Source organism: Pleurodeles waltl, chromosome 9, assembly GCF_031143425.1.
Source record: "Pleurodeles waltl isolate 20211129_DDA chromosome 9, aPleWal1.hap1.20221129, whole genome shotgun sequence".
Taxonomy (NCBI): domain Eukaryota; kingdom Metazoa; phylum Chordata; class Amphibia; order Caudata; family Salamandridae; genus Pleurodeles; species Pleurodeles waltl.
The window spans coordinates 44,080,032-44,152,120 of record NC_090448.1 but is presented as its reverse complement, the minus strand read 5'-3'; positions in this window follow the sequence as shown (position 1 = coordinate 44,152,120).

Genomic DNA, 72,089 nt, shown 5'->3' with positions numbered 1-72,089 from the left:
GCTTTAACGTGGCATTAGACATTACATTCTGTATTCAGTTTAGCTGCCTATTGGCTTTAACTTTGCATTAGACATTTTGTATTCAGTTTAGCTGCCTATTGGCTTTATCGTGGCGTTAGACATTGCAGTTGAGACATTGCAGATGAGCTGTGTTTTTCCACATGGTGAACCAAGCTGTGTTTTTGTATTTTCTCTCACCGAACACTAGCATGATAAGGAAGCACATATTTTGTGCTTTTCTCTAGTGCAGCCTTGGGAAAAGACAGCTTTGAAAACTTGGCCAACTTTAGGGGCTTGTTTTCTTCCAACTCTGACCTACAGTAGCCAGCATGTTTTGACTATTAGAGACAAGGGCCTTTTAGCAGGCTTTTTCATTATTCAATCTTCAAAAGGTCTCCCTGGGCAGCAGCGAGGAGAATTTTCCGAGACTTCAGTCAGGAGCAGACGTAAGCTGCCTCACCTGTCCCGTACGGGTGGGATTTCTCTTTCTTGCAGTTGAACAGGAGTCATCGACTTGTCGGCATGAGAAAGATGATGAGCAGTGATAGGCCCTACGGTGATGAATTTGGACTTTTATTCTTTGCTTTGACAGTTATGCTATAATATAATCACATATATTTGCTGTGTACATTGCAATTGAGAATCACTTTGATATATTTTCCTTTCATTACTGTGACTATTTTTAAACGTGTGCCTCCAACCTACTAATCTCCTCTCTCAGGAACCTTGTGGTGAAGTAATAATAAATGTCTTCTTTAAACTAAGAAGTGCATTCCAGAGATTGTTTTCTGCTCGGTCATTAGTGAAAGCAAAACACCGGTGGATTCCTCACCTTTTGAATAGAATCCCAAAGAAGTCCCGCACTTGGATGTGGGTGCCTGTCTGGCTATACCAAGAAATCATGCAGGACTGAACGGGCAAAATGACCGTCCCTCTTCACTTCTGAGTTGAAGTAGTAATGCTTTGCGAAAATTTGGAGGGAAGCCCGAGTTGCTGCTTTGCAAATATCCACAACAAGTACACCTCTAGCCAAAGCAGAAGTAATAGACTTAGCTCTGGTAGAATGAGCTCTAATGCCCTCAGGGGGGTCCTTCTTTGCCAATGAATAACATATTGATAGCGTTCTTTTATGGATGGCTTTGCCCTTCATCTTGCCCATGTAGCCAACGAAAAGCTGATCATCCATCCTAAAGTCTCTTGTCCTGTCCAAATACAAGTTCAGTGCTCTCTTTGGATACAGATGGTGCAGCCTTTCATCCTCCTTAGAGGGATGGGGAGGACAGCCCTAAATTGAAAGGGCACCTTTGGTAGGAAAGCCGTCCTGGTTCTCAAAACCACCTTGTTAGCATGGAAAGTGGGAAACAGGGGTTTTACACTCCGAGCCTGCACCTCACTAACATGCCTAGCCAATGAGATCGCTATAAGAAAGACAGTTTTAAACATGAAGAGCCTAAAAGGGAAACTATGCAATGGCTCAAATGGTGTAATCATCAGGTACGTTAAAACTAAATTGAAATCCCACTGAGGCATTATAAACGGAGTGGGAGGAAACCTATTAGCTAAACCCTTAAGAAAGCTTAGAACTATAGGGGACTTAAATAAAGAGGGTTGGTCAGGTAAACAAATAAAGGCCGACAGCGCAGACAGACAGCCCTTCACTGTTGCAACTGCACAACCTTGTTGTGCCAAGGAGAGAGCAAATTGTAAAACACTCAACAAATGGGCCTTTACATGATCAATGTGTCTCTCCTCAAACCATGTAACAAACTTGGCCCATCTACTTGAATGGAATCAAGGGTAAGGAAGGAAAAGCGTAAAACAGCCATTTGCCCCAGCTCAACTGAAACTTGTCCTCCAACACTCAGAAACTGTAGGCTGCAGAATGATGGGTAGTGCACATTCTCGCAAGTGGCAAAGAGGTCTATCTGAGGCGTCCCCCACAACTGGAAAACGCGAAGAACCAACTCTGGATGGAGGTGCCACTCCTGATCGCGTGAAAAGTGCCGGCTAAGACTGTCCACACGTACATTGAGAACTCCAGCCAAATGATTTGCTACTATGGAAACCTGATGGTCCTGAACTCAGGACCAGAGTCATAGAGCCTCTTTGCAGATAAGACACTGTAGGAAGCTGGCCTGGTGTGTGGTGAGCACCTATGGTGTTATCACCTTATACCAGGCCCAGGTATCCCCTCTTAGTGAAGTGTAGGCAATGTCGAGGAAGCCAGAGCTCTCAAGAGGTAGCTGTGGATGAGCAGCCAAGACTTATCTGGGAGACATGCAAATCTCATGCACTACCACTATAGTCACACGGCACTTATAACCATGAAAGAAACCACACAGTGTTACAAAAATAAAGGTACTTTATTTTAGTGACACAATACCAAAATTATTAAAAAGGCAATACTCCCTTAGGAAGTAAGTAAACACACTCAATATATATGTACACTAGTAATCAGAAATAGGCATAGAAAAGGTTAGAAAACAGTGTGAATGTAGATAACCAATAGTGACCCTAGGGGGAGCCCAAACCATATACTAAAAAAATGGAATGCAAACACAGGACCCCCACCTAGTAAGTGGAATGTGCAAAGGGGAGCTGGGGGTACTTGAAAACCACAGAGGTATAGTAACACAATACCCCCAGCGACCAGGAAAGCAGGAGTAAATTTCTGGAATTTCCCCAAACCACCCAAAAGGAATGAAAAGAAGAAAAGAAGACACCCAGACTAGACTGCAAGAAACCAGCGGTGGATTCCTGGAGAAAAAGACCTGAGGAGAGAGGGGACCAAGTCCAAAAGCCACAGTGAGGTGGAGGAGGAGTAGGAGCTACTACCCACCCAGCTGTTCTTGCAGGAGTTGGTCAACGGTGATGAAGATCAGGTCAGCACTGCAGCCCTGGAGCCGGAGAAGAGTTCCTGAAGGATGCAGAAGATGTCCCACGCTAGATTGCAGACTGGTGTTTTTGCAGGAATTACATCAACATGCCTTGGCAATGGCAAACCTGTGGTTAGTGGAAACGTCGTGCTGCCGGGGACCAGCAAGGCCCAGGAGGACTCAACCTAGGAGGGGGAGTCACAGGGGACCCTCAGCATCATGGAGAGTCCACAGGAGCAGAGGCAGAACCCACAGGATGGGGACACAGAAATTGCAGAGGGAGCCGACGCACCACTACAGAAAGGGTATCCCACGTCGCAGGAGAACCACACAGAGGGGTGTGCGTTGCAGGAAAGAGTGCTGGGGACTGGAGCTACACATCGCCTGAAGATCCCTTGGAGGAGATGCAAACAAGCCTTGGCAGCTGCAAGAGACGTGGTGCACGGTGGTACTTACCGCCACCAAAATGTTGGACAGCTGGCAGAGAGGATCAAGAGGAGTACTCTGGACCACCACCTGTGATGCAGGATCCACGCAGCTCAAGATGAGGGGAGATCCATACAGCCGGTCGTCGTTGCAGCAGGTGCCTGCTGATGCAGGGGAATTACTCCTTCACTCCAATGGAGATTCCTTCTTCTTTTTGTGCAGGCTGAAGAGTTGCTGTCTTCTGAGGAAGCACAGCCAGGGAAATGTTGCAAAACTGGCAGGAGCAATTGAAACAAAGTTGCAGAAGAGTCTTCTTCGTGGTTTGCAGCGTTGTCGGTTCCTGGAGGGTCCAGTCGCAGTTCCAGTGGCCAGAAGTCAAAGTGGAGGTTGCAGACGAATCCTGCTGGAATCTTGCAAGCTGAATCTGAGGACCCACCCAAGAGAGACACCCTAAATAGACATGAAAGGGGGATTGCTCACCTATCCAGGTAAGCACCTATCAGGAGAGTGCTCTGACGTCACCTGCCTGGCCACTCAGATGCTCCCAGAGTTCCCTGCTATATCTGTGATGATAATCTGCTTTACAAGTTTGTTCAGTTGTCCATCAACTCTATCAGTCATAGTCAAAGTAGGCCATACCTACAACTGCATTTTCAGCTGTAGGTATATGGTTAAAAAAACTCACATTTTTCCTCCCATAAATTCACAATAGGATTTCTGGCAGGAGCAAATGTATCTACTACTGCAGATTTCTCCACTACAAATGTGGAGAAATCCAAAGTAGTCAATTTCAGGACGGTGTTAGAAGGTGTGGTTTGTCTTGTAGGTTTCCAGGATGGAAAGAGAAACAGATCACCCCAAAATTTGCTTGAGTATTATGGAAGGACTTTCACCTCAGGAAAAAAAAATGTCCCCGCAGAGTAACTGTAGGAAAGTATCATCTTTCTTGGCATGTAACCCCCATTTTTACCTGCATGTCAGTATGTTTTTGCCTGTCCCACTGGGATCCTGCTGGTCAGGGATCCTGCTGGTCAGGACCCCAGTGCTCATAGTTTGTGACCTAATGTGTGTGTTGTCAGTAGTGCTTAACTGTGTCATTGAGGCTCTGCTAACCAGAACCTCAGTGCTTATGTTCTCTCTGCTTCCAAATTAATCACTATAGGCTAGTGACTTCATTTACCAATTCCAGTTGGCACACTGGACCCACCTTATAAGTCCCTAGTATATGGTACCCAGGTACCCAGGGCATTGGGGTTCCAGGAGATCCTTATGGGCTGCAGCATTTCTTTTGCCACCCTTAAGGAGCTCAGACAAACCCTTTCACAGGACTGCCACTGCAGCCTGCGTGAAATAGTGCACACATTATTTCACAGCCATTTTCACTGCACTTAAGTAACTTATATGTCACCTATATGTCTAACCTTCATTTACTGAAGGCTAGGTGCAAAGTTACTAAGTGTGAGGGCACCCTTGCACTTGCTTTCCAAGATGTGGGGACACTCTAGAAGCCTCTGAGTGGCCAGTGCCAGCAGGTGACATCAGAGACCCCTCCTGATAGGTCCATACCTGGTTAGGTAGACAATCCCCCTCTCAGGGTTATTTAGGGTCTCTCCTGTGGGTTCCTCTTCAGATTCTGCTTGCAAGTTTGCCATCAGGAATCCTCTGCAACCACTGCTTCATCCTCTAACCTCGGATCAACCGCAGACTGCTCCAGGAACCGCTATAAATGCAACAAAGTATCCAGAAGGGCGACTTCGACTCTGCAACTTCAGCTCCAGCTAGCAACTGCAACAGTTTCCACGGTGTGCACGCTCTGGGGACTCCCTGTCTTCACCTTGCACCAGAAGGACCGAAGAAATCTCCCGTGGAGTGACAGAGTCACTTCCCTGCTCCAGCAGGCACCTTCTAAGATGACGACCGGTTCTCTTGGACTCCTCTCCTGGTGACGAGCGTGCTCCTTGGAACACAGGTGGTGGACCCCTTTGACACAGACTGTCCTAAGGTCCTGCTGTCCAAATTTGAAGGCGGTAAGAGCTTGCCTTCCCCATTTGCGACAGTACCCCTGTGCACTGTGTCATCTTCACCTCCTGACGCCTCTGTGCACTGTTTGAAAGAATCCTTTGTGCACAGCCTGGCCCAGGTCCCCAGCACTCTATCCTGCGACACTCAACTCGCTGAGTTGTTCTCCGGCGGTGAGGGACCTTCTTTTGTAGTGCTACAGCAACCGCAATTTGAACCTTCTTTGTCCCAGTGTCCTGGGCTCTCCGTGGGTGCTGCCTGGTCATCTGTGGGTTCCCTCTAGTGTTGGAAACCCCCCTCTGCCTCCTCAGTCCGAGTTGAGGCCCCAGGTCCCTCCTGGGTCCAGGCAGCACCATTTTGACACAATCCGCGACATTGCTTGAACCAAGGATTGTTGAACGAATCCAGCGCTGCAACTCACCTGCATCCAACATCTCAACGTGGGACATCCTTTGCATCACACAGGAACCCGCAGCCATCTTCTTTGGTGCTCTTCTGCAGACTTCTTCCAACCGGAGAATCCTCTTTTGCACCATCTTCTAGGTTGGCACGGGCTCCTGTCCTTCCTGGAATCTTCTGTGACTTCTGGACTTGGTATCCTCTCTTCACAGGCCTTCAGGTCCAGGAATCCACCATTTGTTGCTTGCCATTTTGCTTGGTTCTTGCAATAACTATAATCACGACTTGTAGTGTGTCCTAAGGAAACTTGCATTACTTTACTCCTACTTTCCTGGGCTCTGGGGTGGGGTATTTTCCTCACCTTTGTGGTTTTCCTACTCTCCCAGCGATTCCCTACACACTACACTTGTCTGGGGAGGAATTTGTGATTTGCATTCCACTTTCTTAGTATATGGTTTGTGTTGCCCCCAGACCTATTTGTTCCTATTCTATGGTATTTTCTATTGTTTGCACTATCCTATGACTATCTACTTACCTTATCTTGGTGTCTAGTGTATATATTGTGTATAATACTTACCTCCAGAAGTGGTATTGCCTCTGAGATATTTTTGACCTTGTGTCACTAAAATAAAGCACCTTTATTTTTGGTAACGCTGAGTATTGTCTTTTTTTGTGTATAAGTACTGTGTAACTATAGTGGTATTGCAGGAGGTTTGCATGTCTCCTAGTTCAGCCTAAGCTGCTCTGCTACAGCTACCTCTATCAGCCTAAGCTGCTAGAACACTACTACATTTTACTAATGAGGGATAACTGGACCTGGTATAAGGTGTAAGTACCCAGGGTATCCACTACAAACCAGGCCAGCCTCCTACATTGGTGGTGCAGCGGTGGGATAAGTACTTGCAATTGCTTTACCACTTTGTTACTAGTGCTTTTCACAAGAAAAGCTTGCTCCAATACTTAGAGCTATCCATAATTGTACCTAGAAGTAATTTCTAACTTTCTAAAAAGTTATTTAAAACTTTGCAAAAGTTCTTCAAAGTTTCTGAAGAGTTTTTTCTTTTCTTTGAAAAGTTAGGCTTACTAGTCCATTAACTTTGTACTCTTTTCCTAAACTCTTTCTCTCAACATGTCTGGTGTAGAAGCTACCCCTAGAGTTGTAAAGACAACATATGAAAGTCTAAACTTTAAAAGTTTGAGGGGTCTCTGCATTGAAAGACGTTTAGGGATTGGGAAGAACCCCAATAAGGAATTACTGTTAAATCTTCTCCTGAAGGATGACCAGGGACTTAGCACTGGTCAGAAACAGCCAGAGAGGGAGGTGGAGGAAGGGTCCAACCAGGCAGGCTCAGAGGAGCATTCTGATAATCCTGGGGAGGGTCCTTCCACTGATCTTCCTGTCAACAAATCCCCTAGTGTAGCTGGGAGTGGGAAGGGATCACACACTAGTAGGGCTCCCTTCACACCTACAGGCCAGGTCACTAGGGTGGCTCAAGTTAGGGAAAGATCTGCCTATGCCAATACCCATGTTACTTCCGTTTCAGAAGCATCACACACGTCTAATCCTGAGGACCAGTCTCTAGATAGGGAACTCAGAAAGCCGAGGTTAGAGGAGGCCAGACTGAGGCTACAACAGCAACAGTTGGCCTTAGACAGGGAATCCCTGGCTGTGGAAAGGGAAAGGCAGGGAATGGGGTTATTCCCCATTGTGGCAGCAGCAGTTTCAGGAACTCCAGTGTTAGGGAACCTACGTTTGATTACAGAAATATGCACAAAGTTATTCCCCCTTACAAGAATGGGGATGGCATCTATAAGTGGTTTGCTGAACTTGAGAGGGCCTGCAAGGTTCAGAGGGTCCCTCAAGCTCAGTGGGCTGCTATCCTGTGGTTGTCTTTCACTGGCAAGGAGAGAGACAGACTCTATTGTCAGGGAGGGTGATGGAGACAACTACCACTTTCTCAAAAGTGCACTCTTAGATGGTCTGGGCTTAACCACTGAGCAATATAGAATAAAGTTCAGAGAGACCAGAAAGGAGTCATCACAGGATTGGACAGATTTTGTAGACTGTTCAGTGAAGGCCGTAGAAGGTTGGTTAAATGGCAGTAAGGTGACTGACTATGAAAGCCTGTATAATTTAATTCTGGGAGAGCATGTATTGAACAATTGTGTGCCTGATTTGTTACATCAGTTTCTTGTGGACTCAGATCTGACCTCTCCCCAAGAATTGGGAAAGAAGGCAGACAAGTGGGTCAGAACAAGGGTGAGCAGAAAAGCTCATACAGGGGGTGACAAAGGCAGCAAGAAGAAGGATAGTAAGCCTCATGACAAGAGTGGGGACAAAGATAAAAAAACATCAGAGTCTTCATCGGGCCCACAAAAATCCTCTGGGGGTGGTGGGTCCAAATCCTCTTCACACAATCAGAAAAAGCCATGGTGTTATCTTTGTAAAGCAAAAGACCATTGGGCAAGTGACTCCACTTGTCCAAAAAGAAACACCAAACATCCCACCACCACAACCCCCACTGCTTCCACTAGTGCCCCTAGTAATAGCAGTGGTGGTGGGAAAAACACTATAAATAGCCAGTCAAAGGGTGTAGCTGGGCTCACTTTTGGCAATGTAGTGGGGGGTTGGTCTAGTTAAAGAGACCACTGCAGCTGGTTTAGTCTCTGATGGTGGCATTGACCTTGCCACCTTAGTTGCTTAATATGGATAAGTACAAGCAACTACCCCCAATAAATTGTGTTCAGGTTGAGGCCTACAGGGACACAGGTGCCAGTGTCATTATGGTGATGGAGAAACTGGTAGCCCCTGGGCAACACCTACTTGGTCACCAGTACCAGGTGACAGATGCCCATAACAACACTGTTAGCCACCCCATGGCTGTTGTGAATCTCAACTGTGGGGGGTGGTGGGGTTACTGGTCCCCAGAAAGTTGTGGTATCCACTGACTTACCTGTAGAGTGTCTCTTAGGAAATGATTTGGAGACTTGGGCTTGGGCTGAAGTGGAGTTGGGGGCCCATGCAGCAATGCTGGGCATTCCAGGGCATGTCTTTGTTCTTACCAGGTCTCAGGCCAAGAAGCAAAGAGGACAGGGAAACTTGGATCCTGGAACAATGGACCAAATGCTCCCAAAAAATAGGGGTAGGAAGGACAATCCCTTGTCCACTATCCCTCCCCTCCAGATGATTTGCCTTTTGAAGGGGAGGAGTCTTCTCCCTGTGCAGAACCTACACCAGAGGAGCTTGAAGCTGACACAGCTGAGCTTTTGGGTGCAGGGGGCCTGCCAGGGAGGAACTGAGTATGGCACAGCAGACCTGTCCCACACTAGAGGGTCTCAGACAGCAAGCTGTCAAACAGCAGAATGGGGATATCAATGACAGCCACAGAGTTTACTGGGAGAATAATGGTGGTCATTACAACCCTGGCGGTCGGTGTTAAAGCGGCGGTAAAACCGCCAACAGGCCAGCGGTAAAATAAATGGAATTACGACTGTGGCGGAAACCGCCAACATAGACTGCCACTTTAACACTCCGACCGCCACAGCGGTACAAACAAACACTGCGGCGGTAACCGCCAACAGACAGGCGGAAGACAATGTACCACCCACAGTATCATGAGAGGCCAATCAGCCACCTTTTCCGGGGCGGATTCACAGCGAACAAAAACACGGCGGAAACAGGACTTCAAAGGGAAAACGCTCACCTCTACACACCCCACGAGGAACCAGGATGCCATGGAGCCGGAACTTCAGATACTCCCAGCCTTTATCTTCCTGCTCCTCTACCAGGAGCACGAACGCTGGCGGCGAAGACCACGGTGAGTACTGCACCTACGACACAGGGGAGGGAAAAAACAGTGACACACACACGCAATATGCAACACCTCCACACCCACCCTCACCCACGACAACACACACACCCATACATATTGATACATCACAGTTACACCCCCCCTGGAAGAATGCAAGGACAAAAGGAAATGAGTTGAATGATTGTATTATATTAAAATACAGTAATCAAAAATATTTACCTATATACACATTTACACTATGAACAATTATATACACCAAGAACACAAGTCCAAGGGATTCCACCATCATAGTCCATGGACCACTGGGCCCAAAAGGCATGGGCGAGGCCCACACTCAATACCCGAACAAGACGGAGAGAACACTGCAGGTGCATCAGATAGAAATAAAACAGGCACCTCAGGGGGAAGGGAAGGGGGGACACCTCACCCGGATGAGTGCATGACGCCAGCTCCACGAGGGGGCTCCATGCCCATTGATGTATCCTGGGGAGTGCAAAGCCACAGTCTCTCAAGTCTCTACAGTGGGTGGGTTGTCCACTGTTCAATCCTGGGGAGTGCAAAGCCACAGTCTCTCAAGTCTCTTTAGTGGGTGGGTTGCCCACTGTTCAATCCTGGGGAGTGCAAAGCCACAGTCTCTCAAGTCTCTACAGTGGGTGGATTGCCCACTGCTTAATCCTGGGGAGTGCAAAGCCACAGTCTCTCAAGTGGATAACATTCTCCACTGGTTCTGGAGAGGGCTTTGTGCCCAGAGTGCTTCATCCTGCCAAGAACTGAGGTAGTGGATGTAACTCTCCACTGGTTCTGGAGGGGACTTGGTGCCCAGAGTGTTTCATCCTGCCAAGGACTCAGGTAGTGGTGGTAACTCTCCACTGGTTCTGGAGGGGGCTTGGTGCCCAGAGTGCTTCATCCTGCCAAGGACAGAGGTAGTGGATGTAACTCTCCACTAGTTCTGGAGGGGGCTTGGTGCCCAGAGTGCTTCATCCTGCCAATGACAGAGGTAGTGGATGCCTTTCTCCACTGGTTCTGGAGGGGGCTTGGTGCCCAGAGTGCTTCATCCTGCAAAGGACAGAGGTAGTGGATGTAACTCTCCACTGGTTCTGGAGGGGGCTTGGTGCCCAGAGTGCTTCATCCTGCCCGTGGTGGCCTCAGTAGCATAGTAATCATTGGCGCTCACTGTCCAGCGGTGGTGCTGGCGGTCTTGTCCTGGGGAGTGGGGCTGCTGGCGGTCTTGTCCGGGGCAGCGGGGCTGCTGCTGACGGTCCTGTCTTGGGCAGCAGGGCTGCTGGCGGTCTTATCCTGGGCAGCGGGGCTGCTGCTGGCGGTCCTGTCTTGAGCAGTGGGCTGCTGGCGGTCCTGTCTTGGGCAGCGGGGCTGCTGGCGGTCCTGTCTTGGGCAGCGGGACTGCTGGCGGTCTTGTCCTGGGCAGCGGGGCTGCTGGCGGTCTTGTCCTGGGCAGCGGGGCTGCTGGCGGTCCTGTCTTGGGCAGTGGGGCTGCTGGCGGTCCTGTCTTGGGCAGCGGGGCTGCTGGCGGTCCTGTCTTGGGCAGCGGGGCTGCTGGCGGTCTTGTCCGCCGTGCTGATCTTCCCAGACTTGCCGGTTTTAATGTGCCCCTTCCCCAGCTTGGATGGTGTCGCAGCTGTCTCCACACTCCCAACTGTACCCCTGGGAGCGGCTTTGGTGGCTGATTTCTTTCCCCTCTCCCGCCGGGCACTGGCCAACTTTTTATGCTTGACAGGTGGGGGACTGTCCGTACTCTGGCTCCTTGCCACACTGGCTGCCCTTCTGCCTGGTGCACTCCATAATCAGGTGACTACTGGCACCACTGGTCCCGCCGATGTTGTGGCTGAGGTGCTAGGTTGGGACCTAGAGAGTCGGGCCCTAGGAGAATGAAGGGGTGGGGGAGGTGAGGGAAAGAGGTCAAGGTTGGCCAGGAAAAGTTTCTTCGGAACACTTGGACGGGTAGCTGGAGGGGGTTTGGGAGCGGAGGAAGAGGTAGTGGTTGTAGGAGGTGTACGTTTGCTGACTTTGGGTGAAGGTGCATGGGCTGGAGGCTGTCGTGAGGTGGATGGCTGTTGGGTGGCTGCGTTTGTGTACCTTGGGAGGTGGCCTCACAGACACACTGGGAGAGGACACAGGGGATGTGTGAATGGTAGTGGGGGTGGTGACTGCACGTTAGCGGGGTGTGGTGGTGGGTGTGCTGGTGATGGACGTAGTGGCTGAGGATGTCGTGCATGCAGGTTTAAGTGGAGACGAGACAGGGAGGGAGGAGGGAGATGAGGAGGAGGGGGACACAGTGGAGGCAGTGGATGTTGGTGTGTCTGCATGGGTCTGCTGCTTGCGTGAGTGCCTGTGGGATGTGTGGTGCTTATGTTTGCCTGAGCTTCCCTTGTGTGTTGAGGTGTGTGCATGCTGATCTGATGGTGTGCTTGGGATAGGTTGAGGTACAGGGGTGTGGGTCTGGGTGGAGGAAGTTGGAGGGGGAAGGCTAGAGACAGGGACAATGGCTGCCATTAGTGCTGAGGCCAGAGTCTGAAATGCTCGCTGAAGGGCTGCCTGACCAGAGTGAATGCCCTCCAGGTATGCATTGGTCTGTTGCAACTGCCTCTCTACACCCTGGATGGCATTCAAAATGGTAGACTGCCCAACAGTGAGGGACCTAAGGAGGTCAATGGCCTCCTCACTGAGGACAGCAGGGGTGACTGGGGCAGGACCTGAGGTGCCTGAGGCGAAGGTGATGCCCACCCTCCTGGGTGAGCGGGCACGGGGCAAAAGCTGAGGGGCTGCTGGGAGGGCAGTGCTGGTAGGGGAGGTGGCGGCTGTACCTGTAGATGCGGGGGGCACAGATGGGCCCGCCACCGCAAGGGAGCTCCCATCAGAGGAGGAGTCCGTATCGCTGGTGTCAGCTCCTGTCCCCGCCGTGGAGCTCCCCTCCCCCTCCGTCCCACTGGTGAATTCAGACTCCGTAGTTTCGCCCTCCAGGGCCATGTGGGATGCAGCTCCCTCCTACTCCGGGTGCCACTGCTCCTCCTCCTGATGATGCTAATGCACACAAGAACAGGAAGACCACAAAAAGGGGGGGGAAGACAGAAGAAAGACATGTTGAGTGCATGTAACAGCGCTACCGTTGGTGGACACAACAGACACAGAAGCCCCCTGCACTACGCCGCGCACTTAGAGTCCACTATTCAATCCCAGAGACATGGGTTACAAGGCTATGGGCGATTTCTGCACACATGGATGTCACAGGAGCCTGACTAGGTGTGGTTGGCACTGTACACAGGTGGGGTGCCACAGGGCCTGCCTTAAGTAGGGCCCTTGCCTACTAAACTCGCCCTGGCCTAGGGGAACCCACAGCCCACCTCCCCCACCCAGACACCTACAATGCGCGCTGAATCAGCAGAATGAGAGTTTACTCACCCCCTTGTTGCTCCTGTGATGCCCTCAAGGCCCATTCAACTCCGGGAACGCCACCGCCAGGATCCTGAACATCAGGGGGGTCATGGTGCGACGGGCACCCCTCCCACGCTGGGAGGCCATCCCCAGCTGGGCCTCCGCCGTCTTCTTGCTCCAGCGGCGAATGTCCTCCCATCTTTTACGGCAGTGGGTGCTCCGTCTGTGCTAGACCCCCAGGGTCCGGACTTCCTTGGCGATGGCACACCAAATGTCCTTCTTCTGGTGGGCGCTGACCTACAGTAATAGTACAGGGGAAAAGGAGAAGATATTACCGCCCGCTCCGTCACAGTCATTGGCCCGCATCCCTACCCTTGCCATGACTCACATGCACTCACCGTCTTTTCATGCACGCCTCATTCTCACCCCACCAATCTTTCATCCGCCCCACTCCACACAGGCATTGCCCATACAGCATGCTCACAGTTTACTTACCTGTTTGTCTGGAGGACCGTAGAGTAGCGTGTACTGGGGGAGGACCCCATCCACGAGTTTCTCCAATTCCTCCATGCTGAAGGCAGGGGCCCTTTCACCAGACACATGAGCCATTGTCTCTTCCAGACTGAGGTCACTGCAGCACTTCCAGTGTAGGTCCTCTCCTGTCGAAGATCAGGTATCAAGTGATTAAACAGAGAGAAAATGGCGGTCACGTCCGCGGCGGTGCGTACCGTCACCGCCGGCGTACATCGTCATTGGCTCCTGGGACCCATACGGTCCAATGTTAACCAATGCATGATTGCGCCGCGGTCTTCGATCGCCTACTGTGACGGTGTACAACGCCAGTGCAGTTACTTCATATCCCCTTGAACCACTTTACAGGTCAGGCACCCGCCATTTCATGGGCCCACATGGCATGATTTTTTACTGCGTCACACATATGTAGGCCTTGCCTAAACACTCAAACAGGCTAATTTCGAATTGCTAATATTTTCTGAGTAAGTTGTGTTTACGTACCTCAGAGTTGGTTGACTCTCTGCTCGCTGTTCTCCTCCATAGGCACCGTACGCTGGGGCATGTGAGGAGATGGCGGCATCCTCGGGTGTACAGACCGCTGGTGGACCATGGAGGAGCGACATGTGATCATCACCTACAGGCTTGATCGTGCCACAATCCATGAACTGTGTGCCCAGCTGGAGCCAGACCTGATGTCAGCTATCCGCCATCCCACAGGAATCCCCCCTCAAGTGCAGGTGCTGTCAGTACTCCATTTCCTAGCAAGTGGGTCTTTTCAAACTACAGTGGCCATAGCATCATGGATGTCCCAGCCTATGTTTTCCAACGTGTTGTTCAGAGTGTTGTCTGCCCTGCTGAAACACATGTGGAGCTACATAGTTTTCCCTCAGGTGGAGGATTTGCCTACAGTGAAAGGTGATTTCCATGCCCTGGGACATATCTCCAAAATCATAGGTGCCATTGATGGGACACATGTGGCCTTGGTACCCCCCGCAGGAGTGAACAGGTGTACAGAAACTGGAAGAGTTACCATTCCAAGAATGTGCAGATGGTGTGTTTGGCAGACCAGTACATCTCCCATGTTAATGCCAAATTCCCTGGCTCAGTGCATGACGCTTACATCCTGCGGAATAGCAGCATCCTTTATGTGATGGGGCAACTCCAGAGGCACCAGGTGTGGCTATTAGGTGAGCACATGGACCCAATAGAGTGGGAATAGTTGTCTGGGTCTGTGGATGTCCCTATGAGTTTGTGTGTGTCTAACAGTTGTCCCTCGCCATTTGCAGGTGACTCTGGTTACCCTAACCTGTCATGGCTACTGACCCCAGTGAGGAATCTCAGGACAAGGGCAGAGGAACGCTACAATGAGGCCCATGGGCGGACTAGGAGGATTATAGAGCGGACCTTCGGCCTCCTGAAGGCCAGGTTCTGGGGCCTCCACATGACAGGTGGTTCCCTATTCTACTCACCAAAGAAGGTGTGCCAGATCATCGCGGCCTGCTGTATGCTTCACAACTTGGCTTTGCGATGACAGGTACCTTTTCTGCAGGAGGATGGTCCGGATGGAGGTCTTGTGGCAGCTGTGGAGCCTGTGGACAGTGAAGACGAGGAAGCAGAAGAAGAGGACATCGACAACAGGAACGCATTGATCCTGCAATACTTCCAGTGGGACACAGGTAAGAAGACAACACAGCCTGCTACATCTGATTTAAATGTACTACCTCTCTACTGTCTGTCATTTTCACCCAGTGTATGGTCACTGAGTTGTCACTTTCCCTTACGATTTCACAGATGTGGGTCCCACTGTGTGACATCTGCTTTGTTTCCTCATGGACTATAGCTGTGTGACATAGGTATGTTGACATTACATTTGAATGAGCATTTTGCCACTGTAATTGCTAATACACTATTTCGAAATCACAGACAGACTCCTGATTGTTTTGTGCTTTAAGGGTTTTTATTTAAGTGCTCAATATTGGAGGGGGTTGTAAAATGGTGAGGGGTGATGGTGGAGGAATGTCCATGGCAGAGTCCAGTCTATTAGTCTCACAGGTGCATTGTCCAAAGGGGCATAGGAAGTGGAGCTGGGGCAGTTTAAGAATGGACAGGGTGACAAGGTGGGACAAAAGGATGACAATCAGGGTGGTCTCATTTCTTGGCGGGGATCTTGGCATCGTTCTCTGTCTTTGTCCTGGATCTCAGGGACCGTTTGCAGGGTTGTTCTCCCTCTGCAGGGGGTGGGGTGCTGGTGTGGTGGTCCTGTGGCGGTTCCTCCTGTCCATGAGCGCCGGCGGAGGCGGTGGGCAGTTCATCGTCCAGGCTAGTGTCAGGTGCCCCTTGTTGTGCCACAGCGTCCCTCCTGGTGTTGACGAGTTCCTTCAGCACCCCTACAATGGTGCCCAGGGTGGAATTGATGGATTTGAGTTCCTCCCTGAAGCCCAAGTACTGTTCCTCCTGCAGCTGCTGGGTCTCCTGAAACTTGGCCAGTACCATTGCCATCGTCTCCTGGGAATGGTGGTAGGCTCCCATGATGTTGGAGAGGGCCTTGTGGAGAGTGGGTTCCTTGGGCCTGTCCTTCCCCTGTCGCACAGCAGCCCTCCCAGTTCCCCTGTGTTCCTGTGCCTCTGTCCCCTGGACCGTGTGCCCACTGCCACTACCCCCAGGCCACTGGTGTTGTTGGGGTGGTGGGTTAGCCTGGGTTCCCTGTAGTGGTGGACACACTGCTGCTTGACGTGTCCTGGGGACAGAGGTATGGGCCCGCTGGGTGGGTGCTGTGCTGGTGTTTCCAATGGGGGGAAGGTCTGTTGTGGCTTGTGCCAGTGTGAGGGGAACCTGACTGTCCCGAGGTCCCAGATGGGCCGGGCTGGTCATCTAGATTCAGTTGGACAGAGCTGCTGTCGTCACTGTGGGCCTCTTCTGTGGGTGGAGTGGACATATCTGGACCCTCCTGTCCGGTGACGTTGGGTAGGGGTCCTGCAGGGGTGTAAAAGCATGATTATTGCATCTGTGTGTGCCATGGTGTGCAATGGGTGGATGACCGTGTACCCCATTGCTTGCATTCCTGTGTAGGACCTTGTGTGATAATGGTTTAGGGGGGTGTATGGGTATGTGCAGTGGACATGCTTTGGTGATGGGTGTCCATGCTTTGGTGTTGCATGCAGGGCTTGGGTTTGGGATGTGTGGTTTGTGATACTGAGACATGTGTGAGGAGTTGGAGTGATGGGGGTGAGGGCGAGGGTGGGGGTATGTGATGGCATGCAGGTAGGGTGGTGGATGAAGTAGTAAAGATTTGTCTTACCAGAGTCCATTCCTCCAGCTACTCCTGCGAGGCCCTCAGGATGCAGTATAGCCAAGACCTGCTCCTCCCATGTTGTTAGTTGTGGGGGAGGAGGTGGGGGTCCGCCACCAGTCCTCTGTACCGCAATGTGGTGTCTTGAGACCACGGAACGCACCTTCCCCCGTAGGTCGTTCTACCTGTTCCTGATGTCATCCCTAGTTCTTGGGTGCTGTCCCACTGCGTTGACCCTGTCCACGATTCTTCGCCATAGCTCCATCTTCCTAGCTATGGAGGTGTGCTGCACCTGTGATCCGAATAGCTGTGGCTCTACCCGGATGATTTCCTCCACCATGACCCTGAGCTCCTCCTCAGAGAACCTGGGGTGTCTTTGCGGTGCCATGGGGTGGCGTGGGTGATGTGTGGGGTGGTGTGTGTTGTGATGTGTGGGGTGATATTTAGCGGTGTGTTGTGTGAAGTGCGTGGATGTTATGTGGGTAATGGTGTTGAGTGCCTGTGGATGCGAGTTTGTAGATGGTGGTGTCTCTCTCTGGCCTTCTGTCGCAATTGTGGTCGTAGGGGATTGTGGGTGATGTGGGTGTGTGTTTTATATTGTATTGGGTGTGTGGGAGTGGTGTGTGTATGTAAATCAGGTGTGTGTATTTGGAATTGTCCAATGTGGTTGTGTTTTGTACATGTGTGTGTATTTTGAGCACGGCGGTGTGTACCGCCAATGGATTACCACGGTTGAAAGACCGCCGCGTGGATTCGTGGGTCGTGATATTGTGGGCGTATTCCTGTTGGCGTGACGGTGTCGGTTTTGTTATCGCCAGTTTATCACTGACCTTTGGTGTGGACTTGTGTGGGTGTCTAGATTTTGGCGGATTCCGGGCTTTTGGTCATAATGACCGTGGCGGAAGTCTGCAGCCGTCGCGGTGTGTTGGCGGTCTTCTGCATGGCGGTAAGTGGCTTTTACCGCCAATGTTGTAATGATCCCCAATGTCCTCTATGCTGAAGCAAGGGACCCTAAGCCTGGTGCCACCAGCAAACTGGTCACCCCCCTACAGTATAGGGAATTCCACCTAACTCTAGCTCATGACATTCCTTTGGCTATACATGGGACAGACTTGTTCCCCATTTTCACTGGCCTCATTTCAGAGGACACTAAGGAGTTTTGTCGCTCCAATGTCACCTGCCAAGCCAGTGGCAAGACTGGTGGCACCCCAAAGGCCCCCTTAATCCCACTGTCAGTGGTTGGGGTGCCCTTTTAGAGGGTAGGGGTTGACATTATTGGCCCCCTTGACCCTCCAACAGCTTCTGGCTTCTAGATTCATCCTTTGGTAGTGGACCATGCCACAACGTATCCAGAAGCTATCCCCTTAAGGACCACTACAGCACCTGCAGTGGCAACAGCCCTCCTGGGAATATTTGCCAGGGTGGGTTTCCCTGAGGAAGTTGTATCAGACAGAGGTAGTAACTTCATGTCTGCATACCTCAAGGCAATGTGGAAGGAGTATGGTGTAACATACAAATTCACCACCCCTTATCATCCACAAACAAATGGATTGGTTGAGAGGTTTAATAAAACTCTCAAAGGCATGATCATGGGACTATCTGAGAAACTCAGAAGGAGATGGGATGTCCTCTTGCCATGCCTCTTTTTCGCCTACAGGGAGGTACCCCAAAAATGAGTGGGCTACAGCTCCTCTGAGCTCCTCTTTGGTCACCCTGTTAGGGGCCCCCTTGCTCTTCTGAAGGAGGATTGGGAGCAACCTTTAAAGCCCCCTAAACAAGACATTGTGGACTATGTACTTGGCCTAAGATCTAGAATAGCTAGGTACATGAAAAAGGCCACTGGAAACCTTCAGGCCAGCCAAGAGCTCCAAAAGCAATGGCATGACCAGAAGGCTGTCCTGACAGAGTACCACCCAGGACAGAAGTTGTAGGTATGGGAGCCTGTGGCCCCAAGAGCACTCCACGATAAGTGGAGTGGACCCCATCTCATTGTGGTGAAGAAAGGTAAGGTCACCTATCTGGCGGACCTGGGCACTGCCAGAAGCCCCCTTAGGGTGCTTCATGTCAATCGCCTTAAACTTCACTATAATAAGGCTGACTTAACCCTACTCTTGGACACAGATGAGGAGCAGGAAGAAAAGAGTGACCCTCTCTCTGACCTCTTCTCCAACACTGAAGCTGATGGCTTAGTGGAAGAAGCTGTGCTTGCAGACTGCCTCACTGCTGAGCAGAGTGAGGACTGCAAAAACCTCCTAGGACAGTTTCCTGACCTCTTTTCCCTCATACATGGTACAGCTACCTGGTGTGAACATTCAATTGATACTGGAGACGGTTTACCTGTCAAAAGTAAAATTTACAGGCAGTCTGACCATGTCAGAGATTGCATTAAAACAGAGGTACAGAAAATGTTAGGCGTGGGAGTTATGGGGCCCTCTAATAGACCCTGGGCCAGCCCAGTGGTGCTTGTCCCCAAACTGCATAGCAAAGAAGGAAAGAGAGAAATGCCGTTTTGTGTGGACTATAGGGGTCTTAATACTGTCACCATAACTGATGCTCACCCTATATGCAGGGCAGATGAGCTTATAGATACACTGGTTTCTGCCACATATCTCAGCACCTTTGATCTGACTGCAGGGTATTGGCAGATCAAGTTATCAGAGGATGCTAAAGTAAAAACTACATTTTCTACCATACGAGGGCATTATCAATTGACAGTTATGCCCCTTGGTTTGAAAAATGCACCTGCCACTTTCCTGAGGCTGCTGAATACAGTCCTCCAAGGTTTAGAAGCTTTCAGTGCAGCATACTTAGATGACACTGATGTATTTAGCTCCACCTGGGATAACCACCTGGTCCACCTATGGAACATTTTGGAGGCTCTGCAAAAGGCAGGCCTAATTATCAAGGCTTCAAAGTGCCAGATAGGGCAGGGGAAAGTGGTTTATCTGGGCCACCTGGTAGATGTAGAACAGAATGAACCACTACAGGGGAAGATCCAGACAATTATGGACTGGGCTCCCCCTACTACTCAGACACAGGTCAGAGCATTCTTAGGTCTCACTGGGTATTACAGGAGGTTCATTAAGAACTATGGCTCAATTGTTGATCCTCTTAATGTCCTCACTTCAAAGAAAATGCAGAAAATGCCAGCTATCAGAAAGCTTTTGAGGAGCTTAAGCAGGCCATGTGCACTGCACCTGTCTTAAAAAGCCAAAATGACTCCCAAAAATTCATTGACCAGACAGATGCTTCTGAACTGGGGGTTGGGGCAGTGTTATCACAACTTAAACCAGAGGGCCAGGATCAACCTGTTGCTTTCATCAGTAGGAGGTTGACCCCTAGAGAAAAGCGTTGGTCTGCCATAGAGAGGGAAGCCTTTGCTATGGTCTGGGCCTTGAAGAAGTTGAGACCCTACTTGTTTGGGACTCACTTCATTGTTCAAACAGACCACAAACCTCTATTATGGCTTAAACAGATTGTCACCGGGTATGTCAGTGACGACACGAAGGCAGTGGGATGTGAGTTCAGGTGAGTTTTTATTTCTTCTGTTGATTCTGGCGTGACATATAATTTACATAAGTTGTACTCTTCACTCTTTTTGTCTGTCCTCTGCTGGATTTAAAGTCTCCTTCCCTTTTCTCTTTCTTCCAGGGCTCCCAGGAGGCGCATGTGGGAAAGAACAAGATAAAGTATCGGTAAGTTCCTTTCCTTTATTCCCTATTCTTTGTTTTACTGCTCTTCCCTATTTCCTGTCTCGGTTGTCTGAAGTGTTTTCCTCTCCTTCTTCTCTATTACTTTCCTGTTTTCTGTCGTTTATTTAATTCTTATCTGCAGTTCGTGGCTGGCTCCTGGGTTGTCTTTCTCTCTGTTTACAACTTCCTGTTGTACAGTTTTCTTTCCTTTTCTTAGCCTTCTTTTGGATTCTCCTTCCTCTCTATCTTTTATCCTCTGGGGTCTCTCTCTCTGCCCCTTTTTGTGGTTTCCTTTCTCTCATACATCTATCTCCTGTTTGTTGATTCTCCTTTCTACTCTCCTGTTGCCTCTTGTCTCTTTAGAGTTGCCCTCGTATGGTCTCTCCTACCTTTCCCCCCCTTGATCTCCCCTTTATGTCCTTCCCGCTCCCCTTCTTATTTTCGTCCCGCTCCTCCTCCCAGCCACCCCCCACTTGTTTTCCCCTAAACCAGTTTATGGACACACCTGGCTGTGCCACGCTTTCCATAGCTGGAGTCTTCGCGGTACGCCTCCTGCGCCACTGTCAGTGTTCCGGACACGTCTTCACCTTCGCTCGTGTCCTGGCTCTTCACCGGTGGCCGTTTCTGCCGTCCTAATTCTCTTCCCCACACTCCGGCTTCTTCCACGCTCTCCTCCTCGTCCACCGCCCGTCTTCCTTCCTTTTCGGCGTTCTCGGAAGCGCGAGCTGGTAGCCGCGCCCCCTTTAATCCTGGAAGCCCAAAGGGACTGGTTACTCCGTCCTTTAGTTCCGGGTTGCACGCGGCAGCACCAGCTCATGCTGCCTTCATGGACGGGTCGGGCAGCGCCGGCCCATCACACAGATGAAAGGTGAAAACCCTAAATTGCTGAGGTGCTCCATTTCCCTACAGGGTATGGTCTTTACAGTAGAACATAGACCTCGGACTACCCACTCCAATGCAGATGGACTCTCCAGATATTTCCACTTAGACAATGAAGATTTATCTGGGCAAGGTTAGCCTTATTGTCCCTCGTTTGTGGGGGATGTAGGAAAGTATCATCTTTCGTGGCATGTTACCCCCATTTTTACTTGTATGTCAGTATGATTTTGCCTGTCTCACTGGGATCCTTCTGGTCATAGTTTGTGGCCTAATGTGTGTGTTGTCAGTAGTGCTTAACAGTGTCAATGAGGCTCTGCTAACCAGAACCACAGTGCTTATGCTCTCTCTGCTTCCAAATTAATCACTATAGGCTAGTGACTTCATTTACCAATTCCAGTTAGCACACTGGACCCCCCTTATAAGTCCTTAGTATATGGTACCTAGGTACCCAGGGCATTGGGGTTCCAGGTGATCCTTATGGGCTGCAGTATTTCTTTTGCCACCCATAAGGAGCTCAGACAAAACCTTTCACAGGACTCCTACTGCAGCCTGCGTGAAAGAGTTCACACACTATTTCACAGCCATTTTCACAGCACTTAAGTAACTTATATGTCACCTATATGTCTAACCTTCATTTACTGAAGGCTAGGTGCAAAATTACTAAGTGTGAGGGCACCCTTGTACTAGCAAAGGTGCCCCCACGCTGTCCAGGGCCAAATCCCCGGACTTCGTGAGTGCTGGGACACCATTACACGCGTGCACTACATATAGGTCAATACCCATATGTAGCTTCACAATGGTAACTCCGAATATGGCCATGTAAGGTGTCTAAGATCATGGAATTGTACCCGCATTCCAAATCTGGTATTGGGGAGCCAATTCCATGGATCCTGGGGGCTCCACCACGGACCCCCAGTATTGCCACACCAGCTCTCTGAGGCTTGCACTGCAGCTACAGCTGCTGCCACCTCACAGACAGGGTTCTGCCCTCCTGGGGTCTGAGCAGCTCAGCCCCAGGAAGGCAGAACAAAGCATTTCCTTTGGGAGGAGGGTGTTACACCCTCTCCCTTTGGAAATAGGTGTTACAGGCTTGGGGAGGGGTAGCCTTCCAGAGCCTCTGGAAATGCTTTGAAGGGCACAGGTGGTGCCCTCCTTGCATAAGCCAGTGTACACCAGTTTAGGTACCCCCAGTCCCGGCTCTGGCATGAAACTGGACAAAAGAAAGGGGAGTGACCACTCCCCTGTCCATCACCACCCCAGGGGTGGTGCCCAGAGCTCCTCCAGTGTGTCCCAGACTTCAGCCATCTTGCTTTCCAAGGTGTGGGGACACTCTGGAGACCTCTGAATGGCCAGTGCCAGCAGGTGACATCAGAGACCCATCTTGATAGGTCCATACCTAATTAGGTAGACAATCCCACTCTCAGGGCTATTTAGGGTCTCTCCTGTGGGTTCCTCTCCAGATTCTGCTTGCAAGTTTCCATCAGGCATCCTCTGCAATCACTGCCTCATCCTCTGACCTCGGATCAACCGCAGACTGCTCCAGGAACCGCTGTAACTGCAACAAAGTATCCAAAAGGGCTACTTCGACTCTGCAACTTCAGCTCCAGCCAGCAACTGCAACAGTTTCCACGGTGTGCGTGCTCTGGGTACTCCCTGTCTTCACCCTGCACCAGAAGGACCAAAGAAATCTCATGTGGAGTGACGGAGTCACTTCCCTGCTCCAGCAGGCACCTTCTAAAATGACGACCAGTTCTCTTGGACTCCTCTCCTGCGTTGAGCTTACTCCTTGGAATACAAGTGGTGGACCCCTAAGGTCCTGCTGTCCAAATTTGGAGGAGGTAAGAGCTTGCCTTCCCTGTTTGCAACAGTACCCCTGTGCACCACGTCATCTTCACCTCCTGAGGCCTCTGTGCACTATTTACAAGAATCCTTCATGTACAGCCTGGCCCAGGTTCCCAGCACTCTATCCTGCGGCGCTCAACTCGCTGAGTTGTTCTCCGGTGGCATGGGACCTTCTTTTCAAGTGTTGCAGCAACCGCAATTTCCACCTTCTTTGTCCCGGTGTCCTGGGACCTCCATGGGTGCTGCCTGGTCATCTGTGGGTTCCTTCTAGTGTTGGGAGCCCCCTCTGCCACCTCAGTCTGAGTTGAGGCCCCCAGGTCCCTCCTGGGTCCAGGCAGCACCATTTTGACACAGTCCGCGACATTGCTTGAACCAAGGCTTGTTGGACAAATCTAGCGCTGCAACTCGCCTGTATCCAACATCTCAACGTTGAACATCCTTTGCAGCACGCAGGAACCCGCAGCCATCTTCTTTGGTGCTCTTCTGCAGACTTCTTCCAACCGGAGAATCCTCTTTTGCACCAACTTCCAGGTTTGCAGGGGCTCCTGTTCTTCCTGGAATCTTCTGCGACTTCTGGACTTGGTCTCCTCTCTTCACAGGTCTTCAGGTCCAGGAATCCACTGTTTGTTGCTTGCAGTCTTGCTTGGTTCTTGCACTAACTCTAATCACAACTTGTAGTGTTTCCTAAGGAAACTTGCAGTACTTTACTCCTACTTTCCTGGGCTCTGGGGTGGGGTATTTTATTCACCTTTGTGGTTTTCCTACTCTCCCAGCGATTCTCTACACACCACACTTGTCTAGGGGGGAATTTGTGATTCGCATTCCACTTTCTTAGTATATAGTTTGTGTTGCCCCCAGACCTATTTCTGCCTATTGCAACCTATGGTATTTTCTATTGTTTGCACTGTCCTTTGACTATTTACTTACCTTATCTTGGTGTCTAGTGTATATATTGTGTATAATACTTACCTCCAGAAGGAGTATTGCCTCTAAGATATTTTTGGCATTGTGTCACTAAAAACAAAGCACCTTTATTTTTGGTAACACTGAGTATTGTATTTTATTGTGTATAAGTACTGTGTAACTATAGTGGTATTGCAGGAACTTTGCATGTCTCCTAGTTCAGCCTAAGCTGCTCTGCTACAGCTACCTCTATCAGCCTAAGTTGCTAGAACACTACTACATTTTACTAATAAGGGATAACTGGACCTGGTATAAGGTGTAAGTACCCAGGGTACCCACTACAAACCAGGCCAGCCTCCTACAGTAACACAAAGAAGAAATGTAAGTTGGCACAGGGGGCTCCATTCCCCTGTGCTTAAATCAACACCATGTAGATGTCTGCACATCTGGAACAGGAGCCTCTAGGATATATCACATGGCATTCCTAGTGTTACACCTGGAAACCTACATGTGGTGCAGCTATGTAGGAGCATTAATGGGAATTTTAGTGAATTCCCAGAAGTGATAAACTTACACCCATACATAGACATACATCTATAGGTGCAGTTTCACTACATTTTGTGAATAGGTCTACAGGTATTTAGAAAATGAGGGTAACACTCAACCCAGGGGCCACATAAAGTAATCAAAATACTTTGACAAAGCTTGCTTAATAGAATCCATCCTGGCTATTATTGGACATACTGTTGAAAATCTTAGGAACACATAAATGACAGGCTACACAGAAAGGCTACCAAAAATGTCTTCTTCTACACAGTTCAAAATAATAATTTCTGGTAGATGGTGCAGTCAATATATATTTATGCACTGGATCGGGAGGATAACAAGTAAGATCTGTGGCAGCAACTGGCATGTGAAACACATAGGGATGTCTCATCTTATTTTTGGTAGAGGACATCTGGAATGTTTATTAACCTCCAGAGGTGTAATTCTTTTCTTTCAACGTTTTCTTCTGAAATTGAATAATTTAATGGGTTTGGTGATTTTTCACTGCAATAGGAACGGAAGGAATGGTTTCTTACCTGTAATCCTAGTTCTCTCTCAGGGGAACTCCATTGAAGTCATAAGCACTGAATAGTCCCACCCACGTGTGGGGATCCCAGAGCACTCCTTTATAATATGGTTTCTTATGTGTAGATTTCTGCCAATTGGCCAATATAACCAAGCTTGTAGGCTGCAATAACTCATGTTGTAAGTGTTTCTCCAGGCCTTACTGAAGAAAGGCGAAATACATATTTATATATATATATATATATATATATATATATATATATATATATATATATATATATATATATATATATATAATATATATTATACATATTATATATATCCAAATACAGAGAAATTTATATTTGCCTGAATACATTTCTTTCACAAATCGTTTTTTTAAAGAGAAAGAAGAGAGGACAATGTAGCCTAATAGGCTGCCCTTTTTTAGATGTAAAAATAGTTTTTGTGCCTTTAAGGGCCCAGGGTCACCTCAGTTCTTTTTTCCTGAGACAGTTGAGTATCAGGAGGAAATTTGTTAGTCATTTCTGCCTCTTCCACTGGGGACAAGGGTGGGTTGCTTATGACTTCAATGGAGATTCCCCTGAGAGAACTAGGATTACAGGTAAGAAACCATTTCTTCTCTCTCAGGGGATCTCCATTGATTGTTATAATCACTGAGTAGAGTAGCAAGGCCATCCCTACAAATTGCAGTAGAGAGAAACAGAGATAATCAACAGACATTACTAAGCAAATACATTTCTCAGGGAGGCCTGTCCTACCTGAGCATCTGTACTTGCATCTGTATCCAAACAACAGTGTTTGGTGAAAGTATGAACAGATCTCCAAGTTGCTGTTTTGCAGATTTCAACGGTTGGTATGTTTCTTATCAAAGCAGCTGTAACCGCTTTCCATATAGTGAAATGGGCTTTAGGCCTACGAGACATGGGGCCAGATGTAGGTACAAAAAAATTAGCGACTCGCAATTTGCGAGTATGTGCGACTCGCAAATTGCGTGTCGCTAATAGGAATGCAGGTACAATGTCCGTGTACAATTTGCGACTCGCACCCGGAGTCGCAACGCAGATAGCGAGTCCGCTGTTTGCGAGTTCGCTTTTTGCGACCGCGCAAAAAACGAACTCGCAATTTGCGAGTGGGTGTCGCAAATTGCGAGTACCATGTAAATTGATTGCAGGTGCTGCAGAACACTCCAGAAACCACTCCAGAACACTCTGGAAACACTTCCTGGCACATGATGATGACATCACAGCCAGGAAGTTTACAAATACACCTGGGAGGAGGGAGGACCACACCCATTTTGAACTGCTGAACTTCAAACAGGAGGAACAGCAGCTACAATGGCTGAAACACCTAGAAAACGAAAACTAAAATTCTCTGAGAAGGAGCTGGAGGTGCTGACAGAAGAATGCTGTCAGCACTATGATGAACTATTCGGAAAGGCAGCCCTCAATGTGCCAGAAGCCACCAAAAAACAACTCTGGCAGGAGATCCAAGAAAAAGTGAACTCCCTGGGGGTGAGCCACAGGAGTGTGGAAGAGATAAAAAAACGGTGGTATGACCTCCGCTCCCGGACCAAGGAGAGGGTGGCAGAAAGGCTCCGGGAGATGAGAGGCACAGGAGGGGGACCATCATCCGTACCACCACCCACACCCCTGGAAGAAAGGGTGGAGGAGACCCTGGAGCAGGAGGCAGTGTCAGGATTTGGAGATCTGGACACCTCTGAGCCCACTACATCAACCGGTGAGTACCATGTGATATGCCTGTACACCTATCAATGCCATACTCCCACCCACCATGTACACAGGGGCATGCTCAACCAAGATAGCTCCATTTCAGGGTAGCAAACACCAGAATGATGCATTATGGGAAATGTAGTCAAGAAGGCAGTTCATAGGCAAATGTTTATTAGGAAGTGTGCAACAGATAGTAGACACTGACAGTCTGTTCCCCATGTCCCACAGGTCTCCCACAAGACACCACCACAAGCCACAGCAGCCAGCCCCCTGAGGAGAGCACAGGAGCTGCCACCACTCCCACCTGCACGACCAACACCATCCCTGTGATGTCCACACCTGCTGCAAATGTGTTTCAGGAGGCTGCGCCAGCAACAGGCAGGAGTGCCACAGTAGAGCACACAGGGCATCCACCACTGCGCAGGCAACGCAGGTACAGGAGAGCAGGGCTGCAGGCTGCGTCCGGCAGTCCATCTACCACCAACAGCGAGGCACAGCTGCTCCGTGTTCAGCACCTGCAAAACAATACATAGGGTGGATTAGTGGTGTGCTGCACCGCTTTGTCAGCAACAACGAGGCCAGCATTCAGCAGCTAAATTCCCGAATAGACGTGATTGCCACAAACACTGGGGACCTAGCCCTGTCCATGAGGGATCTGGTGGCAGGACTACTGGCACAGGGCGAGGGTGGGCGGCGCAGGGACCGTCAGCTGCTACAGAGGCTTGATAGGATGGCCACATCAATTGGCAGACTGGCTGTTAACACCACTGGCCTGTCGAGAAGGACAGTTGGCCTCCAAGTCGAAATGGGCCATTTTGCAGGGGATGTGGCTAGAGGCCTGGGCCGGATCACACACGTCATTGACTTAATGGAGGCACGGCATCTGTCCAGGGGCACAGGGGACACACCCCAGGACAGCGAGGAGGGCTCTACAGTGAGCAGTGTCTCTGCCAGTGACACTAGGGTGCTCCGGAGTGGGAGTACCAGGCAGAGCACTGCAGAACCACCAGGGACCAGCCAGGCTGGCAGAGGCCGCCGTAGGACATAGACAAAACCCTGTCCCTGATGTTGGGGCACATGACAGCAATGTGCCCCATGCATGGTTTGCATTTAGATGACCTTGAACAGTTAGTATTTGTAAATAGTTGTATTTCTGCACATATTAAATAGTTTTTTTGTTCCACTTTTTGGTCAGTAGGTGAGTATGGTTGAAGTTGACACGTACCTTCCAAAGTATTGGGTTGCGATGTGTTCCCGTCTCAGTCTGCCTTGATTAGCTATACTCCGATCCCCATGATGGCGATGTGGTTGCTCTTGCTCTTCATCCTCAGGATCTGGGTCTGCAGGGGTGAGATGTAGCCCACGTCAGGTGGCAATATTGTGCAGGAGGGCGCATGCGACAACAATTTTGAATGCTGTTATGGGGGTATACTGGAGAGCACCTCCACTGCGGTGGAGGCATCTGAATCTTGCTTTCAGTAATCCGAAGGTGCGTTCAATCAGGTTCCTGGTCCTCTTATGTGCACTGTTGTATCGCCTCTCTGAATCATTGCTGGGTGTTAAGAACGGAGTCATTATCCATGGCCGTAGAGCATATGCACTGTCACCTGTTGGGCACAAACATTACACTGTTAGAAAGTCCTGGTTGGTGTGCACAGTGACCTGTGTGTATGTCTGCAAGGTGTATGCAGCTCTACCTAGGAGGTATCCGTCTCCAAACTCCCCACGTTCCAGGCGTTGGTGTATCCCACTGTGCCTAAAAATGTAGGAGTCATGGGTACTGCCTGGAAATTTTGCAACAATGTCAGTGATGACATAATGGGCGTCACAAACAACCTGAATATTGAGTGAGTGGGTACACTTTCTGTTGCGGAACATATGTTCCAGGTTTGCAGGGGGGCATATTTGAATATGTGTCCCATCTACACATCCTATGACATGGGGAAAGTTGGCAATCCGGTAAAAGTCCAGCTTGGTGCTGTTAATTTCTGCCTCATTCCTGGGTAGGTATATGAAGCGAGACATGTGTGTGAGTATGGCATCTAGGAAGGCCCTGAGGAACCTTGACACTGCACTGCCACAGCAATGACCCCCTGATAGCTCCCTGAGGCCAAGAGGTGCAGTGAGCATAGCACTTGCACATGCGTAGGGATGGCGCAGCCGCGCAGAGTCTGGTGTTCTAGCTGTGGTTTTAGTAATTCAATTAATTCTAGTATGGCTGCGCTGCTAAGGCGGTATTTATCGTATATCTCTTCCTCAGTTTGCTGGAAAAGAGTCTGCCTTGTTCTATAAATCTTCTCCTGTCTGTGGCTCCTCCTCCTCCTCCTCCTCTGCTGGGCTGCGTGGACTCTCCTCCTCACTGCTATCAGGTATATCTCCGCCATCTTGAGTAACCCAGATGCCTTCTGGGTCTCCTTTTATACTTTGGTAATGATTACCACCTGCTCTGAGTTAGTGGTAAATGGGACATGCAAACTGGGCTTTTTGCGACTAGTCGCAATTTGCGAGTTGCAATTGCATATGGTTTGCGACTCGCAAATTGCGACTTCCTATTTGCGGGTCGCAAAATGGGGTTGCAAATTTTGCGAGTCGGTAACGGCTCGCATCACTTTTTGCGAGTCGGAAATGGGATTTTTGCATCCCATTTCCGATTTTGCACAGTCGCAAATAGCGATTCGGGCCATTTGCGACTCGCAAAACTTTGCTATATCTGGCCCAATAACCTTGTTAGCTTTCTGGTAGCATAACAGAATGCAAAATACTATCCGTTGGGATATGGATTGTTTAGACATGGCTAAACACGTATGGACCTGGCCATAGTTTACAAACAATTGATCTGACATGCGGATATCTTTTGTCTTGTTCAAATAAAGTTTTAGGACTCGTCTAACATCTAGAGAATAGAGAGTTCTTTTAGCTGAAGTAGAAGGATGCTGAAAGGAAGTAGGTAGAGAGATCGTTTGAATAATGTGTAAATTCGAAAATACTTTTGGTAAGAATTTTGGATGAGTCCTCAAAACCACCTTACTACTATGGAATACTGCGTAAGGTTTGCGAGAGCATAACGCCTGAATCTCACTAACCCTACAAGCTGACATGATAGTCACAAGGAACACAGCCTTCCAAGAGATGTGTTGCACCAAGGATTTATGAATGGGCTCAAAAGGGGCCTGCAGAAGGTGTGAAAGGACTATATTCAACTCCCAGAGAGGGAATGTATGCCGTATGAGAGGGAAAACCTTTTTCAAACCCGCTAAGAAATCCTTGATAACGAGAATTTTGAAAAAAGAGGTTTGTGAATGTCATTTTCTATAGAAAGTAATTACAGCCAAATTAACTCTTATGGGAGAGAATTGTAAGCCAGATTTGGCCAAATGGAGTTAATATGGAAGAATGACATCTTCTTGGCAGGTTGTTGGGTTCACGCTCTTATTAGAACACCATATGCAATATCTCTTCCATTTGAATGAATAGGCGGAACATGTTGATGGTTACTTAGCCTCCTTGAGAATGTTCGTGCACTCTTGTGGGCGGGTCAGATGCCTATAACGAACTTGCTCAGGAGCCATGCTGCCATACTCAAGGAGGAGAGGTTGGGGTGAACCATTTGGCCTCTGAATTTCGTGAGAAGATCCGGCCTGAATGGCAGCTTCAGAGATGAATGCTCTGACATGTGGAGAAGGTCTGTGAACCACCATTTCCGGGGCCACTCCGGAGCGATCAGAATCATTTAGGCCTTTGAGTAAGACAGTTTGATGAGGACCAATGGAATTGAGGGGGTCGGAGGAAAAGTGTAGAGAAATCTGCCTGAACAGACCTCTCATTGGGTATTCCGTATTGTCCCCAGCTGGTCGTACCTCAGGGCAAAGTCTGGGGGCCCAATTCACAAAGGTAAACCTATACCAAAAGTATAAGTTTACCACTTTTGGTATTCACAAAGGTAAGGTACAAGTAATATCCTTATATCTGCACTCGGGGTGGAATCTCCGCACTCAGACAAAATCTCTGCCCAATTGCAGAGATTCCACTCTACACCTGAAGTAGAATCTCCGCACTTGGGGCAGAATCTCCGCATGCAGGGTGGATCTCCGCCCGAGTGTGGAGATTCCGCCTGAGGGCGGAAATAAAGATATTACTTGTAACTAACCTTTGTGAATTCTGAAAAGTAGTAAAGTTAAACTTTTGATCTAAACTTAGACCAAAAGTCTAACTTTACCTTTGTGAATCAAGCCCTGGGCATTTTATTGTTTTCTGCGGTTGCAAATAAATCTACTTGAGGAAAGCCTCATATGTTGAATATTTTTTGCATGACCTCGTCGTGAAGAACCCACTTGTGATTTTCCTGAAGAATCCTACTTAGGGAATCTGCTTGAAGGTTATGAGCCCCTGGAAGATGGGTTACAGTAATACTCAGGTCTCTGGCTACTGAACAATTCCAGATTGTTTGTGCTTCGTGGGATAACGGCTTGGATCGTGTTCCCCTTGCTTGTTCAAATAGTACATTGTTGTTGCGGTGTCTGTTTGTACAATGAGGGATCTTGTCTGAAATGACGAATGAAAAGCCTTCAGCGTCAGTAGAACTACTTGGAGTTTGAGGAGATTGATGTCATAAGTAATTTCCCTCTAAGAGACCTTGTTCCCTGGAACTGAAGATAGTCAATGTGCGCTCCAAACTGCACAGAGAGGCATCTGTTACAATTGTCTGAGGGAACCTCTTGATGAACCAGCATCCCTTGCTGTTTCAAGGGATCCCTTCCAAGAGATTCATCGGTGAGCATCATAATTTCAGGGATTGTTTTGCTCTGGGAGAGAGAGCGAGAGACCTTGTCCTCCCAGTTTCCTGAATATTGATCCCATTGGTCCTCCAGACACTCTTGAAGTGGTCTCATGTGGAGACGTGCTTTCAAAGAAAAGAAAATGCACAAGGCCATTGAGCATAGGAGAGATGACACGTTTCTCACTCTTCGTTGGGAGGCTTTCATGAGAGAGTGACACTTCAGACAGATCGATAGCCTCCTCTCCAAAGGATACACGCTTGCTTGCAATGTGTTGATGGTAGCCCCTAGATAATGTAGAGATAAGAAAGGAGAAGATGTCGCCTTTCTGTGATTGACATGCAGCCCTAGGTGGTGGAGACCATTGATGGCTATTTGATAGTGGTCTTGGGCCTCTTGTTGAGTCGATGCCTTGATAAGTCAGTCATCTAGATAGGGATAGACGAATATCCAGAGTCTCCTGAGATTGTAGTGGATCCTATTTAGTTTTAATGGGAATCAGGAGCTTAGCTTAGCCTTCTGGCTTCCAGGCCTGTGCCCCCGTCACCATAGCTTCCTCTGTCTTAGCCTGTTTATTTAATTATTTCTTCCAAAATGGCTGCTATGTTTATAGTTAGTGAAATGTTTTGATTTTACGTTATCGCTGCCACTCTGTGAAGACGTCACTATTGGCCTCAAAGTTAAGTGAGATACGAAGGTATTCACATCATGTCCCTGTCCCCCTTACGTGAGACAGGAACATAATGTACTTTTGGAGAGAATTGTTTACATAATTGCAGCCCCAAGCATGCCCCCTTATCTATTGTTTGGGAACATACCTGCGTCAGGGGTCCTACAGGATCTGGATAAATACATCTCACACAGACAAAGTTATCAGAGAGATTCCTACCAGATGCTATTGACGCCATCTATGCTGCACTTCGCTTTGATGTAGACCCAGCCCTCGTTCACCACGGAGTCTGATCCAGAGACCTCATTCCAAGGTAACAAGGGTTGGGGGGCGCATCTCATGGAACTGTGGTTTCCAGATGCGGGGGACGTTGGGGAGGGCCTGGTCGGCGGAGCAGAGTTGCTTGGTGGGAGTGTAGAAGGAGAGTCTGTGGTTGAGGTAGGCTGATCCAGCATCGTGTAGGGCCTTGTAGGTGTGGGTCAGGAGCTTGAAACTTATCTTGGACTTATAGTGTTTTCTGGCTATTGAAACATGAAAGTATGCATCCTGGTGGTCTATCGAGCAAAGTCAGTTTCACGGATGGATTTGTGGATAAGTCAGATAAAAATGAGAGCATACAAAACCTTTCTCTTCATATCCATTTGTTGGCGAGTTTGAGGTCCAATATGGGTCTGACTTTGTTTTGGGGGCCTTTAATTAACAGGAATAAATTCCGGTGCCTCGCTGACTGTAAAGAACTACCTCCAACACTTGCTTCTGCAGAAGGATGTTGACTTCTGATTGTAGCATTTGCATATGTTGGTTGGTTGGTTTTGATGGGATTTGTGGTGGAAGACTGGTAAACCTGAGACAATACCCATTCTGCACAATATTTAGTACCCAGGCATGTTAATTGATGAATTTCCTCTCCGTCAGGAAATGAGAAATACTTACCCCTACTGAAGTAGGGGAAGCAGTGGTTTATTGTTTGGAGCCTGCTGGAGGTTTTCCCGTGTGGGCAGGCTGATGGGTAGATTTTCCTTTAAGGGGACGGCATTGCTGGTGTTAGAAAGGCTTTTGTTGTTGCTGTTGACCTTTAAGCCAGTGAGGGGCTTGAACCCGCAGTGGGGAAAATGTCGGTCATAAGGCCTATAAGAGCGTCTGTGTTGTTCCTTATGTTTTTTCAGGCCCCCTGCTTTCAAGGACTCCATTTATGATTTCATTCTGGCCATTTCATCGTTGGTATGGCTACCGAATAAAGTGTTACCAGAGAAGGCAGATTAAGGATCTGCTGCTGAGATTCTTGCTTCAGTTCTGTTAAACGAAGCCAACAATGCCTTCGAAGAGCCAACCGATGGCAGTATCTGTGTGCTGCTAGCAAGGAAGCAGCTGCCGCAGCACTGGTAACTTGATTGGAGACCCATGACAGTATCTGTGTGCTGCTAGCAAGGAAGCAGTTGCCGGGGAACTGGTAACTTGATTGGAGACCCTCATGTCCTTGTTGACTACTTCCAGAAAATCTTCTCTTCTATTTCTCTGGAGATAGTCAGCAAACTGTTGTAATGAGTCCCATAAGGCTTTGTCATACCTGACTAGCAAAGCAGATTCACTTGCTGCTTTCATTGTAGTAGCCGCTGTACCACACATCTTGCGACTTTACGTAGTCAAGTTTCTTGCTCTCCTTGTCTTGAGGTACTGTGGAGGACGGAGCAGTAGAATGTACCTTTTTTGCAGCAAGAGTGACTACAGAGTCAGGAGGAGAATCAGAACGGAGAAACAATGGATCCTGCTACGGAGGTCTATATTTTTAGTAGAGCCTCGAATGAGCTAATTTAGTTGCAGTCAGTGTAAAGAACAGTTACATAGCTGGTTCCAATAATCCGCAGACTAAGGGCAGAAGAGGTCTAAATGAAGTACGCTGATGGGGTGTCTCACAAATCACTGTTGTCGATGGTTGTGGGGCTGACAACGGGATGTTCCTCTTACAAGAACATCCTGAAAGGTATTTATATCGTCAATTGGAGAGACTCATTGTTAGGAAGTCGGACAAGGTAGGAGAATAGCTTCCTGTACGGGATGAGGAAGTAGAATAAGCTGAAGTGCGCCATGACCTTGCCCTAGATCTAGACCTGGTATGATGAGAATGGCATGAACACCAGGAATGCATTGAATGTGAACAGACTCTAGACCCATGGTGAGATCTGGAATGAGGAGCGCTAGATCTTGGGGATGGCATAGTAGTTCTGTCCTGTAAAGGTACTTCCACAGGTGTTGATAGAGGAAGAGGCGTTGGCATTGAAAGAGGTGCTCGAATTGGAGGAGGCGGCGGAAGTGTAGTCACTGGATCAAGTGGTAGAGTTGGCGGAGGAGCAGGAGATTCGGAAGTACTATGGGCGATGGTGGAGAATACACCCTGGAGTACTCAGAGTCTGATGTAGATGGTAGACGTCGTGGTCTTCGTCTCCTCGTCATTGACAGACTCCTCGGTGTTGACTGTCTCCTACGTCTCGACCTCAATAAACTTCTCAATGTTGAAGTTCTCCTTCACCTCGACGTCATGGTGTCCCTCAATGTCGACCTCCAATGTATTGATGTCGAACGTCGTCTCCTCTTCGATGACGACCCAGCTCTTGACGGCAAACATGTTGGCACCCTATATGAAATGAGAGAACCACGGCACATCACGGGATCATAGTGTGAGACATTTAATATTTTGTGGTATTTCAGGAAAGACAAATATCCTGATTCAATAGAATACACTCAAACAGTTGCTTGTAGATTGATTCCATAGTGGTAAGAAAACAGCCTCTCAAAGGAAAGTAAGGCTTTACGTTCTGATAGGTTTAAATTATGAGGCCAGGTTTTTCTCCTAAGTATGTACTGATTTTCCAATTTATACAGATCCCTTGTTACTAATCTGTGGAATACATTAATTGAGTTGTCTGAAGAAAAAACAGGTGTAAATCTAGATCGAGGTTTAAGACCACTGATGCATGTAGCAGTACCAGTAATGCCTAGGTCTGTTAGAATGTCAGTACAGGTGAGTGCATGGCTACTGTTGACATTGTCTTCTAGTGAGAGCAGGGTTTGTAAGTCCCTTATGTCACCAACAGAGACGTTACATGTCTCTGTGTCATCTCTGTAGTAGGAATTAGAAAGATGTTTCTGGTCAAAGAATTTAAGTGGTTTGCATTTTCGTACAAACTTGAAAAGGTCAATATGCATCTCAGTAAAGTTTGGAAATGACGTAGGTACAAAACCCAAGCCTTTCTGAAGGACCCTGCGTTGGGGGTCATCAAATTCTCTGTCCGATAAGTTGATGATGCATAAATCGTCACCATGTATTGTGTGGTTGTCTAATTCTTCGTGTTGCGTGTGATTGATCTCGTTGTCATGCCTAACTTGCTGTTGACCGACTCTGTTCTTCTTTCTCTTACCTCTTCTGGTTCTTTTGTGTGTGTAAATTGTGCTAATCTGTTGTGTTTTTGACCCCTGCGGAATCTTTCCATTTCTAATAAAAAAAGGGGATTTGTTGTGTATGGTACCTCTTTGTTCTTCTAGAGAGCTACCAGCCTCCCCACTTGTAATGCTGGAACAGCTGGACAGGTCAGTATCACTAGTTGCAATATTTGGGACACTATGGGCTGCTAGTGATATTCTGTTCGTACTAATGTCAGTATTCGAGTTGTCGAATTTACGTGCAAAAGTGAAAATCCTGCCCGTGTCATAGTCGTTGGCGTCGCGTCTCAGTTTGCGTGTTTTCTTTTCCTTAATGTATTCCTGATGTTGTTGGAGTACATTTTTCAGAATGTTATCGTTTTTTTCTATCGTTTCCTTAAGGTTCGTGTCTTGTATCTCCTTTTCCAATGTGTCTATCTCTGCAAGTAATCGTTCTCTCTTTTCTTTGGCGTCACGAATGAGTATATCCATGATGCCAAAAGAGGAATTGATCAGTAGTTGTTCCCATTCTTGCAATAATGTAGGGTTAAGGTCTCCAAAGAATGGAAAGAGTACAACTCGAAGACCCCTCGGAATTTGTTTGATTTGTAAGTATCTTTCCAAGATGGTGAAGTCCCACCACCTTGAAAGCTCTTGCTTCTTTAGGCGTTCTAACCTTATAAATTTTATTCTTAAACCCTCTGTTCTATTGTTGACATTTTTATTTTTGTCCATGGCAGTATTCTTATCGGTGCTGAAGAGTTCTTCTAACAGGGCCTCTCTATTGTCATTGAAAGTTGCCATTGTTGTAGATACAGAAATTAGTAATGGGTAATCTATACACGCCAGGAGTGCGTCACCGTACACTAAGTATGCATACAATATCAACAAAGAAAATCGTTACCTGAGCTAACTATAACTTGTGCTCCCGTAATGCACTGCTTACGACCTCACATATTACATCACTCATGACATGGTCAGTGACATCACTGATGACATCTCAAATAACATCACTGATGACATCGCTAATGACATCATCCAGTGAGTGAAAGTGGTTGTATCGATGTGTGAGTGGGTCTATGGGTGAATGAGTGGTTGAATCATTTGCTGTATGGGAGAGTGAGTGGATTTGTAAGCAGCTGTTTGGGTGAGTAGATTCAGGAACGCAACTATAACGTCCCTGTAACCTTTGTGTTTTTCAATTAATTTGTAAGGCTTTTTTAATTCCATTTCCCAACTATAATGTCCCTGCAACCTTTGTTTTTTTAAGTGAATTTCTAAGGTTTTTACAAGTATTTCCTAACTACAACGTCCCTGTAACCTATGTTTTTTCAGTGAATTTCTATGGTTTTTTTATGTAAAGTAATTTTCATTACTATACGTTAATCTAACCACCACTGTGCACCCTGCAACCAGGCCAATCACCTATAAGCACCCAACCTTACACCATGCACGACCTTCACCCAAGCGCAGGGAAGGTTGCCCACAAGACCAGGCCTGCAACCAGACCCTGCGGCCAGCCCCCATGACCACCCAACCCCATGCTGCGCATTGCCCTCTGGCCATGAGCGGCGGAAGTTGGCCGCAGCCTCTCTGGGTGTGAGAATAGTTGTGAGAGGGTGTATATGGGGGTGAGAGTGGCTGTAAGAGTGTCTGTCTGCTTGTGAGAGTGCGTACATCAGTGCTTTAGTGTACGTCAGTGTATGCTCGAGTCTGTGAGTGGGTGCATGAGGGTGTCAGAAGGTCTGTGAGTGGGTGTGTGAGAGTCTGAGTGGGTCTGTGAGTGGGTGCGTAACTGTCTGAGTGCATCTATGAGTGGGTACGTAAGTGTCTGAGTGGATGTGTGAGTGGGAGATATTGATTGAAAGAGAGTCAGAGAGAGAGGAAAAAAGTGAGAGGGAGAGAGATATAGAGTCTTTGATGTATGATGGGGAGGTCATGGTCCCTGGGGAATGGGGAGGGCGCTGCCCCCCTGCGTATGACTGATAAGCACCGAAGAGGTGGCAGTTCCCAAAGGGAAAACAAATAGAAAATTGAGGGAAACCACGTTTTTTTTAAAAACCTCTGAAACATTCTGCAGATCCATCTGCAGATTTTTCTGATGTTTTTGAAAAAAAATGCTTTTTAACCCTAGAGGGACCCCAGCACCAGGGCTAAGGGGTCAGGGTGACTCTACCCTGGCTCCTTTTCTCTTTTGTTTTTTTGCTTTTTTTCTGGGACTCGACTGAAGCCGAGTCCCAAGATGGTTACCAACACTTCCTTGTTGAAGTGCTGGCATCCAAACAGATATCAGCAAGGGGACAGTTGGATCCACGGAGGATCTGCATCCCTATATAACTAGATTTTCCGGCCTTAAATTACTCACAAACTACTGAATGGATTCCCACCAAACCACAAAAAGCGTGGTCTGGGGAACAGAATCTAGCTTCGTGCTAAATTTGGTGTAATTCCATTCAGTGGTTTGGGCTGTAGGTGTGTCTGAAAGTCCTATGGGAAAATGAATGGGGAAAACGCGTTTGGGACCCCCCTTTTTCTCGGCCCCCCTCTTGACAGATCACCCTGAAACTTTCAAGAATGAAGCTGAGCTAAGCACAGCATACATTTTGAAAATTCTGTGAAGATACATCAAGCAGCGCCAAAGCTATAGGCAAAACAAAAAGCGTTCTTCCTTTCTTCCTATGGAAACTAGGTCCTGACTATAACTACCTGCTGGCGACCACCACTAGGTAATATATATATATAAATATATATAAATATATATATATATATATATATATACGTATATATATATATATATATATATACATATATATACATACATATACATACATATACACACACATATATTTAAAAAAAACTTTTTATCTGCATTCTGAAGCAATTTGCCAATATAGCCTACCGTATAAGCTGCAAGAACTCATGTCTTAAGTGTTTTTCCAGGCCTTACTGAGGAAAGGCGAAAATCTACACTTAAGAAATCCTATTATAAAGAAGTGCTCTGGGATACTCACATGTGTGTGGGACTATTCAGTGCTTAAGACTATCAAAGGAGATCTCCTAGGAGAGAATATGGTATTACACTCACATAGTCTAAACACAACCCAAACAACATGCCACACTTGCATGCATGCTCCTCAACATCTGCTTGCTCACCAAACACACCACAGAGATATGGGACTTACTACACAATATGATTCTGGACCTGCTGTTTCTCACAGGAATATGGCTAAACCCAACCTTAGTACCAGACATCACTACAGTCATCCCTCCTGTTTACAAGAGTTAGGCAAGACCGTCAGCACAAGCCCGTAGTTGGAGTCGCCATCCTACTCAGCTGAACCACCTATGTGGACACCTCAGCAGCTTCTCCATGGTTTGAATCATCATATTCAGTTAACCAGGACCCAAACCAATTTCACTAGCTACATCACAGACTTAATCGCACCCCTCATCATCAACACCAACACCTTCATCTTTTTCTGAGACCGAAAGTGGTAAACCTTCACCCATACATAGACAACCTTAACTTTCACCTAGAAGACTGTGTAGGAAACTAGCCTCTTTTTGGCCTGGTTACCCCCTGGTTTTGCCTGCTGTCAATGTGTTTTGACTGTGTTAACTGGGATCCTGCTAACCAGGACCCCAGTGACTGTGCTCTCTCCATCTAAATTTGATTGCTTAGGACTTCGTAAAACCCACATTTGGCATACTGGTGCCCCTATGTAAGTCCCTAGTATATGGTACTATGCCACCCATGGGAGCTCATGCAAAATGTGTCTGAAAATGTGTCTAAAACAGCATTCTTAGCAGCCACCGACGACATACGCTTCATACTGGACTGCGGTGGCACGGCCACATTCATCCTCCTCAACCTCTCCACTGGGTTTGACACCGTGTCCCACTCCACTCTCTGCGACAGACTGCACAACGCCGGCATTCGAGATAAAGCCCCGAACTGGATCAGGTCCTTCCTCACCGGAAGAACACCGAGGGTCAGACTACCACTATTCACATCAGAACCTAAAAACACGTGCTGCGGAGTGCCCCAAGGACCCTCACTCAGCCCAACACTTTTCAACTTCTACATGGCCCGCTCGCTAAGATCACCAAACAACATGAGCTCAACATAGTCTCCAACGCCGACGACACCCAGCTTATCTCTTTCTGTCCAAGGACTCTACGCAAGCCAAGAGGAATATCCACAACGGGATGAGAGCAGTCGCCTCCTAGATGGAGGCCAGCTGCCTCAAGCTCAACTCGGACAAGACAGAGATCCTCGTGATCGGCTCCACCCCTTCTGCCTAGAACGACTCCTGATGGCCCAACGCTCTGGGTACGCCTATGGAAGGCCCTCCTAGCCCAGAGGGAAGGGTGCAAGTAGCTGTGTGTGAGGGCACACCTGCATGAGCAGAGGTGCCCCTACGAAGTCCAGCTCCATTTTACTGGACTTCATAAGTGCGGGTAAGCCATTTTACACATTTAATGGACATAGGTCACTACCTATGTCCAGCTACATAATGGTAACTCCAAACCTGGGCATGTTTGGTATCAAACATGTCGGAATTATACCCCGATTCTGTTACCAGTATTGGTTGTATGATTCCATGCACTCCGGGGGCTCCTTAGAGGACCCCTAGCAATGCTCCTAATAAGCTTCTTGGGGTTTTCTGGCAGCCCATTCTGCTGCCTCCCCCCAAACAGGTTTCTGCCCTCCTGCTGCTTGACCAGCTCAGGCAGAGGAAGGCAGAACAAAGGATTTCCTGTGGGAGAGGGAGGTAACACCCTCTCCCTTGGAAATAGGTGTTACATGGCTTAGGAGGGGTAGCCTCCCCAAGTCACTGGTAAGCTTTGAAGGTCACATTTGGTGCCCCCCTTGTATAAACTGGTTTGCCCCAGTCCAGGGACCTCCAGTCCCTGCTCTGACATGAAACTGAACAATGGAAAGGGGAGTAACCAGTCCCCTGTCCATCACCAACCCATGGGTGCTGCACAGAGCTCCTCCTGGTGGCCACTTGATTCTGCCATCTTGAATCCAAGGAGGGCAGAGACCTCTTGGAGCATCTGAGTGGCCAGGACAGGCAGATGACATCACATCCCCCTCCTTATAGGTGGTCACCCTGCTAGGTGGCCTATCCCCCTTCCTGAGCTATTTAGGGTCTCCCTCTTGGGTGGGTCCTCAGATTCGACATGCAAAATTCCAGCAGGACTCCTCTGCATCGTTTACTTCACCTTCTGGCAACTGAAACTGCAACTGGACCCTCCAGGAACCAACAATCTGCAACTACAGCAACGACTCCGCTCTGCAACATTGTTTCTCCGACTACTTACAGTAACTGCAACATTTCCCTGGCTGTGCATCCTCTGAGGGCAACACGTCTCCAGCCTGCACAAGAGGCATGAAGGAATCTCCTTTGGAGTGAAGAAGTCATTCCCCTGCATCCGCAGGCACCAACTGCAACAATGACTAGCTGCGTGGATTTTCTCTCCTCCAGAGCTGCATGGATCCTGCAGCACAGGTGGTGGTCTGGAGTGGTCCTCTTGGTCCTCTCTACCAACTGTCCAACTTGGGGGATGGTAAACCTTTGCTTTTCTATGCAGGACAGTACCCTCGTGCACCGTGTCTCTTGCAGCTACAAAGGCTTGTTTGCATCTCCTTCAAAGGATCTTCAGGCTCCTTGTAGCCCCAGCACTCTTCCCTGCGATACACAGCCCTCTGCGTGCTTCTCCTGCGATGCAGGACTCCTATCTAGGTGTGCTGCATGGGGCTCACCGCAACTCCTGTGTTTGTTGCTTGTGGGTCGCCTGTGGGAGCTGCCTCTTCTTCCTGTGACTCTCCTCATTGCTGAGGGTCACCCAAGACTCCCCTCCATGAGTTGAGTCCCCTTGGACCTTGCTGGTCCCCAGCAGCTCCGCATTTCTTCATCAATGACATTTGTCTTTGCCCAGGATTGTTGGTGGTTGTTCCACACCACTGACCGACTGCAATTCTTCTTCCGGCATGGGAAGTTGACTGCATCAGTTCAGGAACTCTTCAGCTGCTCCAGTGCTGCACTGTTGACCATCTTCGTCCACCGTCGACCTGGACCTCCGTCCACAGACGGGTGGGTAGTGGCTCTTGCCACCACCGGACACTCCCAGCGTGAACTGAACTTGGTCCCCTTTCTTTACAGGTCTTCCTCTTCCAGAATCCACCTTTAGTTTCTTGCAGTAATGTCTGGGTCTTGCAGTATTTCTCTGAAGTCCTTTTGTTGGGTTTGGAGAAAACCAGTTACTTACCTCTTTTCTCCTAGTCGCTGGGGGCACTCTGGTACTTACCTTGTGGGTTTCCTAGTTCCTCCAGCTCCCCTCTACCAATTCCACTTCCTTGGGTGGGGGCCTGACTTTCACATTCCACTTTCTTAGTATATGGTTTGGTTCCCCCAGGCTTTCAGAATTATCTATTGCTTTCACTGTATTCTATTGCCTTTTTATGCTAATTCCTGCCTGCTAACGTACATATAATAGTGTGTTTACTTACCTCCAGGTGGAGTATTGCCTAAATAGTATTTTGGTATTTGTGTTACCATAGGAAAGTACCTTTATGTTTGTAACACTGTGTGGTTCTTTCATGTGTGTAAGTGCTGTGTGACTACACTGTGGTATTACATAAGCTTTGCATGTCTCCTAGATAAGTCTTGGCTGCTCATCCACAGCTACCTCTAGAGAGCCTGGCTTCCTAGACACTGGCTACACTTCACTAATAAGGGGATACCTGGTATAAGATGATAATACCATAGGTGCTCACCACACACCAGGCCAGCTTCCTACAGACTGCACAGAACTAAATTCTTCAGCCCGTCTACAAAATCTCAGAATGCTTGACCTCACCCAACATGTTACCGAACACATCCACACCGCTGAACGCCTGCTGGACCAGATTTTCGCCTCAATCAGTAAACCACAGTTGATAAGTCAGCAAATATGAACAGACCACGCCCTTGTCAGTTTTAGCATACCCATCCCACACCATCACAAACCCACCAATGCTAGTACCACTTGTCTCAGCTCGAAAAGCATCTTAAAAGAAGATTGGGCTTCTGCCCTTTCCTGGCAGCGGCCCATGCACACCAACAACATGCTGAAAACTATAAGAAAACCATAAACAGCTGGATCATGGCATGAGCTGACACCCTAGCTCCCCTGAAGTGCAAATCAATGGCAAGAGCCAGAAGAGACACCGCAGATAAAGACATCAAATCAGCTCTAAGACGCTACCACCATCAGATACGGAACACCAGGTGCACAGTTCTTGCAGAACACATTAACAGCAGCAAGATAGTCTTCACCATCATCAAAGATTTTACTGTATCTTCTGCTGCCTCCATCAACATCACCCCCTCCCAGGACATTAGCAACAACCTCTTGTAATTGTTCTGTAACAAAATCACGGCTGACGACCGAGCCCTGACCTTGCCAACACTACTGTCAAAATCGCTGCAACAATGAAAGCCATCTATTCAGAGGCTCCATCTGACCCGCACCACACCTTCACCTTCACCAAAGGACTGCTACTAATCAGCAAACACTGACACCCATCCTCAATGCCCCCACTGACCCAGCCACATTCCTCGACACTGGGAAACATGCCATTATAATGCCCCTACTCAAGAAACCATCCGCTGACCCAGCCACGCTGTCAAACTACAGACCCATCTCCCTCCTACTATACCCACAAAACGTCTTAGAGAAATTAATCTACTGATGCCTCACTGACCACCTCAACGACCACCAGCTCCTCAACATCGGGCAGTCCAGATTCAGGCCCAATCACAATACAGAAACCACCACCGAACTCATGAGTAAATTCCAGAATGCAGCAGCCAGACTGATCCTCAACCTACCAAAGAGGACTCACATCACCCAGCATCTGAGAGATCTCCACTGGCTCCCCATCCAGCAAAGATGCCAATTCAAGCTCCTGACCCACACCTACAAATCCCTCCACAACCAAGGACCCACCTACATGAACCACCACCTGAATTTCCTCCTACCTCCCAGGAACCTCAGCTCCACTCACCTCGCCCTCGCACAGGTACCATGCATCCACCACTGCTGCACTGGAGGATGCTCCTTCTCGCTCCTCACCGCCAAGTACTGGAACACCCTCCACCTCCGCACCTCACCTTTGTTGACCCACTACAGGAGGGGACTCAAGACCTTGATCTTCGACTGACTCCACAGCACACCACCTTGATACCCATACAGGTGATAAGTAGTGCTCGACAAATACTGATTGACTGACTGATTGAGAAACAGCACTCATCGCTGCCAGAGATGATATTCACATGATCCTTGACAAAGGAGACACAGTGCCCTCATTTTCCTCGACTTCTCTGCAAAATATGACACAGACTCATACCCTATCCTCCTCAAGCGCCTGCATGAGGCTGGCATCCAAGAATCCACGCTCTGCTGGATCTGCTTCTTCTTAATGGAGAGAAACCAAGATGTCAGCCTGGCATGTTACTCCTCAGAAACCTGCCAACTCATCAGCGGAGTGCCTCAAGACTCCTTGCTCAGCCCCACCCTTTTCAATGAATACATGATTACTCTGGCCAACATAAACTGCGCACACAACATGAACATCCTCTCCTCCGGAAAAAAACACACAACTCATACTCTTCTTCTCATACAAGACCACCCACACAAGAAACAGGTTCACCTCCTGCATGCCCGAAGTTGCTAAGTGGATGAAAGCCAACTGTCTCAATCTCAACATTGACAGGACAGAAGTGGTGATCTTTGGCAAGAACACCTCACCATGGGCCTTCAACTAGTCGCCGGATGAACTTGGACCCACACCCCCCCCCAAAACCCACGCTAGGAACCTCGAATTAATCAGCAGAAGCAAACTGGACATGACTGCACAAGTCAAAGCAGTCATTGCATCCTGTTTCCACACCCTGAAGATGCTGAGGAACATTCTTCGCATGGCTCCAGACAACATTAAAAACCTGTCACTCATGCCAGTGTCACCTGTGTGTTGGACTATGGGAATGCCGAAATGCCAGGATCACCAAGCAACTCACTAGAATACTACAAACCATCCAGAACTCAACAGCCAGACTCATCCTCAACTTCCCACACAGAAATCACATCACACCACACCTGAGGGAGCTACACTGGCTTCCGATAAACAAATGCACTCAATTCAAACTCCTCACAGACACATTCAAGTCACTGCATTACTCCAGCCCCACCTACCTGAACAATCGCATCTCCATCCACCAACCACCCAGACACCTCTGCTCTGTAGGATTCCTATTTGCACACATCCCAAGAATATACATAACCAGATCAGGAGGACAGGTGTTCTCTTACATTGCTTCTAAACAATGGAATGAGCTCCCACTCCACATCAGAGCCTCCCCCTACTCTTCTTGAATTCCGTAAGAAGCTGAAGTCCTGGCTTTTCACTCAACCTACCTACAATAGGCAGAGCTAGGCACACACACTTGTCAGCGCCAGGATACCCTTTCCTGGTGACAGTGCGCATTACAAATACACATAACATAACATATTATTCCTGTTGTCCACCAAAAGATAGGATTAGCAAATGGTTTGAATGAACAGGTTTTCACAGTATTTGTAAGCTACCCAAACATTAGGAGCTGAGACATTATTGGATATGTTTGAAAGTTCTGAGTCCCACCTGTAGAATATAAGTAGGATCCCTAAGTTTAATTATATTTTTGGCTTTCCACTTTGACATTGAAAATACAAGTGGTCTAAGAATTTCCAAACATTTTTAGTTTCCATGCAGACTAGATTTCAATGAGTAGAGCAGTAGGTAGAACTTTACCTTTTTCAACACATTTTTGGGGGAAGTTATCTTCCCTCAGCTGGCCGAGTATTTTTGCCACTTACAAGGGTGCACTCAACACTGGAATTAATAGAGGATGCTGTATTACTCTACATTCAAGCAGTCATTCTGGTGTTGAAGATGATAGTTCTTGATTCAGTAGGGATTTTACAATGCGTCAAAATGGGTAAATAATTAATTCATAGCTTTTATCCTAGAGCTGTAATTTTGTCAGTTAGAATGGCCTAATTAATGCTGGAAACAGAGGTGGATCCAGCCAAAGCAATGTTGTCAATGGTTCAATGTTATTTTATTAGATGTCATAAAATCTAGCTTAATTTGATATTCTAATTATAGATCTTCTATGATTAATGGTTAAGTTTAAAAGTGGCAGTAGCAACACAAAAGTATGTTAATGAGTGGCTGTGAAGGTGTAAATGTTGTGATGAGTACATTTCCGAGCTATGAGGTCAGGCAGAATACAAAAGTACTCATGGGTATGGATGACTAATTTAAAATTGTAAACAAAATCAATGTCTTAAATAAACTGTGTACTTATTCAGTTCAGAAATAAAAGAAAAGAAAAAAACAATATTCAAATTGTGGTAATATGATGTCTTCCTAAATTATTTGATATGTGACAAAGACATTTGTCTAAGCCTCTCTGGTAATGCCAGAAACCTGCTAACACCTAGAAGAAAATGTAGTAAAGTGAAGGTACAAGAGCGGGGAGTGGGTAGGGAGGAGACAAACTAGGAATTTTCTGTTGTGAGCTTTGCACTCTGAGCCATGTAAAAGCCCCCTTAAAGGCATTCCCACCAGCAAAAACAGCTTAGCCAGATGACCTAGCCAGATGGTGAAACTAAACAGCCTGGAATATCTGACCTAAGAAGAAGATTCAGACAGCACTAAGGCCACAGAGGCAAGATGGCCACCAACATCTTGGAGGAGTGGCTCTGTGGCCCACAGTGCTGTGAATCGGGCCCAGCCCCTGCTTCAGACTGGCACGCTTTACCCAAGTAGGTCCAGCACTTTGCGGCAACTGGGGGCAGAACGGGCTGTCACCCGAGGGCTGTACGATCAATGAGCCCTTATCTGCACTATAATACAAATGAAATGTATGTGCGAGGGGGGCTATGGAGAGATGAAGGGCACTTTTGCTGGGTGGTAGTGAGGGAATCCGAGGAGGAGGTCATGGGACAGGGAGCACCAATAATGACAGTCGGAATGGGCGCCACGGGCGCCAAAGACTGTGACGATGAGTACGTGACAAGGTGAAGTGATAGTGTGTCTTTTTTGTTTTTTGAGTGTTTTGAGAGAACGTGCTGATTAAGGGAAAAAGTGAAGGTAAGATGACTTACCTTTACTGTTGCACGCATCCCACACACACCCACCAGCAATTTTGTGACTGTATACACAGGCTATTGGTTTAGAGGGACAGTTTAGCCAGTAGCAGAGATGGCATCTCGTTGGAAGACTGCTGCTGAAGCCCTTACTCGGTTTATGGAAGAGAGCTCTGATGTAGGATCAGAGATTGAGACAGCCGATATTGAGACAGCATCTCTGGGATAGGACAATGAAGCAGACTCTGAGATTGATTTTTCAGTCGGAGGAGTCCCATCCGACAACTCCTTTTCCAGTGATTCTGAGGGAGGTCGTGCTGTCCCCTCGCAAGCACAGTGTGTGCAGCGAGACAATAGCAGGTTAGCCCAACTCAGAGAGCATATTTCTGGTAACTATACACCCAGGGGATTCCACAGAGGTGTGGCGTGTGTGGATTCCCCAAAGTTTTCTTACCCAGAATACCCTGCAAAGGTAAAATGTTGAACAAAAACTCTATTTTTTCTTGCATTTCTGTCACACAAACTACAAGAATATGCTGGGATCCACAAAATTCCTACCACCCAATGTTTCCCCACCTGTCCTGATAAAAATGCTACCCCACTTGAGTGCCTGTACCTAGTGCCTGTGTCAGGAATGGATCACACCAGGGTCAACAGTTGCCCTAATGTAAGGACTAACATTGACCGTTGTGTGATCCATTCCTGTCACGGGCACTAGGCCTACCCACACAAGTGAGGTACCATTTTTATCAAGAGACCTGGGGGAATGTTGAGTGGAAGGAAGTTTGTGGCTCGCGTCAGATTCCAGAGATTTGCAGTACCAAAATGTGAGTAAAATTTGTTTTTTTAGCCCAATTTTGAAGTTTGCAAAGGATTCTGGGTGAGAGAACCCGGTCAGAGCACCACAAATCACCCCATTCTGTGTTCCCCTGGGTGTATACTTTCCATAAATGTATAGGTTTGGTAGGTTTCCCTAGGTGCCGGCTGAGCTACAGCCCAAAATACATAGCTGGGCACTTTGCAAAAAAGACATCATTTTTCAATGGAAAAATGTGATGTGTCCACATTGCGTTTTGGGGCTTTTTCTGGCGCTGGCACTAGGCCTACCTACACAAGTGAGGTACCATTTTTATCGGGAAACTTGGGGGAATGCTGGGTGGAAGAAAGTTTGTGGCTCCCTTCAGATTCCAGAACTTTGAAGCTCTGAAATATTAGGAAATAGTTTTTTTAGCCCAGTTTTGAGATTTGCAAAGGATTCTGGGTGACAGAACCCAGTGAGAGCCCCACAAGTTACCCCATCCTGGATTCCCCTAGGTGTCTACTTTCCATAAGTGTATAGGTTTGGTAGGTTTCTCTAGGTGCCGGCTGAGCTAAAGCCCAAAATCTACAGCTAGGCACTTTGCAGAAACACATCAAATTTCAATGGAAAAATGTGATGTGTCCATGTTGCGTTTTGCAGCATTTCCTGTTGCAGGCACTAGGCCTATCCTCACAAGTAAGGTACCATTCTTATCGGCAGACTTGGGGGAACACAGAATAGAAGAACAAGTGTTATTGACAATTGTCTTTCTCTACTGTTTTGCCTTCCAAATGTAAGGCAATGTGAAAGAAAGAAGTCATTTTGAGAAATGCCCTTAGTTCACATGCAAGTATGGGGACCCCGAATGCAGAGATGTGCAAATAACCACTGTTTCTAAACTCCTTATCTTGTGCCCATTTCGGAAATACATGGGTTTCCTTGATACCTATTTTTCACTCTTTATATTTTACCAAATAGATTGCTGTATACCTGGTATGCAATGAAAACTCATTGCAAGGGGCAGCTCATTTATTGGCATGAGTAGCTGGGGTTCTTGATGAACCTACAAGACCTATACATCCCCGCAGCTAGGAGGGTCCAGCAAACATAACGGTATATTGCTTCAAAAAATCTTTCATCGTCGGAAAAAGTTACGGAAGAATACATAGTCATGAAGGGCTGTTTTTTTCAACTCAAAGTCAATATTTTGTATTTCAACTGTTACTTTCTGTAGGAAAATCTTTAAGGATCTACACAAATGACCTCTTGCTGAATTCAGAATTTTGTCTACTTTTCAGAAATGTTTAGCTGTCCGGGATCCACCATTGGTTTCACACCCATTTCTGTCACTAACTGGAAGGAGGCTGAAAGCACAAAAAAATAGTAAAAATGGGGGTTTGTCCCAGTAAAATGGCAATACTGTGTTGAAAAATGTGGTTTTCTTATTCAAGTCTGTCTGTTTCTGAAAGCTGGGAAGATAGTGATTTTATTGCAGCAAACCCTTTGTAGATCCCATTTGCAGGGAAAAAAACAGACGCTTTCTTCTGCAGCACTTTTTTCCCATTTTTCCCCCAAAAAACAAATATTAGCTGTATGCTGGCTAATTTCTCGGTCTCCTCCAGAGGAACCCACAAACTCTGGGTACCTTTAGAATCCCCAGGATGTTAGAAAAAAGGACGCAAATTTGGAGTGGATAGCTCATATGGACAAAAAGTTATGGGGGCCTAAGTGCAAACTACCCCAAATAGCCAAAAAAGGGCTCAGCACTGGGATAGGAAAAGGCCCAGCAGCTAAGGGGTTAAGTGGAAGGAGGGAAAAAACAGAGGCTCAGCTTAGTGGAATAGACGTCTTAACACTGCTTGCCTGACAGCTGTATCTGTTTTGTAGGCTTCATCCAGGCAATAATGCTTTGTAAACGTCTGCCTACTGGACCACGTTGCTGAACGGCAAATATGCTGTAAATGCACTCCAGCAAAAAGAGCTGCAGATGTGGCTACAGCTCTGGTGGAATTGACTTTAACTGTGCTCTGTGAGGGGTTCCAAGCTTGAGAATGACAAAACTCTATAGTCAACCCAATCCATCTGGCGAAGGTCTGTTTTGATATGGAGAAACCCTTCTTTACATCTACAAACAGTTGGTCTGTATTCCGTATCTGATGGGTTCTTTGTAAATGGAATGTCAGACATCTTTTAACATCTAGAGAATGTAGGGTCTTTTCTGCGACTGTTTGCAGATTTTTAAAGAACGTTCGCAGGACCACTGGTTCATTTAGGTGGAAGTCCGATGGAACTTTCGGTATATACTTAGGATTTGTTTGAAGTATAATGTTTTTGCCGTGAACTGAAGAAAAGGGTCTTTGATGGTAAAAGCCTGGATGTCACTTACCCTCGTGGCTGACGTGAGAGCTAGTAAAAGTGATGTTTTCCAAGTAAGGTATTTTAATTCTGACTTGTCAATGGGTTCAAATGGTGGCTTCATGAGCTGTCCTAACACTACATTTAGGAACCACAATGGCGGAGGTTTTCGAACAGGAGGGAATGCTCTGAAGAGACCTTTGAGAAATTGCTTTACAATTCGGGAAGACCATAAGGAAGGAATATCCTGAGAACGTCTGAACCTGGAAATTGCCACCAAATGTACTCTTATTGACGAATAAGAAAGTCCGGATTTAGCTAGGTGGAGAAAATAGGGGAGTATCTGCTCCGGCGGCGATATAAGAGGGTGGATTCCTGAAGTGACACACCACAAGCAGAAGCACCTCTATTTAAACATATTCTTCTATTGGTAGTATCCACCCTGGCTTCTGCTAGTATCTCTCTGCATTCTGGTGGAATGTTTACGTTGGAGAATTAATTGAATTCAGGAGCCAGGCCGATAGGTATAGAGATGATGGGTCCGGATGCCTGACTTTGCCCAGGTTCGTGGTCAGTAAGGCTGGCGTCTATCTGAGTTGAACATGTGGTCTTTCCGAGTACAGAAGAAGTTCTTTGAACCAGAACTGTCTGGACCATTTGGGTGCTATGAGGAGGATACAGGATCCTTTTGTTTGCATCTTGCTGAGCACCCTGGGGATCAACGGAATCAGAGGAAAAACATAGGCATAAATTACTGACCATCTCATCAAAAGGCATTTCCCCACGATCCTTTTTGTGGATGTCACCTTGCATAATATGGGCATTTCTTGTTTTCGTTTGTGGCAAAAAGGACTAAATTTGGCCTACCCCATCTTTGGAAGAGTTTGTTGAGAATCTGATGGTCCAGTTCCCACTCGTGATATGGGACGATTGTTCTACTTAACAGGTCTGCCAGGAGGTTGCACTGTCCCGGAACATGTTCTGCTTTTAGAGAAATTTGATTTTCCAGGGCCCACTTCCAAATGCGCTGAGTTTGATGTGATAGTGCTAATGATCTCGTTCCTCCCTGTTTGTTCAGGTAGAAGATACTGGTGGTGTTGTCTGTTCTTATGAGGACTGTGGACTTCTGTATTTTGGGTAAGAAGGCTTTGAGTGCGAGCTCAATCGCCTTTAGCTCAAGCTGGTTGATGTGAAGCTTCTTGTCTGTTTGACTCAATTTGCCACATATTTGCAAACCTTGAAGATGGGCACCCCAACCTTCAAGGGAAGCATCCATAGTTATCACAAAACTTTTGTTTGCTGCAGATATGAAAGTCCCTTGGACAGATTTGACTGTTTTGTCCACCACGACATGGCTGCTTTTATTTCTGAAGTTATCAGAATGTGATCCTCAAAGGAGCCATTCACCTGGAGCCACTGTTTGTCTAGCTCTTCTTGAAGTAGACGCATACATAATGGGCAATTCTGGACAAGTGGAATGCATGAAGAAACCATTCCTATGAACGACTTGTAGGTCTGTACTGAAACATACTTTCCTGTAGAGAGTTTGTGAGCCATCTGACACATTTTTTGCTGCCTTTCCTGGGATGGAAATGCTTTGTTTTGTGTGGTTTCCACAAGAAAATTAGCCTTGTTGTAGGATGGATATGCAACTTTTGATAATTGATTGTGAGGCTCAGATTTTTTAGGCAAATGGCCGTGTGTTGTACCACTTGATGGTGTGTTGATGCCTTTATGAGCCAATTGCCCAAGTATGGTAACACCTGAATTCCTAGCTGTCTTGGATGAACTGCATCTTGGTAAATATTCTGGGGGCTGACTTTAGTCTAAAATGTAGGATCCTGAATTGTAAATGTGTACCAGCTACCTGGAAGCGGAGAAATCTGCAATGATTTCGATGTATTGGGATATGAAAATGCACATCTGGGAGATCTAGAGATGTCATGTGATCTCCAGCATTCAAGAGGTGTAGAATGTCTTGAAGTGTTAGCATACAAAATGTTTGTTTCTTCAGAAACTTGTTTAAAGCTTGCAAATCTAGAATGGGATGCCAATCTGCTGAAGATTTTTTCACCAAAAAGAAATGGGAGTAAAACCCATGACCTTGTTAAGAGGTGTAACAATTTCCAATGCTCCTTTTTGTAGCATGGTGGACATCTCTTTTAGGAGTTGCTTTAAACGCAGAGGCGGTGGTCCTGATGGAGGAGTGTTTGGAGGCTTCTGTAGGAACTCCAAAGTGTGCCCTCTGGATCCTATATCTAGCACCCACTTGTCCGATGTTATCGCTGACCACTGTAGGCATTGGTTTGTCATGCAGCCTCCAACTTTGGTTATGGGAGAGGGGTGGTTTGCTGCTACCAATCTGTGGTCATTGCTGTCTGCCTTTTTCCCTGCCACGGGCAGAAAGCTTTTCTCTTGTGGGGTGCTTGTACGCTGCTGCGGGTATTAATCTATTCTGTTGTTGATGCCCATAATGTGGTCGATAGGATGTCTGATCTGCTTGAAATTGCTCTTTGTATGCTTGGTAGCTTTCATGAAAGAAGCACATTCCTCTGCCTCCAACTCCTCTAAAGGGCTACTTTCTATATTGCAATGTGCCCAGAGATCTTGCTGTATCCATGTCCGCCTTGATAGACTGTAAGACTTCATCCACGTGTTTACAGAAGAGGTATTCCCCGTCATATGAAATATTTCCAGTATGTTGCTCAGTATCTCTGGGCGAAAAGAGGTAGATTTTAGCCAACCCTGTCTGTGTAAAACTGCAGCCCTTGCCAGCTGTCTGAATCCCGTTAGCAAGATGTCAATGGCACAGTCAATTATTTCTGCTGCTATCCGCTCCCTTGATTGGAGTATCTCTCTTGCCTCTAGTTTAGAATCTTCAGGTAGGTGAATGATATATGTAGAAATATCTGACCACATTTGTTGGTCATATCTGCCTAGAATGGCCAAAGAATTTGCTGCTTTAACTGTCATAGCTGCCAATGTTGAGATTTTTTATTGATGTTGTTGAGAAGACGTCCATCTCTATCACAAGGAGAAGATATTTGCATGGATGGATTCTTTTGAGCACTGTTGTGCCGCCTGGCAGAACAGAATCTGGTTTAGGCTGGCCAATCAAACAAGTTGGAGAATATTCTGGGGCTTTATATTTTTTTTTACAAACGTGGTATCTGCGCAGGTATTGTAGCTGGGTTCCTCATTGATCTTAGGCCTTCCAGCCATATGAAATCGACGATCGGGATGGCTATCACTGACTTTTTTGCTGGCTCCTTGAAGTCATAGAGGAAGTAGTCTGTTTCCCTAGTAAGAAGAGGCCACTCAAACCGTTTTGCTGCTCTCCCCATCAAATTGTGAAATCTGGCAGAGAATCCACCGGCGTTGCGAAAGGTGGCAATCTAGTGGGTATTTAGATAGTTGTGCCACTCATTAAGCTGTATTGCCTTATCCAGTATTTCTCCCTCCTCTTGTTCTTCATTTGTTGAATGAGGGTCATCTTGTGGCGGTTGGGCCAACAGGATTGTCACATCCGGTACAGGTGAACTCTGCGGAATTGAGACAGGTGTTTGAGGTACTGTTTCCGACCTATAAGGTTGTGTAATAGGTGTTGCAGGAGCTCAGGGTGGAAATCTTCTACAATAATCCTGTAACATGTTTTGTAGGTTTGTCACCAAAGACATTGGCATTGTTATCGAGGAATCTTGATCAAAATATTCAGATTGAAATGGCTCTGCTTGGTCTCTGGCAGAGTAGTATTCATATTGGTTTTGATCGTCATCCAAATCCTGAAATTTGACATGAAGTTGAGATGGACTGCTAGCCGTGCCAAAGGGGCTTCATTCTGAGAATAGTCATCGTCGTCATCCAAAAGGTGTTGAGAAGGATATGGCAACACCTTGCTTGGGGAAGCATATATTGATAATATCAGAGGTGACATTTTTTTTGTGGAATAAAAGAAAGTGGCAGAAATTAGTTTTTTTCTTGATTTTCTGTCTGTCTTTTTTTCGTGGATGGTAAGGATGTTGTTGAGAGGGAGTGTCAGCGGTGTCAGCAATGGTGTTGTCAGTTCCCTCGTTGACGCGTCTCTCATCCCCCGGTCTCTTGTTGACGGGTCCAATGTTGCTGATTCCGTCGTCGTCGGTGCTCTCTTGTATATTCTAGCCGAAATTATTGTCGTCAATGATAGCTGCTGTAGAAAAGCACATTCTTTTTGGCATGGTTACCCCCACTTTTTGCCTGCTGTCAGTATGCTTAGACTGTTTTCATTGGGATCCTGCTAGCCAGGACCCGAGTAATTGTGCTCTCTCCCTGTACATTTGGTTGCCTAAGACTTTGCACACCCCACAATTGGCATACTAGTGCCCCTTATAAATCCTTAGTATATGGTACTTAGGTACCCAGGGCATTGGGGCACCAGGGTTTCCCCATGGACTGCAGCATGTATTAAGCCACCCATGGGAGCCCATGCAAAATGTTTCTGCAGGCCTGCCATTGCAGCCTGTGTGAAAAGATGCATGCACCCTTTCACCACAGGTCACTGCACCAGGTCACTGCAATGGTAGGCCCTCTTAGCTCAGAGATCAGGGTGCAGATCCCTGTGTGTGAGCGCACCCCTGCATGAGCAGAGGTGCCCCTACAAACTCCAATTCCATTGCACTGGACTTCGTAAGTGCGGGGAAGCCATTTTACATGTATACTGGATATAGGTCATTACCTATGTCCAGCTATGCAATGGTAACTCCGAACCTGGGAATGTCTGGTATCAAACATGTCAGAATCATACCGATACTGTTGACAGTAATAGTTGTAGGATTCCATACACTCTGGGGGCTCCTTAGAGCACCCCAGCATTGCTCCTGCGAGTCTTCTGGGGTTTCCAGGCAGCCTGTGCTGCTGCCACCGCTCAGAAAGGTTTCTGCCCTCCTGCTGGTAGTCCAGCTCAGGCAGAGGAAGGCAGAACAAGGGATTTCCTCTGAGAGAGGGAGTAACACCTTCTCCCTTGAAAATAGGTGTTACATGGCTTAGGAGGGGTAGCCTCCCCAAGACACCAGTTTGCTTTGAAGGGCACATTTGGTGCCCTCCTTTCATAAACTGGTTTGAATCAGTCCAGGGACCCCCGGTCCCTGTTCTGGCTCAAAACTGGACAAAGGAAAGGGAACCACTCCCCTGTCCATCACCACCCAAGGGGTGGTGCCCAGAGCTCCTTCAGGTGGCCACTTGATTCTGCTATCTTGAATCCAAGATGTGGAAAGGCCCCTGGGAGCATCTGAGTGGCCATGTCAGGCAGGTGATGTCACCCCACAGCTCTTCTGCATCGTTTACGTCATCTTCTGGCCACTGGAATCAAAACTAGACTCTTCAGGAACCAACAATCTGTAAAATCAGCAACGACTTCACTGTGCAACATAGTTTCTCCGGCTCCTTCCAACAACTGCAACATTTCCATGGCTGTACATCCTCTGAGGTTAGCAAGATGTCAGTTTGCACCAAGAAGTAAAAAGGAATCTCCTTTGGAGTGAAGGAGTCAGACACCTGCATCTGCAGGCACCAACTGCAACGACAACCGGCTGCGTGGATCTGGTTTCCTCCGGAACTGCGTGGATCCTGCATCACATGTGGTGGTCTGGACTGGTCCTCTCTGCTAGCTGTCCAACTTGGAAGACGGTAAGCTCTTGCTTCTTCTCTCAGGACAGTACCCATGTGCACTGCAACTCTTGCAGGTATCAAGGCTTGTTTGCTTCTGCTTTTGCTCCTGCTCCAAGGGATCTTCAGGCTCCGTGTAGCCCCGGCCCCCAGCACGTCTTTCGGCCAAGCACAGTCTCCGACTTGCTGTGCCTGCTGCCAGCGGATTCTCTGTGTGGGCTGAGACTGCTTCAGGTGACTCTCCCGAGGGCTGAGGGTCACCTTGGACTCCCCCTCAAGGGTCAAGACCTCTGGACCCTGCTAGTCCTATTCAGCCTTGCAACTCTCCTTATTCTTCTTTTGCATTTGCCAAGGCTTGTTGGTTGTTCTCTGACACCACTGGCCCTCTGCAGTCCGATAGCCAACCTGGGACACCATCTGCACCACTTCAGGAACTCTTCTTCAGCTCCTGCGCAGCACAGCTGGTCTTCTTCTTCCCCCATCCACCTGGTCCTGCATCCACAGAAGGGTGGGTAGTGGCTCCTGCCACAACTGGACACCCCATCACAAACTGGATTTGGTTCCCTTCCTTTGCAGGTCCTTTTCTGCCAGCATCCACCTTTGCATTCTTTCATCTGGTCTGGCTCTTGCACAATACTTTTCTGAAGTCCTCCTGTTAGCTTTGGAAAAAAAACAGGTATTTACCTCTGCTCTCCTGGTTCCTGGGGGTCACTCTGGTACACACCTCTTGGAGTTCCTAGTTCCTTCAGCTCCCCTCTAACGATTCCCCATCCTCAGGTGGGTGACTGTATCTCACATTCCACTTTCTTAGTATATGGTTTGGCCCTCCCTTAGGTCCCTCACTATTTTCTAATACTTTTCGAATGCTTGTTGTTTTTATGCTCCACTCTGATTGCTATTGTATATATAATTGTGTATATAATTAGTGTGTAAAGTCAGGTTAGTTATGTGAAACTGTTTTACTTAAAATTTTCAATTTATGTGGCAAGAAAAGTCAGGTTAGGAGCTTACAATGCTAATAGCTCTAACTCGAGCAAACGTGACACCCATTGCATTGCAAATGCTTGTTGTTTTTGCAGCCATATTTGGCACAAACAGAGTATAAATATGCCCCTAAGTGCCCATTTAGGGTCAGGCAAGGTGATAGACTGCTCTACGTGAAAGGGCGTGGCTAACTTTGGCACCGCTTTTTTCCAAAGGACTAATTTGTCCGGGAAATAAGATGTAATGGGGAACCAGGGACAATGTTTGTAATCTGCTCACTCACCTCACTGATGTTATGGCAATGAGGAATGCTGTCTTGATGGTAAGATGATGAAAGGATTAATTGTGCATGGGTTTAAACGGAGTGCACATCAAGTAGGTGAGTACCAAAATAAGTTCCTACTGCGGAATGGCAAATGGAGTTGATAGGAACAAATCAACAAGCCCCTTCAAAAAACACATCATAGTAGGTGACTTGGATAGGAATGGCTGGTCAGATAAACGCTAAAAGGCCGAAAGGGCTGAGAGATAACCTTTACCCGGTGCCACAACAAGACTTGGCTGGGGCACTGACAAACAGAACAAGAGAACATCCATAAGCTCCACTTGGGAAGAGCACTCGACAACAAACTTCTCCCAGTGTTGTTCATAAATCAGTTTGGTTCATGAAGGCCTGGCTGCCAAGATGTCACCAACCACTTCGTGAGGGAGGTCGGAAGCCATCAATTGTGGCCCCTCAGTCTCCACACATGGAGGTGTAGGTTGTGTAGGCTAAAGTGCAGGGCCCATCGCTGTTGCTACATCAGGTTCTCCTGAATGGGACAGCCAGATCGGAAGGTAAAAGCTCATGGCCAGAAGTTCTAGGTACCACACTTTCCTCTCCAGGTCTGGGGCCACTAGGATGACTTGGGTTCAGTCTCGTCTGATCTTCTTCTGTACTGAGGGAGGGGCAGAATGGCATACAGGAGTTCAGATCCAAAGGCATCTCCTATAGAGGATTGCCATGGAAACTCTAATGCACCAAGGTTTTGACACTGTACATTCTCTGTGGTGGTGAATAGATTGATCCAGGGTGCTCCCCATTGATGGAAGACATCCTGTGCCACATTCCAGTGCAACTGCTGTTTGTGATATGCTAGGCAACAGCAGCTGAGTTCAAAGATCATGCCTGATGTGCAATCATGAATATGCCCTGTCCGTTTAGATTTTTCCAGAGACACAGAGCCTCTTGCCACAGAGCCCAGGACTGCACACGGCCCAGTTTTTTGCAGTACCATGATGGTTGTGTTGTCTGTGAGTACCTGTACCCAATGCCCCCGACCGTCCCAAGGTGGTCGAGCAGGCACCTCTCCAGGTATTTTGCAGCCTTCTTTGACACTTGGATGGAATCCAACAGATTTCCCTGGTGCTGGGCCTACAGAGACTTCAGGTCCCAGCAGTGCCAGCATGTGCCACCTGCAGTTGTCCTCAAGCTGGGTGCCAAGAGAACAAAAAGCGTCAGGGTGAACCTCACTGAGACCCAGGCTGCTGGCTGAACCTTTGGAACCATAGACCGAATGTCCTGGACTGGAGGCGGAGGGATGCTCAGAAAAACACTGCATTCAGGATGGCTGCGATGAAGGGGAACCATTGTGAAGGAGTCAGATGTGACTTCGGGACCTTTATGGAAAAACCCCACGAATGTCAACAGGTTGGCTGTCGTTTGGAGGTGTTTACAACTGAGATGAGCCCACCTTCCTCAGCCGTTCATCGAGATATAGATATAGGCTACCCTGAGCATTCGAGGTGCAATGGTATGGTCAAAGGCGAGCATGATGAACTGAAAGTGCTTATGGTCCACATGGATGTGAAAATATGCATCCTGCAAGACCAACATTACCATTCAGTCTCCTGGATCACGCACAGAAAGAATATGGGTCAAGGGAAGCATTTTGAACTTGCCCTTCCGGAGGAAGACGTTTAGAGGGCGAAGGTTTAGGATAGGGTGAGGGCCTCTGTCCTTCTTCGGCAGTAGAAAGAAACAGAGTTAAAATCAGTCCTTATTTCTGATGCTGGCACCCTCTGTATTGCTCCCTTGGCCTTCGAGCTTGAACTTCTCCAGGAAGTATGGACAAGTGGTCCTCCGGGAGATGTTGTGGTGCTGCTGTCCAGCTGTTAGGACAGAAATGGTAGGGAGTGTCCATTCTGTACAATCTAAAGTAACTATTGATCGGACATGGTGCTCCTCGAGCATGGGATGTGAAACCCTACTGGTCGATCATGTGCTTCCGAGGACAAGTTAAGGCTGTTATGCAACGGCAATGGGAGGAAGTCCTCAGGTTTAGGTATCTTGGTATCCCTGAGAGCTTGGATGCTGTGGGCTTGACCCCATGCCTCGACCTCGAATGGATTGAGAAGCCTGTTGTTGCTGAGGTGCGTATTATATCTGCTTCTTTTGGTAGCCCCTATTGGAACCTTGAAGGAAGTGTTGCTGTTGGGGAAATGGCCAGACTGGCAGAGTTAGGCCCAGAGAGCGGGCAGTGGCCTTGCTCTCTTTAAATCTTTCAAGGGCTGAGTCAGCCTTTGCTCTAAATAGTATAGAGACATTGAAGAACATATCTATTACAGATAGTATGTCAGATGAGAAACCTGTGGAGTGAATCCCAGTGTGGTGTCTAAGGATCAAGCTCTTGCCAACAGCCCTACACAGGCAGTCGGTAGTGTCCAGACCAGGTCTTATTGAGTATTTCACTGCATCCTGTCTGTCCAAAATAAGTCTCTGCAAAGTTGGGAGGAGGCCCTTTGCGATAGCTGGCAAGATGTTCACCACCCTGTTGCATAATGCAGGCAAATACCTGCCCATGAGGCACGTTCTATTGGCAGAGCATGAAGTGAGGCTGGAGGAGGAGAGCATCTGTTTCGCGAATGTCTCCATCTGTTTTGATTCCCTGTCATGTGGAGTGGATGGGAAGGAATTGGGGTTTAAGTGGCTGGCAGATATCTGAAACATCAAGCTCTCTGGAGTAAGATGTTGTAAAACAAAGTCTGAATCCCCTGCAGCAGGCCCATACTGCCTTGCTACTTGTCTATTGACTGGAGGGAAAGATACTGGCTTGGTCCAGATGCCCACCAGAATATCTGTGAAGGCCTCATTAAACTGGAGAAGAGGTTCTTGCTTGGTCTGCACAGGGTTTAGGACCTCTGTCAGCACGTTGGTCTTAACCTTTAGAGTGGGCAAAGTAAGGTTTAACACCTCAGTCACTCTTTGAATTACTGGTGCGAAAGAGACAGACTCCTCAGTGGCCATAGGATTTGGTGAAGACAAGCCAATGTCTGGTAGAGTTTCCAGACTACTGGCATTCTGGAGGTCATTAAATATGTTGCCATTACCCTCATACTGGTTATCTTTGTCATAATCAGTATCCCCAGCTTCTGATTGTGGGGCACAAGTGTTTGTTTCATCATACTGTTGGGTTCTGGGAAGCGGGCATGAGTCTCCAAATCAAATAGAACTATTGGTGCAGTATCTGGCATCAATGACATCGTTATCAGCAACGATACCCAAGCTGGTGGCATCTGTCTTGATGCCAAGGGTGGCGTTCAGTGTTCTTCCAAAGTTGGAATCACGAGTAGCATTGAGCTGGGATCGACAGCGCCAGCCTTGGGGATTTGGTCAACCTTCATGTGAGGTCGAGAGGCACAGCCTGCGTTGAGGATGGATCCACTGACAGCAATCAAACTGGTGGCCTCCTCGGATCCATGGGACTCATATGCACTATAGAGGGGTCCAGAGCGGCATCAAAAAAACTCCTCCATGGCTATCTTAAACGGACGTAGCTGTTGTGGTGACACAGTCCATTCGGGAAAGGGCCAAAGTGGGACTAGCGTCAAAACCATCTCCATGTGGGGGTAGGCTGAAAGGTGTCTCGAGCATCGAGAGACTGGTGCAATGGGGGGTGGCCCATGTTTGGATTTTTTTATGTGACTAAGGCCCCTGATCTTGTTGATGATGAGGATTCATTAGAGCAGCCTTGGGAGCAAGAGCGCATCTGTACTCTGGATTTCGATCGAGACTGACATGACTTCTACCTTCAGCTCTTTTTGGAACTATGGAGTTCAGTGAGTCTGTTCTCGCAGTTGCAGCTAGTCTTTTTTTCATCTTAGTGCAGCACAGACACAACATCGAGTCATTTTTTATGCTGAGACACCACAGGCACACTTCATGGATGTCCATTACTGACATCTCCTGGTTACAGTCACCACACCGCTAAAAACATGTAGTTTTGGCAAGTGACATTGTCTGCAACATTAAAACAATTTTTTAGGGAAAATCTCTGTCAGAGTGTGATGGGGATTCATGAGCTCCAGATCCGGGTCGGGAAGTGCAGGAAAAAAGGAACAGACATGAGTGTACAGAGCTGGTGCACAAATAGTGGCCAAGACGTCATGTTCAACGCAGAACTGCACAATGCCACCTGTCAACGCGTAACGGAATTGCTATGAAAGTTCCTAGGATCCAGTCTGGTACCTGGGGAAATTTACAAGGTGAGGATTCTGAAGTTAGATGTCTCTATCAGAAAATGTATGTATATTACCACATCATGTCACTTTCTAAACCTGTATCCTTACACACTTGCAACTTTAATTTAGTACTTGATCATCCAGTTTGCACATTTGCTTTGTGGCGAGTTACAGAAACCTCTCTATTTCATATAATGCAAAGTGTGATGCACTACTCACTGTCCGTAAAAACACTTGAGGGAATACTTCATTTATAAATTTTTCTTTAAAAACGTTGATAAGGACACTGGTGATGGTGCACTACACTACTGTAATAACTAACCAAGGGTAATCAACCACCGCAAGTATAAATCTATAATCATCATAGACAAAGAACAGAGGAAAACTAGCTTTTGTCCTCTAAGAGGCTTCTCTTCCAGCAAACCTAACTCATCCTTTAAATCTTGAAACCTTTCAAAGTCTCAGTAACTTTGCTCTATTTGTTCAGTCAAACATCTTAGATTTCACTTTGTACCACATGCTATACGCTGACTCCCCATGAGCCATCTTCCCACCCAACCCTTTACAGTCCAGTTAAAGCTACCACTGTAGCTAAATCATCAGGATAGTCTACTTCTTCCTACTTCTTCTTATAGATGGCATTTTGCATAAGTAATCTGCAGCTACGTTTCTAATACCTTCAAGATACCTAACAGGAGCCTTGTAACTCTCCAGCTCTAAGAACCACTTTGGTATGCACCAAGCTCTTAGATGTGACGACATGAACAAGAAGTTTGTGGTCAGTTCTCAGATCAGTAAAAGTAAGACCACACAAGAAAAACTTAAAATGACTAACAGCTTAATAACAATCAAGAGCTTCTTGCTCCACCGAAAAGTGGTTAAGCTCGAGTCTTTTGAGGCACAAGAGGAAATGCTTTGCAAACTGGAATGCAAATTGCAATGTAACGTATGTACTCATGGGTTGCAATGCACATTTTCTGTTTACAACAGGTAACAAAACAATCTTCCCCATGAATGTGGAATAGGCAGGTTGTAATTTGTGATCACCTGTGAATGGCTGCCAATGCAGGGATGGAGGCATGCAAGAGACAACAGTCTTCTGTCCCAACACTTGCTTTCCAAAATGAGAAACGTTTTTTTAATTGAAAACGAAGCCTGTGTTCGTTAAAAGCACAGATGCTGCTAAAAAAAATGCTTCATGTTTGGGAAGACCTTGGTGGTGAGCAGACACTGTTCTGGAACTCTGTGTTGATTGATTATGGGACACTCTGCCCTTTGCAAATCAATTACCACTCCAACTAGCGGGTCAGTAACTGATCAATGGCTTGTGACCACAGTTGCAGTCATAACCCATTGACACAATTATTTCCAAATTGCAAATAGGAAGGGGAAGTCCCTTTCATGTCGCCTCCTTTTTGCAATTTGCAAAAGATTGCAAAAGCCCTTTTATAAGCCAAAAATAATTTTCCAACTCACAAAAGGGGTTTTGTAAATTAAGAAAAACCCTTTTGCAGTTGCAAACCTATGACACAGGGCCAGATGTACAAAGCCAAATTGCAGTCGCAAACCCTAGCGATTCGCAAACATCACAGGGTTTTCAACCACAAAAAGGTTTTATTCATCGTGCCCTATGTCTCTTAAACTGGAAATCACATAGAAAAAAGGGCATTGGAGATGGCATCCTTAATTGCTATAAAAGCGTACTGGCAATCCCCATTTCTAGAGAACGGTATATCGTTCTTCAAAAGGGAGTATGGGCCTGATTTAGAGTTTGGTGGACAGGTCACTCCATCACAAACATGACAGATTTTCCGTCTGCCGTATTACGATTTCCATAGGAAATATTGGAATTGGAATTCGGTATCTGTCACGTTTGTGATGGAGTAACCAATCAGCCAAACTCGAATTCAGACTCTATGAAGAAACGTTTTTTTACAAGTTTGGAAACATATCACTATCCCACTCCAACGTCACCATTCTCTTTTGTTTTATTATTGGTCCTGCATCTCTCAAACTTGTTAACACTTCTCTTAATGTGGAATCACAGTCTTTTGTTCAGATGGCCTATTAATCAACAGAACAGGGCCTATTCACAAAGCTAAATTTATTTGTGTAGATTTACTCATGTGTAAATTTACCCTTACACTTTGGAGTAACATTATTACTTTTGGCTTTTCACCGTTTCTGAGTGTAAAAAGTGTAAACATACAGTACATGTTCCCACCCCGAAACCAAGGGTTGAAGCTAAATTTACAAGTGTAAAGTGAATACTAGTATCTTTTCACAAGTAAGCAGTGGTCTCTGGCACTGGGGTGGAAATGTCCCTTTGGTAAAGTATAGGGAAAAGTAAAAGACTTTATTAACCTTTAGGAAACTAGTAGAAATATTTTAATAATATTTTAGTGTTAAATATTTTTGTAAAGTAACTGTATACATTTTTCATACCTAAGAAAAAAATACAGCACTATTGGTTTAAAGTGTATATAATTAATTTAAATATATTTTATATATGAATAATTATTTATAATTAATTTAAACATATTTCATTTATGTACAATTATTTATTTAAAGATCTATTACCAATAGTCCCACCTACAGTAAAATGTGTTTTTTTATTTGATATGCATTTAAAATGTCTAAAACTTATTTATAGAATTTATTTGAGTTAATTTGATTTCTTTTTGCTAAAAAAACATATTTTTAACTTATAAAAGTGTAATAAAGTGCTAATGAAATAATATTTTAATTATATATACTTGGTTTAATTAATTAACATTTATATATATTTTAAGGGCTGAAAAAGTAAGTTTACTTTTGACATTATTTTCTATGGTGTTTAAGTCCCTGTCTCCATTACTTAGTACGGAAGGTTGTTGTAGTTCCAGTAGTCGGCCATGTGTGGTGCTGGACGTTCTCTATCTGTGAACAGACTACATTTACAACTGTTGTGGTTCCCTTTTTTGCTGTAGTAGTTATATAACTTCCATTTGTAAATAGCAGTGGGGTCACTCTTTTGTGGATAGATGTCTGTCCCTCCCTAGACCTCTCTCAGGGCTCCCTAAACACTTCCATACTCATCCCTAAATCCTTCTCATTTAGTAGTAAGTAGTCCCCATTTTCCAGGCACTACCCAGTCCCCCCACTTTATTACTAAAACATAGGCTTACACATGCTGCATTCGCTGCAATTGGGGCAGAGATCTCCTCATAGAAAAGATAGTAGAGGTGGAGTCAGAGATCTCTGCAGATACGCTTGTGAATTGCATTTTGAGATATGTGAGTAGTACTACTGTAGTACTTCTAAATGTACTACAAAGTGCAGTTTGTGAATGGGTTGCATTGCCTTGAAAGGAGAGTATATGTGGGAACTGCATAAAGCTTTGAAAAACTGCCACACCTGAGGTCAAACCACATGGAATCCTGGAAACCATGCATGCCCCCAATGAGTTATGAAGGAAGGTAGGGTTTTTTCAATGCAGGGTGAACCTCTACCTAATTATATGCCAAAGACAGGTTGATGTCACAAATGCAATTGCCATTTTTCATCAAGCTAAACATCTTCTTAATCCTATGTAGGAGGTATCATTCCACCTGTACAATGGAATGGAATATGCCACACTTCCACACATAACTTGAAAATCCCTGCCCATCTAGTTTAATAACTCACCAGTGAATAAGTATGTACAACAATTCCTTGAGTAGTACTTATGTTATGTGTGCAAGAGGGTAAACATTGTGAGCAACAGACTAGGCACCCAACTTCACCTTTATGATAACTGACCAGAAGATCAACTCTGTCAGTGAAAACATCTGGAATTAATTGCCCACATCAACACCGGTGAGTTTTCTTCCTACTACCATGGCAGGTTCAGCCTCTGTATGGTACATTTTAATGCCCTGCTCTTTTTGGTGCCACCACCCTAATTAGAAACTCATTCAGCTATGCTATGTAAAACTTGCAAACAGCAAATCCACCCTAAGGAGATTCTCGCCATGCCATCTTAGTGAATAGGGTCAATGTTATACACCTGGGAAATTGATTTCAGTGTTCTCAAAGACATCTTCTTTGTCTTGCATTTTCTCCCTAAAACACAGCTATCAATCAAGTTGGATGGAGAGCAAGAATCCCCTAGTATTCCAATTACTTGTCCATTCTGCAGGTTAGTACAGTCATCAACCATGTGGAAATCAAGTTAATTTTACATCATCTTCCAGACCCTCCACAACATTCTTGTTACCAAATGTTTTGCAAGCCCTAGTAAAATGTATTTGTCTACCTTGTTCCTGCAGGAGGCATTCTTTGCTGAGTTTGCAGGACTAATGGATGAATGCCCACAGTTCACCAAACAATATCAGTTAAGCCTGTGACTGTCATTGCTGGCATTCGGTTTGGATGAAAGATATTGTGAGAATCATTCCTTACCATTTTTTTAAAACTTTGCTTTTCTTACCATTTAGTAACTTTACATACTTTCTCAACATGTATTGTTATCTCCTTCACACGGTCTGTGATGTTTTTGACAACCTAGGCAATGTTGTTTGCTTCTTCCGGTCAGCTTTATGTGCCAACAATTTCTCTGATTCATGTGGGTTGTTAGTGCATCTGACCAATTAACCTTTGATGAGAGAGTTACAGAAATCACTAAACTCACAGGTATTTCATAGACCCCTCAACACTGTAACGCCCTTTCATTTAGTTTTTACCCTTCTACCAAAACACTGATTTCCTGTACTCTAATTCTTTGAAGGCCACTTGGAAAATCTCACTTTCATCACTTCCAACCACTACAAGTTCTAGTATACTTTTTGCACACATTCCTACCTTCAATGTCAAGGTTGGATAGTAAAAAGTGCTTGTTACGTAGTGAGGAACATTTTCACCCCATATATTTTTGAGGTATGATTCAACCCCAGATTCCAGGGAAAGGTGGGATCCCCAAAGACATTCAAGAAAGGAAGAGGAGCCAGCAGAACAAAAAATAACCAGTAAATGGAGATATAACTAATAAATTCTCATATAGCACATGAATTAAGTAGTCGTTCTTCAATTGTGACAGCTAAAGGCTGCCATGGGCACCAGGAATATGGGAGGAGCTGGACATGAGGCAGAATAGGGGTCCCATATTAAGTAGATTGTGATAGTGGAATGAGGTCTCCAACCCTTCCAGCATCAAAGAGGATGCGGAAAGTAGAACATCTCATATAGCAGGTGCTCAAGCTACAATAGAGATATCATGGTCCTCTGACTCCCTTATGATGTCCCTTATGATGTATTATGATTTGGAACAGAAGTCATGCTCTGGATTTGCTCTGCTGTGATCCAGAGGCCACCGACATATACTGCTTCAGGTGATCCTCGAAAATTCCACAAGAGCAGCAGGCACCTTGTCTCACCAGTGTCAGGTACATTAACAAATTGTATATCACCTAGTGTCGCTGTGAAATGACTTATTACAAGGGCAAATACATGTAGATGGGACAAGATACACATTAGGGCGAGGTCATGAAATAACAGGTGCTTCCTTAATATCAAAATATTTTCATCTATTATGTATTCCTTGAATTAACCTTTCTGATATTGAATGCTGAAACAGTAATATTCCAACCAAGATGGTTCATGTTATGTACAACGAGACTTGTGCATTTTCCCAATTGAAGATAGTTCTATGTAAAGACACTGAGGGCCTCATTCCGACCCTGGCGGTCATGGACCACCAGGGCCGGGGACGGAGGAAGCACAGCCAACAGGCTGGTGGTGCTTCTGGGGCAATTCTGACCGCGGCGGTAAAGCCGCGGTCAGAAAAGGGAAACCTGTGGTTTCCCGCCGGTTTTCCCCTGTCCCAGGGAATCCTCCACGGCGGCGCTGCAAGCAGCGCCGCCATGGGGATTCCGACCCCCTTCCCGCCAGCCTGTTCCTGGCGGTTTACACCGCCAGGAAGAGACTGGCGGGAACGGGTGTCGTGGGGCCCCTGGGGGCCCCTGCAGTGCCCATGCCACTCCCTGCAGCCAGTGCCAGCCAGTCCCTGCAGCCAACCCCCCTAACCACGGCCCTTTGTGCATTCACAGCAGAAGTTAGCAGCGGCCTCTGTGGGTGTGAGAATAGGTGTGAGAGTCTGTATCTGGGGGTCAGAGTGGCTGTCAGAGTGTTTGTCTGGGTGTGAGAGTGTGTACATCAGTGTTTTAGTGGGTGCGTCAGTATGTGCACGAGTCTGTGAGTGTGTGCATCAGCTCAGTGGGTGTGTGACGGTCTGAGAGGGTGTGTGAGTAAGTGCGTAACTGTCTGTGTTGGTCTGAGCGGGTGCTGGATGGTCTGATTGGGGCTGTGAGTCAGTGCATGAGGGTCTTAGTGGGTCTGTGAGTGGCTACATGAGTGTCTGAGTGGGTGCATAAATGTCTAAGTGAGTGTGGGAGAAAGACTGAAAGAGAGGGAGAGGGAGAGAGATAGATCGTTTTTTTAGGCTTTGATATATTATATACTTAGAATGAGATATTTGTGGACCAATTGAAAAGAAAAATGTACTTGCGATTTAAAAAAAGTAAGATCTCCTTTCAGTATGAGCCTTAAACATTTGTAGTTCAAAAAAAGAGAGGGAAACGAGTCTGGCAGGACTCGAACCCTCATGTGTTTTTTTTCTTTCCTTTTTTTAGCCCTTTATGGGATATCTGGGCCCACGAGGGTCCCTACATGTTTTTTTTTTAATATTGTTTTGTTATTGTAAAACAAACCCTTTATGGGCTATCTGGGACCACAGGGGAAGACTCAAGGCCTCCCCTGCGTTCTCATTGCTTCAGCAACCAAGGAGCTGCTTTAGGTGCAGGCAACAAAGATGAAAGCTCCCCTTTCTAACAGTGGGCCCTGCTGTCAGAAACTGGAGTGTTTAGTGTGACTTCAGTTTTGTATTCCACTGTATGTTTTTATGGACTATGTGGAGCTATGCATCACAGGATCTATTGATGATTCATATACCTATTTATGTGCTGACTACTTCCTTCCATTCCAGACATATTTTATTTATCATGGGAGTCTTCTGTTCTCTGCAGCCTCCACTGGCTTCCATGTGATAATGTGATTGTGTGGTGGGCAGGGACGTAGCTTTGTCAATGAGAACAAAAAATGCAGTGAGCTGCAAGGTCGGATAACCAAGGCTCGGGATGGGCTGGTTACTTGAGGCTAATAATCAAGAAGGGGGGACTAAGAGCCAAAATAAAGGTACAGTAACAAGGCTCTGAAAAATACTATAACACAAAAGGGGGTACTGTTCCTCAAGAGAGGTGAAAGCAGCAGGTAGGACAAAAGACCTAAACTCTATTGGGAACCCTACAGGTATTATAAGGTGCCCTCACACACCCCATTGAGATGGCATGCTTCATCATAGGGCATGCTCCTCATAGGACTGGTATCGTAAGGACTCTCATATCTCTACTAGACTGCTGAATTAGGGGGTGCCAGCACCTTTGTTTGTAGGCGACTGAGACAGTCCTATATCAGGTGGCAGCTGTTGGCCCAATCGGTCTAGCTTTCTAGCAGCACCTCACCAAAGCCCAACTAGTAAAGGTGATTTCTGGCAGCCTAACGCATGGACTCTGTAATCCTGTCAGGGAAAATCATGGTGGAACAAGTCTTACCCTGTTCTCTCGTTAGAAATTAGTCTCTTACACACTCACAGGCAAGAAAGAGGATACAGAACGGTTTTCAATACATTTACTGAAAAGACTGCAATCTACGATAAAATGCATGAGCTGGAATGATTAGGATAATGACAAGAGACAAAATCAGGATTATGAGACTAGGTCATGTGAATATGAACAATCCCAACATCTTGCGATAAAAAGGAATACAAAATGTCTCCCTAAAGCCTATTGTCTACCCAAAAGAGCCCAAGCCATGTATATGAGAAGCGCCCTAAACCCTGTTGCCTTAGAACAAGATCAGCCTCCAGTCTCCGAATCAGGCAGTGTAGAGACGCAAAGGCAGAGGTCTGCTGCAAAGTGATGTGCAGTACAGATGGGACATCCTGGGTGGAACCCCCACTAATGACCTTGGTCTCACAGAGTGTTTATAAGGCCCATGTTATTGTCCGTGCAGACACCTTGACATGAGTTTGTACCTAAGCGTTAGATTGTGTGTGCAAACTTGGTTCGGCAGTAGCATAACAAAATGCCCGACATGTTCACATTCTATTCTAGTCTAACGTGATGCAAAGGGACATGATGACAATCCAATACGTACATTACTGATACTGACACTTTCACAAAATGGCAACTGAATATAAAATGAAAACATTTCTTATAAAATGCAAGAACTGCAAGTACTGCTAAAATGAATAATAATGAATAGTAAAACAGAGCATGTTTATCTGGTTAAACGGGGACAGGCCTGCAAGCCGAAGCTAAGCAACTAAAATGGATCCACAACACCAGCACTGCAATGTTCTACGAGCCCAGAAGGGTCACTTTGTCAGAGGTCTCTAATTGATGCCATATGATGAGTGTGGTCAGTGTGTGGGTGTTGCACCAGGGTGGGGTTAGATAAAGTGTGTGAAAACAAGAAAATGAGAAATTATGGTTTAAATGAACTAAGGGAGCCAAGTCCTTTTATATAATGACTCCCTAGATGGGGTTAAAAAGCCATAAAGGTTCAAGTGGCTGCTATAGGGGTGCAATGTAGCCTATAAGCCTAGTTGGCTAACAGGTGCGAAACATGTTGACCTTATATTATACGCCAATTGATTTAGGCTACTAGGGTACATTGCACCCCTATAGCAGCCCCTTGAACCTCTATGGCATGCTCCAAATTAGTTTTCTTCAGCAAGCTCTCCTTGTAATTTGTGAAAATTACTTTCGTTGGCCATTGGTAGCAAAAAGCATAATACTTCTTTTACTTTTAGAGTGACGCATTTTGCCACCTTCCCAAATTGTCATTTTCTCCCACTTAGCTTAACCTGACCCCATTATTTTTTTACAGCAAACCCAATCAAATCATTTCCCAGAACATCACCTTTATAGGTAACCTAAAAAATACTAATGTGTGGGCTCAGACTCAAAGGGGCAAAGTCACAATTCAATCCAATCTAATTCATAATGGTCTATGGACCAGGTTGCATGCAGGCACTGAACAAGTGTTCCAAAGAGTCCAGAAACCCTAAATGAGATTATTTCACTTGTTTACAGAGGGTCAAATGGCTCTGTTTTTCTAAACGCTTAAGCAAATTATTCCATAAGACTTGACATGGACAATACACCTAGAAACGGTTTTAGTTAAGAAATGTTTTAACAGAAAGCAAGACCCTGTTATCAGACCTGAGGGCAAGGGGTAAAACATAACTCCTACATTTCTCCATCGGGAATGTGGCATCCAATCCATTTTCATCAAAGCAAGTTAAAAACGTTATGACCTGCCACCACGCGGCACCACATGGCAATATACCTGTTCTCAGATTGATTTCATGAGAAACCTTGCTAGAGTTTATGTCACAATCCCAGCGGCCCGATTTGGAGTTACTTGCAACATGTGGAACAGGCCACTAGACAGATAGACATACAAGGCATTGCAGGAATCCCATCATTATATGCTGTTCACGATAGTAAGGATGCAAAGGAGGAAGGAATGAGTGAGTGATGGATGTAAATCAATGGAGAGGTGAAAGAATCCAAGAAGGCATATATGAGGAAAAAAGAAAGAATGAAAGAATAAAGGAAGAAATAATGAATGGTGGCAAGTAGGAAGGTGTGGATGAATTGAAGAATAAATTAATAACATAATGATGCAAATCTGAAAAAATGAGAAAAGAGAGACACATAAAAAAACAGATTAGAAACTACCACAGATAAGAAACAAAGAAAACAGAAAGAGGGAGGGAAAATAAGGTTTGTAAAGAAAGGAGGACAAGAGGGTGTGGGTGAGGCAGAAATACACATAAAAAGAAGAGAGAGAGAGAGACAGGTTAAAATGTAATGAGTACATGTAATTAGATGAGATAGGCGAAATAAAGACACAGGAAAACAATGGATCTAAAGCACCAACATCAGAAAGTGAGAGGGCGTCCAGGCCACCTCATCCCTTAGAAACTGGGCCTTCGAAATTACAAATGCTTTTGATATCAGGGATCTCAAGTTCGTACAATGCGAACAGGGCGGCGGTGCTCTTTGAAGAGAGAGTACAAGTGACCCAAGCAGTGGTGATCAGCGACGTCGTTAAGATAAACTCAGACATGATGCAAAGCTTCGGAAATTGAAGGCGGCATTCTTTAGACCCTAACGAAACCAGGCGACTGGTGGGATGAAAATCAATAGTAATCAGGTGTCACCGAAAATACTCCGAAGTGTTTCCCAAGCTGAGAAGTGAGACGAGTGTAAGAAGTGTATTCTAATCAGCTGCACAGGGAAGGGGGGACCAGACCCCTCTCTGTCTCTTTAATTAATGGAATGCTTCTTAAAAGGATCCTAATCATATGCGATTCTATCTGCTTATCAACTTTTTGGCTAATTAGAAGATAGGAAGGCAGCCCTCCTGCTAATTCCCCGTCCTAACAGAATATCCTGCGCAGATAAAGTACAGACTCTCCTTTTAATAAGAAACAATCGGGACTCAGACAAACCTTAATGGTTCTTCTTATCCTTGGATCTTGTAGGGGGCTGGTGCACGAGGTATTTAGTTTCTTACTGGGAATGTCATTTAGGCAGAGTCTCTCGGTGACCTTTTTTTAATGCAATTCATACTTTGGAGAAGCTTCATTTGCGGGTGAGACACAGCAGTTTGTTTCATCACGACTTTAATGTGTCCTTCAGCACGTTTGGATCATTGCTGTTGTCGTTGGAAGTCGGCTATTGTATGTTCATTTAGGAATATATACAATAATAATTTCCTTCTGATTCTCCCTCCTGTTTCCTTCTAAAGCCATAGCACAGTTTTCCTTGCCCTC